Source organism: Engystomops pustulosus, chromosome 4 (genome assembly GCF_040894005.1).
Source record: "Engystomops pustulosus chromosome 4, aEngPut4.maternal, whole genome shotgun sequence".
NCBI lineage: Eukaryota > Metazoa > Chordata > Amphibia > Anura > Leptodactylidae > Engystomops > Engystomops pustulosus.
Window position 1 is genome coordinate 62,094,665 of NC_092414.1, and position 72,089 is coordinate 62,166,753.

The 72,089-nt window shown below is 44.3% G+C and overlaps 1 protein-coding gene across 1 annotated transcript; it reads right to left on the bottom strand.

The window, feature by feature from the left end:
* Positions 1–5,273: 5,273 nt before the first annotated feature.
* LOC140126520 (uncharacterized) lies at positions 5,274–56,972 on the bottom strand. Its single transcript, XM_072146060.1, has 9 exons — positions 56,800–56,972; positions 55,036–55,073; positions 49,846–49,911; positions 48,340–48,405; positions 46,732–46,785; positions 12,443–12,514; positions 9,993–10,058; positions 8,702–8,863; positions 5,274–5,382 (listed from the first exon to the last, which is right to left on the bottom strand). Exons 1-8 carry the CDS (start codon positions 56,909–56,911, stop codon positions 8,714–8,716), a joined length of 624 nt encoding a protein of 207 aa, XP_072002161.1. The 5' UTR covers positions 56,912–56,972; the 3' UTR covers positions 5,274–5,382; positions 8,702–8,713.
* Positions 56,973–72,089: the final 15,117 nt, after the last annotated feature.

The window sequence follows — 72,089 nt, forward strand, 5'->3', positions numbered from 1 at the left end:
GTCCTGTGTATGTATTCTGTGCGCCAGTGTGAACACTGGTCTATTCCTGTATTCCGGTTACCTGTTCAGTCCTTTGTTAGCATTCTGTGCGCCAGTGTGAACACTGGTCTATTCCTGTATTCCGGTACCTGTCCGCTCCACCATCTAGCAGCTGCCAGAAGTAAGTGTAGCCCAGTGAAAACAGGGGTATCATCATCTCTAGATCCCTGCCTCACAAACACAGCTAAACTGTGCACATACACCTGTGTATCACACTACTACACAGCAACTATAGAGTTAACTAAACAAAGCTGCTGTAGTGACATCACCCAATATTGTTACATTTTGCAGAGACCAGTGCAGACCCACCTAGTGTCTGAGTTGTTGTAGTGCAGAGCAGGTCCTGTGTCTGGGTGGCAGTGCAAGAATCTGCAGCAAGAAGCACCTCAGCAAAGCTGGGAAGAGATTGCACATTAGTTGCATATTAGAAAGAGCTGGAAGCACAAGATATTCCTGTACAGCACAGAGAGAATGAATATATGTAACTGCAGAAGCTACAGAGGATCCAGAGACATGTGCAGAGGGAGGACACTGGAGCACAGAGACACCTCAGCCTCCACACATCAGGTACTGAAGTCACTGCCCCGGCCCCTAGAACTTGTCTTGGATTATTATTACTGTGATTGCTGACTGAAGTGTTCATACTGCTGAGAATAAACAGTTCAAAGAGACTGTGGAACATGTGCTTATCAATCTATGCCTTATATCCCCTAAACTACACACCCTCAGAATCCTAAAAGAACTCGCCCCTGCTAGCCCATTTTGTAGGGTCGCTCAGGACCGTCAGTTAGGTTCCTGATAATGGGTTTGCCCTTATCATGGTGGTTTATCTGCTTTAGGCAGGGACGTCGCAGGGTGAGTTCGCCATCACTTACCTAGTCTGAAAACTAGTGCCAAGCCTGGTTGTGGTTGTGCGGTTTGCTGGACAGGTGCTGACTAGAGATGAGCGAGCACTAAAATGCTCGGGTGCTCGTTATTCGATACGAGCTTTTCCCGATGCTCGGGTGCTCGTATCGAATAACGAACCCCATTAAAGTCAATGGGAGACTCGAGCATTTTTTTAGTAAAAGAGAACATTAAAAGAACAGTGCATAATAAAATATCCCAGATGTTTACTGATGTTTTACTTGTAAGAAAAAATTGAAATAACACTATTCTTCACTTTCCAGGTGTTCGCGCGTGTCTCCCGCTAAGTTAGGAGATGTTCAGAACATCTGGAATGTGAAGAATAGTGTTCTTTCAATGTGTTCTGCACTTAAATGGTCCTGTATTCACAGTTTTTAATGTTTTAATTCTATTCTTCACTTTGCAGATGTTAGCGCGTGTCTTCCGATAATGTCGGAGATGTGCGCGCACATCAGCAATGTGAAGAATAGTGTATTTAAATGTGTTCTGCACTTAAATGTTCGTGTTTTCACTGTTTTTAATGTTTTAATTCTATTCTTCACATTGCAGGTGTGCGCGCGTGTCTCCCGATAGGTTCGGAGATACGCACGCACAGCTGCAAAGTGAAGAATAGAATTAAAACATTAAAAACAGTGAAAACACGAACATTTAAGTGCATTGAAAGAACATCTCCTAACTTAGCGGGAGACACGCGCGAACACCTGCAAAGTGAAGAATAGTGTCATTTCAATGTGTTCTTACAAGCAAAACATCAGTAAACATCTGGGCTATTTTATTATGTAATAAAAATACTGTTCTTCACTTAATTTAATGCTCGATCTCGAACCGGCGAGATACTCGTCCGAGTAACGAGCCGGTCCGAGTATGCTAATACTCGACCGAGCAGTATACTCGGACGAGTATACTCGCTCATCTCTAGTGCTGACAAACACGTTGTCCTCGGTTGGAGGTGTCTCCTTTGGATCTATGGGTGTCACCCTACTGTGAGGAAAACTCCTCCTCATCCTTCTTCTTCTGCTCCTTCACTGGTTCAGCAACCATCCTACAAGCCATTTGTGGACTAGCCTGACACCTGTTCCTTCTTTTCTTCCTCCTGAAACCCCCATTACATCCTCTGTCCTGACCAGAAGACTTTTAAGCAGCTGAAGGATTGGGGTAATAGCACTGATGATCAGCACTGACCATATTGGTGGCATATTGGAAGCAGTGCAGAACTGAACAAATGTTCCCAAGGCAGCCCAGTCTTTGGTGGTGAAGTGTTGCTGCTAAAAACTCACCTGGCATTACAAATTGCTTGCCACTGGGCACACACCATTTCCAGCATATGCAATGTGGAATTCCACCTAGTTAGTACATCACATGTGAGGCAGTGGGTGTGCAAGCCAGATTTCTCTTCAGTGCAAATATACAAGCAAGCAGCAACCACAAACATGGGTCAGTGTATTTGGGCATAAAACTTTTCTCCACCCGGATCAGCAAATACACAAGGCATAAGAGGTCCATCATAGTAGTAAAAAAACGGAAATCCAGCACTCCTCTAGATCATAATGTCCCACATACGGAGCCGGCATCGGACCCACCTTGTTTGGAAAGGTAACGTAGCAAATAAAAGTAATCCAATGGTCCAGCCAGGTTCCAAGGTGTATACAAATTTTATTCAAAGATATCAAAAAACATCCACAGTGTAGATTCCCTCCACCAACGCGTTTCCGACGGCTTAACCGTCCTTAGTCATGGTCTTAGTCAGACCATGACTAAGGACGGTTAAGCCGTCGGAAACGCGTTGGTGGAGGGAATCTACACTGTGGATGTTTTTTGATATCTTTGAATAAAATTTGTATACACCTTGGAACCTGGCTGGACCATTGGATTACTTTTATAGGAGGTCCATCAACCTGGTTCAGTCCAAAGCTGCTACAAGGTTCAAGCCATTGTCACACACTTCCTTCCTGGGCTTGCGGTTCAATGGCAATAACCAAAGATCTGTCTGTGTCTGCTGCTGGATCTCAGTCCACAGTTCCCAGCTTGTGTTCTTTCACCCAGACAAATGAGTTTTACCACCATGGTGCAGTATGGATTCGCTAAAACTGGTGGTGCAGCTTCTCTGACTGGATGAAGAAGCAGGAGAGGAGGAAGCCGCATAGGAGGAGGATGCAACTGGAAGCAAGGTGTGATGTCCAGCAATCCCTGGTGGATGTAGAATGTAAGTAAAAGTTCTTGTCACAGGACCAGATGATATTTACCCAGTTGGCAGTTAAGAAGATGTAGCATCCCTGCTCTTTCTTACACGGCCATGTGTTGTTTTACCTCTGGACTAATGACATTGAACAGCACATACCTGATTTTGTCCACAGCCAGTCGGTGCAGGGTGGGGATGGCCTGCCAGGAAAAGTAGTGTGAAAAACTGTAGATGGCCACAGCCTTCAGATCTTTAAATCAGTCCGTCTCCACCTGCCTAGTTAAAAGCATTTCAAAGCACAGCAATTGGGAAAAGTTCTTATTTGGGACCAGACCTTGTGAGTGCGTTTGCCCAAACTTCCTATTTCTATCCATTATTTGTAGGATTGAAAGCTGAAAAGATGGTGTGGACAGGCATAGCAATAGTGAAAATAGTCTTTGGCCAATCTTTATGGACAGGTGGCACAGGATGTAAATGACATATGTTATGCACTCTAGTAGAAAAAATACCACCCTGCATAAGCTTAACCAGCTATACTTGGAACCTGGTTGGAACCAAAGGTCTCAAATTTGGACTCATCAGACCAAAGCACAGATTTCAACTGGTTTATTGTCAATTTCTTGTGTTCTTTAGCCCAAACAAGTCTCTTGTGCTTGTTGCCTGTCCTTAACATTGGTTTCCTAGCAGCTATCTTACCATGAAGGCTGCTGCACACCTCTTCTCTTACCAGTTGTTGTAAAGATGTGTCTGCTGCTACAACTCTGTGTGGTATTGACCTGGTTTCTAATCTGAGCCACTGTTAACCTGCGATTTCTGAGGCTGGTGACTCGGACAAACTTATATGCAGCAGAGGTGACTCTTGGTCTTTCTTTCTTGGGGCAGTCCTCATGGGATGTATCAAGAGAGGAATAGATTCTCATGATAAAGACATAGTTCTGCCCTTATACAAATCCCTGGTCAGACCACACATGGAATATTGTGGACAGTTTTGGGCACCAGTATATAAAAAGGATATAGTAGAGCTGGAACGGGTGCAGAGGAGAGCAACCAGGATTATTAGGGGAATGGGGGGACTAGAATACAATGACAGATTACAAAATTTGGGACTATTCAGTTTAGAAAAAAGACGACTGAGGGGAGACCTCATTACAATGTACAAATGCCTGAACGGACAGTACAAGGATCTCTCCAAAGATCTTTTTATACCTCGGCCTGTGACCAGGACAAGGGGGCATCCTCTACGCCTAGAGGAGAGGCGATTCTACCATCACCATAGACAAAGGTTCTTTACTGTAAGAGCAGTGAGACTGTGGAACTCTCTGCCGCATGAGGTTGTTATGGCGGACTCTATGTACATGTTCAAGAGAGGCCTGGATGCCTTTCTGGAGAGAAAAAATATCACGGGTTATGGGGATAAAACATTTATTTAATTCTTGAAGGTTGGACTTGATGGACTTGCGTCTCCTTCCAGCCTTATATACTATGATACTATGATACTATGTAAGCCAGTTTCTTCATAGCGCTTGATGGTTTTTACAACTGCACTTGGGGACACTTTCAAAGTTTTCCCAATTTTTCTGACTGACTAACCTTTAGCTGCATTTCTTTACTTTTTTCAAGCCATACTACAAATTCTAACAGTAAATTTAGTAGGACTATCAGCTGTGTATCCACCTGTCTTCTGCACAACACAACTGATGGTCCCAACCCCATTTATAAGGTAAGAAATCCCACTTACTAAACCTGACAGGGCGCACCTGTGATGTGAAAACTTTTTCAGGTGACTACCTCTTGAAGCTCATCAAGAGAATGCCAAGAGTGTACAAAGCAGTAATCAAAGCAAAAGGTGTCTACTTTGAAGAAGCTAGAATTTAAGACATATTTTCAGTTCTTTCAAATTTTTTTTGTTAAGTATTTAATTCCACATGTGTTAACTCATAGTTTTGATGCCTTCAGTGTTGATCTACATTTTTTATAGTTATGAAAATACAGAAAACTCTCTGAAAGAGAAGGTGTGTCCAAAATTTTGGTCTATACTGTATATTTGTGTAGTGTAATTTATGTTGATGTATATTTTGACCCTAAGTTCATCTCATCCAATTGTGTCCAATAAATAAACAACATTTTGAATGTTCAGAAAGCAGTTTATTGCAAAAGAAGCAGTCACAATCACAATGAAAAATGCTAAGACTGAAAAGCTCTTGGGAAAAATTCTTATGCTTATGACATGCGTTATATGTCATATCACTGTTAAGTACCTGTAAAACAAATGAGAAGCCAAGGTAAGTGGGTCAATTATGCAAGATATTACATCTATCTATCTATGTGTGTACCGTATATTCCGGCGTATAAAACAACTTTTGAAGACAGAAAAATCTTCTGTCTTCTCTGGGGTCGTCTTTTACGCCGGTAATCCCGACCGCCCGCCGTGTATTCACGGCGGCGGTCGGGTCCCGGTGCATGAAGAGGGCTTACGGGCTGAGCCCTCTCCATAGCAGCATATTGCAGCAAAGGCTTACGGGTAACACCCGCGATCGGTGCTAGCACCGATCGCGGGTGTTTTCACAGCGATGGCTGCCGGCAGCCTCAAAAAGCTGCCGGCAGCCTCAAAAAGACATCGGGGCGCATACTCACCCTCCGTTGGCCCCGATGTCTGCGCGGCTCGTCTTCAGTCTTCTGCGCCGTCTTCTTTCTTCTGCTGGGCGCCGCCATGTTTTTCCCAGCAGCGGCGCGTCATACTAGGCGCCTGCCGGGGAAGATCAATGGCGGCACCCAGCAGAAGAAAGAAGACGAGCCGCGCAGACATCGGGGGAGCAGCGCAGCACATCGGGGCCACCGGAGGGGCTGGGGGGCAGTGCTGTATACTACTGGGGGCTGTGCTGTATACTACTGGGGCCTGTGCTGCATACTACTGGGGGCTGTGCTGTATACTACTGGGGGCTGTGCTGTATACTACTGGGGGCTGTGCTGTATACTACTGGGGGCTGTGCTGTAATGGTAATGTTGTTGTTGTATGCCTTATGTTTATGAGCGACAGTTTTCCTGCTATATACCTGCATGTCATAAGAATTTAAATTAAAAAAAGGACCATGTTAAATTCAAATCTGTTTTTTTTTTAAATTTTTACCGGTGTTTTGTATGCGTTGGAAAAGGGGTAGTCTTATACGGCGAATATATCTTAAACTCTATATTTTAAACAGGAAAGTAGGGGGGTCGTCTTATACACCAGGTCGTCTTATACGCCGGAATATACGGTATATTTATTCCTTCTAGGTAACTCCAATAACATGCTTTCAGTAAAGAGATCTAACAAAGAAGCAGTCAAGTGCTTTTAATCTTCATGATTGGGCTTTCAGAATGTGCCTCTCCTTAGCTGTCAAACTTTTTGTTGCTCAGACAGAGACAGCTTATTCTTGTTGTATCACGATAGACATTGGTGGCATATGGTTAGGAACATGAAAAGTGTCATCCCAATTTATTTCAAGTCAGCTCTGCCCAGCTTCCTGAGGGCCATATAGAGTTTAATGACTTATTCAGAGATACATGACGTATTGCAACTACTTTTATGGCATTTTTATTTTACAATCTGCACCTAATAATGGAGCCACTATCCGAGTCCTTCATGAACAAAATGCTAAAGGACCCTTATAAACTATATACAACTACAAAAGAAGGTTAAGATTTATTATTAGAGTTGAAGGATGAAAATAGTAAGTAGCAAGTACAATACAACACACCACACACAGAAGTGTGATCAAAGTACTTCAGTTTCTATACATCTTTCTGCACTATTACTCTTGACATCTCAATAAAATTTGATATTCAGTGAGTTTTTAAAAAATGCAAAATCTAAGAATGTTGGAACTATTTACTCCAAATAAAGTTTGTAAAATAGCACAAAGATCCCCTTAATAGGTTCTACAAGATGCATTTTCTGTGTAATAATGACATTCATTTCCTTCTGCATTTTGGTTTCATTTCAACGGCTCATCCGAAAAAATTCTTCAATAGTAGATATGTTCTCATTGTCAAGGAGAGAATTTGATAAAATGGATAATTGTATGATAAACAGCGCTTAATGGGGTATTCTAGTTTTAAATGCAAAGCTACTTTAGTGCAAATTTTAAAATAATTAAAATGAATGCACCCGACCCCTATGTCCTAGTGCTAGTGGCCCATATCAGCTCATGTAGCACTCATTTGAGTACTGTCAGAATATGTGTCTTTTCAGGTAGGTTACTGCCTCAGCCAATAACTGGCTTCAGTAGTAACAAAAGATGTGTGATGTGACAACAGTCTGGTGGAGGTAAGAGGCAGATAAGTTTACATTTGTTTTGAAATAAAACTGCTTTAATGTTAAGCAGGAGCATTTGGTTTTCTGCAGTAACATTGTTACAAAGTACAGAGTGGAGTTTGAAAACTAGCCACCACCATTTACATATCTACATAATTATGGAATTTCTAATTTTTTGGTTCTGGTCACGATTTTAACTGTTATATCCATTAAAAGAAATTCTTAGCCAAACTACCGTATTTGAATTTTTTGGGATCATTGTTTTCTTTTGGAAATAACTTGCCATACTACAATACTATAAGTAATTGACGTTTAGAAAAAAAAAATATGAAGAAAAGTATACCGTATACACTCAAGCGTAAGCCGACGAGTATTAGCAGAGACCCCTAATTTTAACACAAAAAACTGGAAAAACATATTGACTCAAGTATAAAGCGAGGGTGGGAAATGCATTGGTCACAGCCACCCCAGTATATAGCCTGCCAGCTCCTGTAGTATATAGCCTGCCAGCCCCTGCTCCCCCAGTATATAGCCTGCAGCCCCTGCTCCCACAGTACATAACCTGCAGCCCCTGCCCCCCACCCCACCCCAGTATAATGCCTGCAGACACTGCCCTCAATATAATACCTGATGGAAAAAAACAAAAAGTGTACTCACCTTCTGACGCCCTCCCAGCAGGTCCCCTTCTATCCAACTTTAATCCGGGATTGGGTCCATGTCCCCGCACTGTCCGTCGCAGGCACCATGACGTCAGCCTCTCGCTGACATCATAGTGTGTTCCAATGCCGGCGCACACACGAGAATGTCAGCATGTGGCTGACGTCCTGATGCCTGCGATGGTCTGCACAGGGACATGGACCTGTTGCTAGAGCATTGATCGATAGAAGAGGATCGTCGGAAGGTGGGTAAATTGTTTTTCTTCACTCGAGTATAAGTCGTGTTAGGGTTTTTCAGCACGTTTTTTGTGCTGAAAAACTTGGCTTATACTCGAGTATATAAGGTAATTGATCTGAGGAAGGAAGAACTTGATGACCCTGAGTCTTTAATATTCTGAAAAATTAAGAATGAATTGTATGGTTTTCTGGGGACAGTCATTTTCTAAAATGGGAACTAGATAATATAGCTTGTGAAGTTCCAACTAACTTGGAAGAGAACAATGGTTAATGCTGCAAATTATAATAGAAGATTGTGCATACTACAGTTAACATGTTAAATAATCATATAATCTGTAATATATATTCCTTTGCATAAACTGTAGTTATGATAATATTTAATTTTATTACCTTTGTTTAGCCTTAGTCTCCGAGAATACTACCTAAGAGGCCTGGAACAGCAGGGAAAAAGCCAAGCACAGTTCCAAGAAATGTACCAGTCAAGCCATTAATAACAGCTCCAAGAGTATCATGAAGGACGGACACAATGGAAAGCACTCCATTCGGTGAGCCCTGGGGAAAATATAGATTTATATAGTTTAGCAGAAAAGATTTGTGATGAAAGATGCAATAAGTCTTGTGCTGATGATTACTGATGAATATGCAAATGTAACAATTTTCTCTCTAGCAAAGTATATATTCCTTTTTCTGCCACTATAGGACTCTAAAATTCACTCATATTTGTTACTAAACTGCATCATGGGGACCGGCAGGTGGGTGAGTTACAGCAGCAAAGTCAACAACCAATTAATGAGGAAAATGTTTAAAATAATACGTTTGTTCAATTAAAGGTTTTTATACAATTGATCAAACTCATTTGAATTTCACTTAGGAAAATGTAGGAGAAACTTAAATGTTGAAATCATATAATCTAAACCCTTGAACTCTGCCTCACGTTGCCAGAATTTTATAATTTGGCTAATTTTATGCTGTCATAAAAACATAGAAAGAAACGCTACGTATAGTACAATTTTCACGTACATACCCTGTTTCCCCTAAAATAAGACATCCCCCGAAAATAAGACCTAGTACAATTTTGTTCAGGCTCAGAAATATAAGGCCTCCCCTGAAAATAAGATCTAGCGGCAGCCATTGCAGCAGCTCCCCGCACGCCATACACGGCATGTTTTAGATGCTGCAGAAGGATGTGACATGGGGGAAGAAATCATGGAAGTAAATCACTGGCTGTTGTGCTGCAGATGTGATACCAGCAGCTGCAAGGATAAGAAGGGGTCATTTATGGAAACTGATTTTACTAAACATGAGAGATTGGGGCCAATGATTCTAATGGAAATGGAGTCACAAGAAATAAAGCATGAAATTCAGAGTTTGGAAAGTCATAAGATTGTTAGAGAAGTAAATTTTTTGTTCAACGATAAATGTAAATTCTTGTTCATGGAAAAATAAGACATCCCCTGAAAATAAGACCTAGTGCCTCTTTAGGAGCAAAAAGTAATATAAGACACTGTCTTATTTTCGGGGAAACAGGGTAGTACAATTTTCAGGATTTCTACTTTCTGCTGGGTGGGATTGACCACCTCATATTCCATTAAATGTAGAATTGTGCACTGTATAGACTGTTTCCATCGACTTATACAAAGCAAACAGATGATATCCATTTTTATAAAACTACAGAACTTACCGAAAGTTCATTTAGTCTCAAAAATTCAGTTTTCAGTACAATTCCAGCTTTGGCCACAACTCCTTCCTGCATATAATGAAAAATGCAAATATTGAGTGTATGTATTAATTGAGTGTTATTACCATGTCATTATATTCCTTTATGCCAATGTTTCTAAAGGTACTTTACAGACAAAACTGATTTAGGTGCAGTTTTGGCAACACCACTCTTAAATAGTATTAAGTTATTGAGAAATCTGATGCAAGTAATAGTAGACAGTGTGTGTGTGTGTGTGTGTGTGGGGGGGGTGTTACCAGTGTTTCTACCCCCGTTTCTGGTGTAGAAGCACTGAAATAATCACAATTTATTGTGCACTGCAAAAAATGGTGATAATTTTTGTAACTATGCCACCTGACGAATACATAGAGAGGCTTATCTGCAGTGATGGGGGGCATGGCCCTTAACATACACCCGCACATGAGCAGCGGAGTATCATAAATTCCCCTCCAAAATACTATGGATAAATATTATCCAATGAGCCTTTGTTAACATACACTCACCGGCCACTTTATTAGGTACACCTGTCCAACTGCTCGTTAACACTTAATTTCTAATCAGCTAATCACATGGCGGCAACTCAGTGCATTTAGGCATGTAGACATGGTCAAGACAATCTCCTGCAGTTCAAACCGAGCATCAGTATGGGGAAGAAAGGTGATTTGAGTGCCTTTGAACGTGGCATGGTTGTTGGTGCCAGAAGGGCTGGTCTGAGTATTTCAGAAACTGCTGATCTACTGGGATTTTCACGCACAACCATCTCTAGGGTTTACAGAGAATGGTCCGAAAAAGAAAAAACATCCAGTGAGCGGCAGTTCTGTGGGCGGAAATGCCTTGTTGATGCCAGAGGTCAGAGGAGAATGGGCAGACTGGTTCGAGCTGATAGAAAGGCAACAGTGACTCAAATCGCAACCAGTTACAACCAAGGTAGGCAGAAGAGCATCTCTGAACGCACAGTACGTCGAACTTTGAGGAAGATGGGCTACAGCAGCAGAAGACCACACCGGGTGCCACTCCTTTCAGCTAAGAACAGGAAACTGAGGCTACAATTTGCACAAGCTCATCGAAATTGGACAGTAGAAGATTGGAAAAACGTTGCCTGGTCTGATGAGTCTCGATTTCTGCTGCGACATTCGGATGGTAGGGTCAGAATTTGGCATCAACAACATGAAAGCATGGATCCATCCTGCCTTGTATCAACAGTTTAGGCTGGTGGTGGTGGTGTCATGGTGTGGGGAATATTTTCTTGCCACTCTTTGGGCCCCTTGGTACCAATTGAGCATCGTTGCAACGCCACAGCCTACCTGAGTATTGTTGCTGACCATGTCCATCCCTTTATGACCACAATGTACCCAACATCTGATGGCTACTTTCAGCAGGATAATGCGCCATGTCATAAAGCTGGTTTCTTGAACATGACAAGGAGTTCACTGTACTCAAATGGCCTCCACAGTCACCAGATCTCAATCCAATAGAGCATCTTTGGGATGTGGTGGAACGGGAGATTCGCATCATGGATGTGCAGCCGACAAATCTGCGGCAACTGTGTGATGCCATCATGTCAATATGGACCAAAATCTCTGAGGAATGCTTCCAGTACCTTGTTGAATCTATGCCATGAAGAATTGAGGCAGTTCTGAAGGCAAAAGGGGGTCCAACCCGTTACTAGTATGGTGTGCCTAATAAAGTGGCCGTTGAGTGTATCATTTGTGTAGCACATTGGATAGTTATGAGGAGGGGCATAACTACAGCAGTAGTAGGGGCCCCATCATCCAACCTGACACAAAAAAATGGAGAATGTGCACCATTACATACATATACAGCATGTGATCTGTGTGTATCTGTGATGTGTATATGTAGTATGTGTATATGGTGTATGGTGTGTATAGACAGTATGTTTATATATATGCAATATGTCTATATATGGCACTGTGTGTGTATATGTGATGTTTATATGATCTATACGTGTAGGTATGTTTATGTATATATGTATATAAATGAGTATGTATAAGTATGTGTAATATGTATATTTTTAAGCAGGAAGGGGGCTCCATTCAGAAGTCTGCTATGGGGTGCTGTATCTCCTAGTTACGCCCCTCTTAATGGGTTAAATTGCTGACTATATGTTGATAGATATATATATCCTTATATAGGTATTGTATTACCTCACTGAAGTATAAAGCATGCATTTGTAAGTTTGGGTCTCGTAATTTTTGTCCATATACAGGTAGTCCCCAGGTTAGGTAAAGTACTGTAAAATACCAGCACCAATTACCACCAGAGGTCTGAGGGCAGAGTTGTACATCTGTAACTAGTAGTTATCTGTAAGGTGTCAGGGACTGCATTTTTCAATTCAATGTTCTCATTCTTAGATCCTTGTATGTCTTGGAATGAACTATACATAAGTAGCTTACCATCAAGCCCAGAACACTTTTCAGGAGGGCTTCAATATTTAAAGCATCAGGAATGTCGTCCAGATTGTTAAGCTGAAATGTAAAGGTTTATTTGTTATTTCCTAACTTTTGCAGTCAGTTTTAAAGGGAACCCGTCACCAGGTATAAAAATACGTTGACCTATTAAACAACTCTAGAGGCCTCCTAGGAGAGCACATAATATATAGTAATACATAACAGCAGCCAATCTGGAAAGACAGAGCTGCAGATGGAATACAGCATCAGTAAGGGTGTCTCAGCCTCCCTGTAGGCGGTGTACAGTAGATACCAGCTCTTCTCTCATGGAAGGAAGCTGAGCATCAGCCAAGTATGAGACTATGGCAGGGAAAAGGAAGTCATTGAATAAAATATTTGGTTATTATTTTCTTTGTCAATACAAGTAGTAGACCTGTAGGTCATGTGTGTCTACACAAATAATCGATAAATCTGTAAACCTGGTATCCACATTAACATAATTGTTTGCTCTACAATTACTTGAGACACTTTTCAAGCACTTAAGGCAAAATAAGAAAAACAACAAATTTGAAAAGGCCTAAAGAGCTATTAAACTATGTTTAATAGTAAAAATAATGTACTGCTATTTCAAAATATTTAAAAAATAAATACATTTTTCTATGCTGCACAACCACACTGTCATTGTGTTTAACTGATTTCCCCTTGTTTTCAATATAGACTGTGATAAAATACACTTTGTATCAGTGATCACTGATGCATCAACTCAATTTAACCTTTTATTTTCTTACAAAAGTATTGTAGCAATATTAAACCCTACAAAAAAAGATAGTAGATTAAATTTTACAATTCACCATATGCACCACAAATGGTACTGTGAAAACAAAAAAAAAACCTTTAAGATGATTACATTTAGGAAAAACATTAAGCTTAATGATTAGAGAAAAAGGATACAAAAGCGCTACCTGGTGTAATAAATTCAAAAATCAATTATATGAAGAGTGGTGTTTAAATTGCGCTCACCTTAGCGCGTTGTGCAATCAGGCACAACACTGTGGAAATCGCACATCGGATGCAGCCTAGTCCTTGCCGGTTGGGAAACCCCGGGTAGAATGTATATATGAACCGAAAGGTAGAAAGGATTCCGTCCTTAGGGTAGTAGGAATAAAGGACTATACTCCCGGCGCTTCTCCGATCCAAAAATGGTAGTTTTTATTATAACATATAAAATCAAAAGTTAAAAATGGAAATAAAATATCAGACAACTAGTTTCATATTATTGATTTTTGAATTTATTACACCAGGTAGCGCTTTTGTATCCCTTTTCTCTAGCAATTAGCTTTTAGACGACCTCGGGATTGAGGGCTTCGTCTACCTGTGGACCCGAATTCCTGGAATCACAGACTTTAGCTGCACCTGGTTATTACCTACACACAGAAACATGAACTATTTTCAGGATCGTCTTACAAATAGACTTAATCTGATACAACAGTTATCCACCAATAATAGGACTTTGGTTCCGGAACCAGCCACAGAATACGGAACCTTTAATGAAGAAGAGACTCAATCTATGCTAAAGTTGTTCCATAATTTTGAGGCTTGTCTTAACCCTTTCACGACCCGTGACGTAATAGCACGTCACGGGTCGGCCGCGGGTGCATGGAGAGGGCTCACGCGCTGAGCCCTCTCCATAGCCGGTAAGTCTTTGCTGCATATTGCAGCAAAGGCTTACCGGTAACACCCGCGATCGGTGCTAGCACCGATCGCGGGTGTTTTCACCTCGATCGCTGCCGGCAATGCTGCCGGCGGCTTCAAAAGGATGGCGGCGCGTGGGCGCCGCCATCTTTTCGAGGATCGCCGCTCCCCGTGACGTCATCGGGGAGCGGCGATCCGTCGCCATGGTAACCTCGGGTCTTCGGCTTCTTCGGGTTAACCCATGCATTACAATGTGCTATCAGCACATTGTAATGTATGAGTAGTAATATCCCCATATACTGCCATACTGTAGTATGGCAGTATATGATAGGATCGTGCAGACCCCCTAGGGTTAAAGTACCCTAGGGAGTCTGAAAAGTACTAAAAATAAAAATAAAAAAAAGTTAAAAAAAAAAAAATTATAATAAAAAACCCTAAAAACTCAAATCACCCCCCTTTCCCTAGAACTGATATAAATATAAATAAACAGTAAAAATCATAAACACATTAGGTATCGCCGCGTCCGAAAATGCCCGATCTATCAAAATATGATAACGGATTTACACTGCGTTTAATCCCGTAACGGAAAATCGTGCCCAAAGTCGAAAATGGCACTTTTTTTGTCATTTAAAAAAATTAAAAAATTCTATAAAAAGTGATCACAAGGTCGAACAGTCCTAAAATTGATAACATTGTAAACTTCATCAAAATCCGCAAAAAACGACACCACCCACAGCTCAGTACACCAAAGTATAAAAAAGTTATTAGCGCCAGAAGATGGCAAAATCCCCCAAAAAATTTTTGTACAGGAGGTTTTAATTTTTTTAAATGTATGAAAACATTATAAAACCTATACAAATTTGGTATCCCCGTAATCGTACCGACCCAAAGAATAAAGTAGACATGTCATTTGGGGCGCACAGTGAAATCCGTAAGATCCAAGCCCACAAGAAGGCGGCACAAATGCGTTTTTTTACCAATTTCACTGCATTTGGAATTTTTTTCCCGCTTCCTAGTACACGGCATGGAATATTCAATACCATCTCTATGAGGTGCAATTTGTTACGCAGAAAATAAGCCGTCACACAGCTCTGTACATGGAAAAATAAAAAAGTTATGGATTTTTGATCATGGGGAGTAAAAAATGAAAATGAAAAAACAAAAAAGGGCCAGGTCCTGAAAGGGTTAAAGAGGAATTACAACATTCTGTGGACATTATTTTCTTAGAGATATATGTACAGGAAGGTCTTGCCCCTTGTGGGCTAAGACCCAGTTTTTTATCCACTTTTCCAGAGGATCGGGATTTCTCACAATGTTGGGAAAACCTGTTAAATAAATTTTCAGAAAACATCATTCTCTTAATTAAAGACAAAAGAAGCGCTATCTGCCATGATGCAGTCAAAAGAATCCGCACATTATCAGACCAATTAGAGTGCTTTAAGGCACATAGAGATTTTTTTTTAAATTAATAGAAATATAAGCGATAGACTCCGGAAAATGGAAAATGAGCTGATATATAAGAAGGTTAATAAATAGAGATGAGCGAGCACTAAAATGCTCGGGTACTCGTTATTCGAGACGAACTTTTCCCGATGCTCGAGTGCTCGTTTCGAGTAACGAGCCCCATTGAAGTCAATGGGAGACTCGAGCATTTTTCAAAGGGACCAAGGCTCTGCACAGGGAAGCTTGGCCAAACACCTAGGAACCTCAGAAAAGGATGGAAACACCACGGAAATGGACAGGAAACAGCAGGGGCAGCATGCATGGATGCCTCTGAGGCTGCTTAATCGCACCATTATGCCAAAATTATGGGCAACAGCATGGCCATGACAGAGTGACAGAATGAAGCTAGATAGCATCTAAAACATCCAATAATTGACCCTGACACTATAGGGGACGGCATGCAGAGGCAGCGGCAGCAGCGGCAGGCTAGAGAGTGTCATGGCGACATATCCTAAATGGACTCAGGCTTCAAACCAATGGGTGGCAGAGAGGAACCAAAGGAGGTGAGCAAGAAGCGCTCAAATAATATCGGTATATGATAAAAGTTTGCCAGTATATTTTGTGGATTACACAGCAGGGTGGCGACAAAGTTAACATGGAAGCCATGAAAACAATCCAAAATTCTGCCTGACACAGCTCGTTTGATAAGGGGACGATGTATGGAGGCAGTGAAGTAGTAGTAGATTAAAGGTGCTGCAGTTAAAACTATGTTAGTTGGATCTTGGCATGGAGCTGGCGCTCCGCTGCCAGGCGAGCTTTCGCCAATCCAAGCCCCTGTCTCTAGGCTACTCCCCAAACAGCACTTCTAAGAACCTTTTGTATAAGATCAAGTGTAGTAGCGTTCTTATAAGTTTGGGATATGGCGGGTGAGGGGAATGTAAACATCTGCGCAAGAAGCGCTGAAATAATATCCGTAAATGAAAAAAGTTTTCCAGTATATTTTGTGGCTTACACAGCACGGTGGCGACAAAGTTAACAAGTTTGATGTGGAATGCCCTGTAATAGCTCTTGGGCGGTGTGCCTTTTATCACCTAGGCTCAGCAGTTTGAGCACCGCCTGCTGTCGCTTAGCGACGGCACTGCTGCTGTGCCTAGAGCTACCGACTGATGGCGCCATGCCCACGGATGGTAATTCGGAGGAGGAGGAGGAGGCATAGTAGGCCTGAAACACCTGGACCGAGGTAGGCCCCACAATCCTCTGCGTCGGCAGTATATGACCAGCCCCAGGGTCAGACTCGGTCCCAGCCTGCACCAAGTTAAGTGTAGTAGCGTTCTTATAAGTTTGGAATATGGCGGGTGAGGGGAATGTAAACAGATGCGCAAGAAGCGCTGAAATAATATCCGTAAATGGTAAAAGTTTGCCAGTATATTTTGAGGATTACACAGCAGGGTGGCGACAAAGTTAACAAGTTTGTTGTGGAAGCCATGAAAACAACCCAAAATTCTGCCTGACACAGCACGTTTGATAAGGCGGCCATGTATGGAGGCAGTGAACTAGTAGTAGATTAAAGGTGCTGCAGTTAAAACTATGTTAGTTGGTTCTTGGCATGGAGCTGGCGCTCCGCTGCCAGGCGAGCTTTCGCCAATCCAAGCCCCTGTCTCTAGGCTACTCCCCAAACAGCACTTCTAAGAACCTTTTGTATAAGATCAAGTGTAGTAGCGTTCTTATAAGTTTAGGATATGGCGGGTGAGGGGAATGTAAACAGATGCGCAAGAAGCGCTGAAATAATATCCGTAAATGGTAAAAGTTTGTCAGTGTATTTTGTGGATAACACAGCAGGGTGGCGACAAAGTTAACAACTTTGATGTGGAATCCATGAAAACAACCCAAATTTCGGCCTGACACACCTCGTTTGATAAAGGGACGATGTATGGAGGCAGCTATATGGACGACTTTTGGAGGTAGCAATGGAGACAACGTGTGGAGGCTGCTATGGAGACAATTCAATTTGGATAGTGCCTGTATGTGGCAGTCCAAAAAAGTTTTCAAACCAGAGGAGCAGGTAGGTGGCCCTCCAGAAAAATGGAATAGATTGAGTGCCTGTATGTGGCAGTCCAAAAAAGTTTTCAAACCAGAGGAGCAGGTAGGTGGCCCTCCAGAAAAATTGAATAGATTGAGTGCCTGTATGTGGCAGTCCAAAAAAGTTTTCAAACCAGAGGAGCAGGTAGGTGGCCCTCCAGAAAAATGGAATAGATTGAGTGCCTGTATGTGGCAGTCCAAAAAAGTTTTCAAACCAGAGGAGCAGGTAGGTGGCCCTCCAGAAAAATTGAATAGATTGAGTGCCTGTATGTGGCACTCCCAAAAATTGTTTAAAACAGAGGACCGGGTCGGTGGCCCTCCATAAAAATTAAATGCATAAAGTACTATAGCTAGAGCCAGTGGGCCCTGTCAAAAAATAGCCAGTTTCCTCTGCTTTACTGTACAAAGAGGAGGAGAAGGAGGAAAATGAGGAGGAGGAGGAGTGGATAAATTATTCAGGTTGAGCTTCCTTCACCTGGTGGAGATTGGAAATTAGGAGAAATCCAGGCTTTATTCATCTTGATAAGCGTCAGCCTGTCAGCGCTGTCAGTCGACAGGCGTGTACGCTTATCGGTGATGATGCCACCAGCTGCACTGAAAACCCGCTCGGACAAGACGCTAGCGGCAGGGCAGGCAAGAACCTCCAAGGCGTACAGCGCCAGTTCGTGCCACATGTCCAGCTTTGAAACCCAGTAGTTGTAGGGAGCTGTGTGATCATTTAGGACGATGGTATGGTCAGCTACGTACTCCCTCACCATCTTTCTGTAAAGATCAGCCCTACTCTGCCGAGACTGGGGACAGGTGACAGTGTCTTGCTGGGGTGACATAAAGCTGGCAAAAGCCTTGTAAAGCGTACCCTTGCCAGTGCTGGACAAGCTGCCTGCTCGCCTACTCTCCCTCGCTACTTGTCCCGCAGAACTACGCACTCTGCCGCTAGCGCTGTCAGAAGGGAAATACTGTTTCAGCTTGTGCACCAGGGCCTGCTGGTATTCATGCATTCTCACACTCCTTTCCTCTCCAGGGATGAGAGTGGAAAGATTTTGCTTGTACCGTGGGTCCAGGAGAGTGAACACCCAGTAATCGGTGCTGGAATAAATTCTTTGAACGCGAGGGTCACGGGATAGGCAGCCTAGCATGAAATCTGCCATATGCGCCAGAGTACCAACGCGTAAGAATTCACTCCCCTCACTGGCCTGACTGTCCATTTCCTCCTTCTCCAACTCCTCCAACTCCTCTTCTTCTGCCCATACACGCTCAACAGTGAAGTACTCAACAATGGTCCCCTCTTGTGTCTCGCCAACATTCTCCTCCTCTTCCTCCTCATCCACCTCCACCTCCTCCGATATGCGCTGAGAAACAGACCTAAGGGTGCTTTGGCTATCAACAAGGGAATCTTCTTCCCCCGTCTCTTGTGAGGAGCGCAAAGCTTCCGACTTCATGCTGACCAGAGAGTTTTTCTACAGGCCAAGCAGCGGGATGGTGAGGCTGATGATGGCGGCATCGCCACTGACCATCTGTGTTGACTCCTCAAAGTTACTCAGCACCTGACAGATATCAGACATCCACGTCCACTCCTCATTGTAGACTTGAGGAAGCTGACTGACCTGACTACCAGCTCTGGTGGAAGTTGACATCTGGCAGTCTACAATCGCTCGGCGCTGCTGGTAAACTCTGGATAACATGGTCAGTGTTGAATTCCACCTCGTGGGCACGTCGCATAACAGTCGGTGAGCGGGCAGTTGGAGGCGGCGCTGCGCTGCCCTGAGAGTGGCAGCATCTGTGCTGGACTTCCTGAAATGCGCACAGATGCGGCGCACCTTCGTGAGCAAATCAGACAGATTGGGGTATGTCTTGAGGAAACGCTGAACTATCAGATTTAACACATGGGCCAGGCATGGCACATGTGTCAGTCTGCCGAGTTGCAGAGCCGCCACCAGGTTACGGCCGTTGTCACACACAACCATGCTTGGCTTCAGGTTCAGCGGTGCCAGCCACAGATCAGTCTGCGCCGTGATGCCCTGTAATAGTTCTTGGGCGGTATGCCTTTTATCGCCTAGGCTCAGCAGTTTGAGCACCGCCTGCTGTCGCTTAGCGACGGCACTGCTGCTGTGCCTAGAGCTACCGACTGATGGCGCCATGCCCACGGATGGTCATTCGGAGGAGGAGGTGGAGGAGGGGTGGGAGGAGGAGGAGGCATAGTAGGCCTGAAACACCTGGACCGAGGTAGGCCCCGCAATCCTCGGCGTCGGCAGTATATGACCAGCCGCAGGGTCAGACTCGGTCCCAGCCTCCACCAAGTTAACCCAATGTGCCGTCAGCGATATATAGTGGCCCTGCCCGGCAGCATTCGTCCACGTGTCCGTGGTCAGGTGGACCTTGTCAGAAACGGCGTTGGTCAGGGCACGGATTATGTTGTCTGACACGTGCTGGTGCAGGGCTGGGACGGCACATCGGGAAAAGTAGTGGCGGCTGGGGACCGAATACCGAGGGGCGGCCGCCGCCATGAGGCTGCGAAAGGCCTCGGTCTCTACTAGCCTATAGGGCAGCATCTCCAGGCTTAGCAATCTGGAGATGTGCACATTAAGGGCTTGGGCGTGCGGGTGGGTTGCACTATATTTGCGTTTCCGCTCAAGCGTCTGGGGTATGGAGAGCTGAACGCTGGTGGATGCTGTGGAGGATCGTGGAGGCGACGATGGGGTTTTTGTGGCAGGGTCCTGGGCAGGGGGCTGACTATCAGCTGACACAGGGGAAGGAGCAGTGGTGTGCACGGCCGGAGGTGAACGCGCTTGTTGCCACTGAGTGGGGTGTTTAGCATTCATATGCCTGCGCATACTGGTGGTAGTTAAGCTATTAGTGGTGGAACCCCTGCTGATCCTGGTTTGGCAAATGTGGAACACCACAGTCCGTCGGTCATCCGGTGTTTCCTTAAAGAACCTCCAGACTTCTGAAAATCTAGACCTCGCCGCAGGAGCCCTCGCCACGGGAGCTTCACTAGTTGACACATTTGGCGCTGATGCACCAGCTCTGGCCCTGCCTCTCCGTCTGGCCCCACCACTGCCTCTTCCAACCTGTTCTGGTCGAGGACTCTCCTCCGTCTCAGAAGCACTGTGTTCACCCGGCCTCTCAACCCAGCTTGGGTCTGTCACCTCATCATCCTCCGATCCCTCAGTCTGCTCCCCCCTCGGACTTCCTGCCCTGACAACAACTTCCCCACTGTCTGACAACCGTGTCTCCTCATCGTCGGACACCTCTTTACACACTTCTTCCAGTACGTCAACAAGGTCATCATCACCCACAGACTGCGACTGGTGGAAAACCTGGGCATCGGAAAATTGCTCATCAGCAACCGGACAAGTGGTTTGTGACTGTGGGAAGGGTCCAGAAAACAGTTCCTCAGAGTATGCCGGTTCAAATGGCAAATTTTGCTGGGAGGGGGCAGACTGGGGGGGAGGAGGCTGAGGTGCAGGAGCTGGAGGAGTGCCGATTTCGGTGACATGGGTGGACTGCGTGGAAGACTGACTGGTGGACAAATTGGTGGACACCTTTTTTTTGTGTTTTTTTTTTTTGTGTGTTTTTTAGTTTTTAAAACCAAACGATGCTATCCTATTGCTATGGCTATTTTCTAGCCAAGTATGAAAGCACACTGCTATGCCAGATGAGATGACGCTGAGTTATTAAAAAAATAAACGTAAAATAAAAAAGGAAATGGCAGACTGTGCCTAATTGAAATCCAACCCCGGGCCCTAATAAATTTTCCCACTTCGGTCTTTGCGATGGATATGTGCGTCACTAAGCGCAAAACACAGTGGTCGCAAGTCTCACTCCAAATTGCTCACAATTTGCTAGTAGATACACTGCAGCAACTACAGCCACCAGCAGGTCAACCAGAAATCAAATATATATAACGCTACTGTAGGCGTAAGTAAGCCGTTTGGATTCTCCTATGGCTATTTTCTAGCCAAGTATTAAAGCACACTACTATGCCAGATGAGATGACACTGAGTTATGAAAAAAATAAACGTAAAATAAAAAAGGAAATGGCAGACTGTGCCTAATTGAAATACAACCCCGGGCCCTAATAAATTTTCCCACTTCGGTCTTTGCGATGGATATGTGCGTCACTAAGCGCAAAACACAGTGGTCGCAAGTCTCACTCCAAATTGCTCACAATTTGCTAGTAGATGCACTGCAGCAACTACAGCCACCAGCAGATCAACCAGAAATCAAATATATATAACGCTACTGTAGGCGTAAGTAAGCCGTTTGGATTCTCCTATGGCTATTTTCTAGCCAAGTATTAAAGAACACTACTATGCCAGATGAGATGACGCTGAGTTATGAAAAAAATAAACGTAAAATTAAAAAGGAAATGGCAGACTGTGCCTAATTGAAATACAACCCCGGGCCCTAATAAATTTTCCCACTTCGGTCTTTGCGATGGATATGTGCGTCACTAAGCGCAAAACACAGTGGTCGCAAGTCTCACTCCAAATTGCTCACAATTTGCTAGTAGATGCACTGCAGCAACTACAGCCACCAGCAGATCAACCAGAAATCAAATATATATAACGCTACTGTAGGCGTAAGTAAGCCGTTTGGATTCTCCTATGGCTATTTTCTAGCCAAGTATTAAAGCACACTACTATGCAAGATGAGATGACACTGAGTTATTAAAAAAATAAACGTAAAATAAAAAGAAACTGGCAGACTGTGCCTAATTGAAATCAAACCCCTAATAAATTTTCCCACTTTGGTGTTTGAGGTGGATATGTGTGTCACTAAGAGCTAAACACAACGGTAGCAAGTCCCCCTGCTAATTCCTCACAATATGGTACTAGCTGCACTACTAGTGCCAGCAAGCCCAGCCACAAGCAAATAAAAAAAAAAAAGTATAACGTTATTGTAGCCCTAAGAAGGGCTGTTGGGTTGTTGTAGAATCACTCCTGCCTAACAGTAAGCTAATAGAACACCCTAACGCTTTCCCTGACCAGCAGCAGCTCTCTCCCTAGCGGCATCCAGACAGAGAATGATCTGAGCAGCGCGGGCAGCGGCTAGTCTATCCCAGGGTCACCTGATCTGGCCAGCCAACCACTGCTATCGACGTGTAAGGGTACCACGTCATGCTGGGTGGAGTGCAGAGTCTCCTGGCTTGTGATTGGCTCTGTTTCTGGCCGCCAAAAAGCAAAACGGCGGGAGCTGCCATTTTCTCGAGCGGGCGAAATACTCGTCCGAGCAACGAGCAGTTACGAGTACGCTAATGCTCGATCGAGCATCAAGCTCGGACGAGTATGTTCATTCATCTCTATTAATAAACTTAATCGAGATAGAGGTGACAAACAGACCCCTGAATATAGGATATGGCATAGAAATAACAAAAATAGGAATAATCGTACGGACACTTTTCCTAATACACACACAGCTAATTTAGACAACAACACTAGATCATATACTAAGGAGCATACCCCAAATATAAAGAATAGAGAGACATTACCATCCAACAAACCTTTGAGACCTCAGCCATCATTCCAATCACAAAAATCCACCTGCAATAAGATATAATAGGACCCACCAGAAGAATATAAGGACTCCCTCATTTCCAGCTGCCACCATACAGACTCTAGAGAATATCCCTATACACAAAAATAGATATGAGGCCCTGGAAGAGGTCATCACAGTAGAACGTGAAAATTTGAATATAGACGATGCATCCAATGAGACATCTACTACACCCGTAAGAGGTCCGGCCCCAATCCATTTGACATCTTCTAAACAAAAATCCCCCACGAGAAAAGAGAGAGATCAATTGTTTACCGACACAGTGCGTCAACTTAAACGAGATATCCATAGCCTATCTGACCCTAAGTCTCCTGCCAATACCTCACATAAAATAAGGGAAAGCCTCAACACCTTGGGTTCCCTAGTGAAAAAACCACCACCTTCAAATCCCCCACTCCATATGGATTTACAAAACGATATCTCTAATATTAGTGTATATTCATGTACACATAGTCCTACAAACAAGAACATCAGTCCCCCAGTTATGCCATGTCTGATCCCCCTGCATACTAGTACGCAACCAGAAACAACTACATCTATAAGAACTAGAAATATTGAATCGTTTTTTCAGCCTCTCCACCAACAAAAGAAAAGAAAAAAACTAAACGGGGGACACGAGGAGGACGAAACAAGATAAAAAGGAAACAAAAATCCGAACATACTAGTTCGGTAAAAAATTTTAATCTAACTGATTATACTCTAACCCCTGATGAGATATCATTGTTATCAAAAGGATTGTCCTTTTGCCCCAATCAACCCCCCAATGACTTTGAACTTTTTTTAGATATAAACATGTTCATTAGAAAATTAACTCTTAAACGTCACTTTGCCTTGATAGACAAACAAAAGAGTCGTAATTCCACTATGGGGAATACTAATTCGATAACTAATAGTTGTAAGTCCCCTAGTGAAAATCCTTCGAAGGTTAGAAATAAATCTAAATTTTATCCTGTACATAATCAAGGTCACCATATAAAATTTTTTTTCGATACGATACAAGAGGATTTCAAATCGCTTACTGTGGGCATACACAGAAGCTATACCTCATCAAACCCCAACGCTAATATGAAAAACAAAAATCTCACTAAAGGAGAAACCTTGGCCCTTAAAAAATTGGCAGCAAATAGGGATATTGTGTTCCGTTCGGCTGATAAAGGCGGAGGGCTTGTAATTCTAACCCACGCCTACTACGAACAGGAATCTTGCCACATTCTGTCAGATCTTAACTATTATAAGAAAATCAGCACAAACCCCCTTCCGACACTAAAAAAGAAAATAAAAGCAATATTGGATGCTGCATTACTTTCACATACCATTACAAAAGAGGAATATAAATTTTTATTTGTTCCTTTTCCGTCTATGTCCCATTTTTATTTTTTGCCTAAAATGCATAAAAACACTGAGACACCGCCAGGACGTCCCATTATAGCTAGTATGGGCTCCGCTACGTGCAATATTTCCCATTTCGTGGATATATATCTTCAACCATATGTTATCAAACTAGGGAGTTACCTGAAAGACTCTGACCAGTTGATTGGGGAACTCCGTAATTTAGACCTTCCGGCATCCTTTTCATTTCTTACATTAGATGTCACATCTCTATATTCTAATATAAAACATGAAATAGGCGTAAAATGCATTGAATCATACCTAAATGACGATGCATCTCTCTTTGATAGTTTTAAATCCCTACTACTAGAGCTCTTATCACTGGTACTAGAGAACATTTTTTTTTTCCTATAATTCCATCCTGTTTCATCAGACCTGTGGAACGGCGATGGGCACGAAACTAGCACCAGCCTATGCAAATTTGTTTATGGGGGTATTCGAGAACAGATATATATTGTGTGATCACCCATACAGACAATATATACATTTTTACCGTCGATATATAGAAGACCTCATCCTCATTTGGACTGGGTCCCCTGAAGAAGCCATAGCCTTTTCGGAATATCTCTGTACAAATGACTGGGGGATATCTTTCTCCGCTGAACATCAAAATGATACCATCACATTTTTAGATCTCAATCTCTATATCAAAGATCAATCTATTTATACATCCACTTTTTTAAAAAAAAGTGGATACAAATAGCTATCTTAATTATGATAGCCTACATTTTAGTAAGTGGAAAAAGAATATACCGTTTAGCCAGTACAAGAGAGTTAGAAAAAATTGTACGGACCCACAGGTTTTAAAACAACAGTCTAAAATTTTAAAGGAATGGTTTCTAGAAAAAGGGTACCCTAAATATATTTTAAATCAAGCGTATAAAAAGACCAGTATTCTAACACAAGAGGACTGTCTTACAAAAAACAGATCAGAATCTGAACAGAAGGTAACACAAATTAACGATCATTCTCTTAATTTTGTGACTCGCTATAATGATAAATTTAGGGAAATCACAGAAATTTTAAATAAGCACTGGCCCATTTTACAAAAAGACAAAATTCTCAAGGCTATTCTTCCACCTAGGCCCAAAATTACTTATCGACGGGCCTCGACTCTCAAAAATATTCTGGCTCCCAGCCAAATAAAACAACATAAGACATTGGGAAGCATGAATATTAAAGTGTCAGGGAAGGACTTCCCAATGATTAAGAAGTGCAGCCACAAGCTGTGTCTATGATGTTCTGTTATAAAGAATGAAGCCATTACCTTTAAATCGAATGTCACACAGCAGTCATACCCGATAAAAACGACTATGACCTGCAAGTCGAGCTATGTGATTTATTTGGCAGAATGCCCATGTGGCGTCCAGTATATAGGGAGGACCACGCAAGAATTACATGATCGGGTCACCGGACATAGAAATAACATCAAAAAAGGCTTCCTTAAGCATGGTCTTTCTAAACATTTTTTGTTTAAACATCAAAAAAACGAAAATGTACTTAGTATTATGCCTATAGACCATGTTCCAGAAAGTGTTAATAATAGATACCAGACCCTATGTCGTAGGGAGGTATATTGGATTTTTAAGTTGCAGACTCTTAATTCTGACGGCATGAATGAAGTCTCAGAAACCATTATTTAATCCTTTTATCTCAATTCATGTTTAATTTTTATGCTTACCTTTAGTCTGGATTTCCTGCGAGCTTGTTTCCGTGACGCTCGGCTCCGTTGTGTGTCGGTTATACACTGATAATATCGCGCATCCAAATATTAGTTAAAGAAAGTAGACGTCGATCATGGGACTAGTCATGTGATCGAGAGACGTCACGTGATGTGATCATGTGATTGAGAGACAACATGTGATCATGATCACGTGATCGAGATCGTGTCATGTGATCTAGAGATGTCACTTCCACCCTGATGTATTCCACCAACATTCCAAACACCTCTCTCGGGACTTACGTCCTACGAATTAACTAGTTTTTGGAACAAAGAAATATAGACATGTTCTAGTTTTATCAGCAATTAGGGGGTAGTACTATGGAGGGTTAAATTATTAAAATATAGCTTTTATTAGTCAATCATAAAAAACCACCTATTAGGTGGATACAAATAAATATGTCAACAGGGGTAACAATGGGCACTCATCACCCGATACCCATGCGGAAGTGTATGTATGTGATAACACAGAGAGCTTAAACACAAATCAATGTAGAATACTTTAACTCAATAGATGATAATCTCCTACCATGATTCCAGTGTCTCCCAGCTCGACGGGTAGGTAGTGGGGGCAACTTTGAGCTGTCCTGTCCCTAAGGCCACCCCTTTAACTCCTGCCCTGACAAGGACAGTCCACATCTGTCCTTATCACTAAAGGTGTATGCCCGCTGTCAGCGTCACTTATCCCTGACGCGTTTCGTCATTAGACTCCTCAGAGGGATAGGAACCAATATCGCCTTCCACCCTTTGCGGTTAGGCGTGCGTGGAGCATATCAAGTTCGATGAAAGCATGTTATCCAACAGTGCTTAGGGAGATTACTGCACCTCTCCTGTCCTGGTGGTGGACCCGGAGAGTATGTGTGCAGGTTGGCGGTGATGAGCGCCACAATACAGGCACTTCCGCCTCATAAAGACCAGAAGCCCCGCCTCCGCAACCTGTGATTGGGCACACCTCCATCCCTCCTTAACTGCTATAGGTCAAACCTTTGTCCGTCATCTGCGCGCGGCGGACCGCGTTGAGAGCATCTTCTCAGACGGACCTGAGTGAGAACTATTGCTTCATAACAGAACGGAAAGGCGGAGGAGAGTGCGCATGCGCAGAATCTGATGGGGGAGGTCTATGGGTCGCGTCTCCTAGAGACGCTGATGCGTCCAGCCCCCGTGCTGGACGTGAATGTACTCAGAGTGGTATGCCAGAATCTTACGGAGGAAACCAGATCAACTACGATGTGGATATCGGACTAAACTTAGTGCATAACACCTAAACTCAATTATGTACAGTACACAATCACAAATATTAGTGAACGTTTGATGACACCATAATGAGTAGGTAAGTAATACTGTGAACTCAATGCCCCAACGGATCCGCATTTTAGATGGAGCAAATTTAAAGTAATACACAGCATATTTATGCTAATGATAGGGACAATATAGGTGGAATACACAATTTATGCTAGAGATAGGGACTATCTGGATGAAAAACAAGATTAAGCAACTGCTATTACTGGCGATGCCATTGCCGTGCAGGGACAGGGACATTCAACATTTGTCATTAGGAGTAGTTATTGTGTCATACTGTGGAAATGATATCAGGTCCTGAGGTCCTCACAGGAATGATACAAAGGACAGATGATCGTTGAGCCCTTTAGGCTGGATAGTATCCAGCCTATAGATCCACTTCGCCTCCTTTTGGAGGATCATTTTGTCCCAGTTGCCACCCCGTTCAGGATAAGGGACTTTCTCGATCCCCATAAAGCGTAGAGCTAGCTCACTAAGATTTATGAATATTTTACTAGAGGAAGAGAAAATAAATCTTGATAAACTTGATAAAAAGCTGCAGGAACAAATTGATGTGGTCAAAAAGTTCGAGACTGAACCAGATTTTAGCAACAAAGAGACTATTCTAAAAAATACAGTGGACAAATATCAATATTTTCTGAAGGAGAGGAAACATCGCCAATTTAATAGAGACTTGCAGGACTTTAAGGAAAACAATGTGTATTCTGTTTTGAGTCAGCGTTCCCACACCCATTTTACTGATACTGAAGCCTCATCGACAGAAGCTGAGATATCAGACGGGGAGGGCCCATTTAGAGAGAAAAAGGGACGTAACTCAAGGAGGGGAGGACATAGAGGTGGTAGAGGATCTGGAAGAGGCTCAGGAACACGTTTTTTAGAGAATCCTTACCCCCTCAGAAATCGGAACACACCGGGGATTCCACCCGTTCCCCCCAAGTAATCAATCTGTCACATAGGACACTTAATGACAACGAGATGGCGATTTTATCTAAAGGCCTCTCGTTTGTTCCGACCTCCGATTTTGATGCATTCACTTGGACAAAGGATATTAATCTCTTTGCCCGAAAACTCAACTGGCAAAGACTTTTTAAGAGACAACAGGATAAAACTGCTAGGGAACTGGGAGTCCCCTCGGACATGGTAGAGGATATTAGACTGCTGGAAAGTCTAGCGCAGTCTGATCCCATACAGACGGGACTGGGCCCATTCACCACACTCAAGAATAGAAGCACAAAGATGCCACCACAGGGGGATGTATCATGTGTTGACGTTTTTGTTGAATTAGTGTGTGAGGAACTTAAACAACTCCAACCGGTTAAAGTAGCACTGTACAAAGGAAGAAATGCTAGCATTGCGGGAGCTAGAAAGAGAACGCAGTGTGACAATAAAGCCTTCGGATAAAGGCGGTAATATTGTTGTGATGGACACATCTCAGTACGCGACAATATGCAAGGACCTGCTAGGAGACAGGACGGGTTATGAAATCCTAAGTTCCAACCCAACAGCTAAGTATTTAGCTGATCTTAAAATAATCCTCACCACGGCGAGGTCCCAAGGGGTAATTAGTGATGATGAATTTTCTTTCCTTACTCCAGTCACCCCAACGATGGCAACGTTTTACTGTCTCCCGAAGATACACAAAGGGGTTACACCCCTAAAAGGGAGACCCATCGTGTCGGGGGTGAATTCACTTAATCAGAACTTAGGCATCTACATCGACAAGATTTTACGCCCCTTTGTTCTATCACTACCGTCATACCTGAGGGATACGTCCGACCTTCTGAGCCATCTGGAGGGTCTCACGGTGGAAGAGGGAACGATACTGGGGAGTATCGATGTGGAGGCCCTGTACTCCTCCATTCCCCATGACAAAGGCCTGGAGGCAGTAGAATATTTTTTATCAACACGGGGCACACAATATCGATTGCATAATAATTTTGTTCGGGACCTCTTGCATTTTACGCTCACAAGAAACGTTTTTCTTTTTGATGGCCGGGTCTACCACCAGCTCAGGGGCACGGCAATGGGGAGCCCTTGTGCTCCCTCCTACGCCAATTTGCTCCTGGGCTGGTGGGAGGCCACCACGGTCTTTGGTGAAAACCCACCACAGGGTATCGAAAATGTAGAATTATTCTTGCGATACATCGATGATGTCTTTGTACTGTGGAAGGGGGAGCCTGAAGGCTTCCAAAAATTTGTGGAGTCACTAAATGACAACCATATAGGACTTCGGTTCACGTCCGAGATGCACAACCGAGAGCTCCCTTTTCTTGATGTGCTTATCAGGAAATCGGAGTATGGTTCCCTGGAGACATCCATATACCGCAAACCGACGGCGACTAACTCACTGCTTAAGTGGGACAGTCATCACCCCTTGGCACTTCGGAGAGGCATCCCCAAGGGCCAGTACTTGCGGGTACGTCGCAACTGTAGCACGAAGAGGGAGTTCCGAGTACAAGCCGCTGAACTGAGACACAGATTTCGGGAACGTGGCTATCCGGACAGGACTCTTAGAGAGGCATATCAACACAGCCTCAGCAGGAATCGGAGTGACCTACTGAGGAGCTCATCCGAGGTAAAAACACAAGACAAAAGTCTTAGGGTAATAGCCACGTTTGACAATGGGGCCGACCAGGCCCGGAAAATCATAGAAAAACACTGGCCTATTTTACTCATGGATGAGCATGTAAAATGCCTAGTGGGCCCAATGCCATCAATAACCTTTCGAAAAACTCGATCAATTCGAGATCGGTTAGTCAACAGCCATTATACACCACCAAAACCACTGGGCACATGGCTGGATCAGGGGCGGACTGGGAATTTAAAGTGGCCTTGGAAAAAGATTAAAAGCGGCCCCATGATATAGGCAGGGCCAATTTACTTTAGGCGTGGCCATCACAAGTAGGCGGAGTCAACTAACCATAAGTGACAATAAGGGTGATGCCACACGCACTGGGGTGGATCGCATATGTGTTTGTACGTAAATGCATGCATCACAATGAGCATCCGGTGTCCCGCATTTACACAATATGCGCTGATTGCCAATCACATACGTTTGCATAGAAACGCATATGCGATTGGCCTCGTTGCATGTTGGCCTGGGTTTTCATTGTGTTTGAAACGCATTACAACAGCTGAGAGGTGATTTGCCTAATTACATTACTGCGTTTCAAACACAATAAAAACCCAGGCCAACATGCAACATGTGACCCCTCCCCCCACACACACACAGCAGGCACCAGCACCATCTCCCCACACACACACACACACAGCAGGCACCAGCACCATCTCCCCACACACACACACACATACAGCAGGCACCAGCCCCATCTTCCCCCCCCCCCCCCCCCCCCCCCACAGGCACCAGCACCATCTCCCCACACACACACACATACAGCAGGCACCAGCACCATCTCCCCACACACACACACACACACACAGCAGGCACCAGCACCATCTCCCCACACACATACACAGCATGCACCAGCACCATCTCCCCACACACACACACACACACACACACACACACACACAGCAGGCACCAGCACCATCTCCCCACACACATACACAGCATGCACCAGCGCCATCTCCCCACACACACACACACAGCAGGCACCAGCACCATCTCCCCACACACACACACATACAGCAGGCACCAGCCCCATCTCCCCCCCCCCCCCCACACACACAGCAGGCACCAGCACCATCTCCCCACACACACACACATACAGCAGGCACCAGCCCCATCTCCCATACACATACACAGCATGCACCAGCGCCATCTCCCATACACATACACAGCATGCACCAGCGCCATCTCCCATACACATACACAGCATGCACCAGCGCCATCTCCCATACACATACACAGCATGCACCAGCACCATCTCCCATACACATACACAGCATGCACCAGCGCCATCTCCCATACACATACACAGCAGGCACCAGCCCCATCTCCCATACACATACACAGCATGCACCAGCCCCATCTCCCATACACAGCATGCACCAGCGCCATCTCCCATACACATACACAGCATGCACCAGCACCATCTCCCATACACATACACAGCATGCACCAGCGCCATCTCCCATACACATACACAGCATGCACCAGCGCCAACTCCCATACACATACACAGCATGCACCAGCGCCATCTCCCATACACATACACAGCAGGCACCAGCGCCATCTCCCATACACATACACAGCAGGCACCAGCCCCATCTCCCATACACAGCAGGCACCAGCCCCATCTCCCATAGACATACACAGCACGCACCAGCCCCATCTCCCATACACATACACAGCATGCACCAGTCCCATCTCCCATACACACACACAGCAGACACCAGCCCCATCTCCCATACACACAGCAGCAAGCACCAGCATCATCTCTCATACACATATACAGCATGCACCAGCCCCATCTCCCATACACACACACAGCATGCGCCAGCCCCATCTCCCATACACATACACAGCATGCACCAGTCCCATCTCCCATACACACACACAGCAGGCACCAGCCCCATCTCCCATACACACAGCAGCAAGCACCAGCATCATCTCTCATACACATATACAGCATGCACCAGCCCCATCTCCCATACACACACACAGCATGCGCCAGCCCCATCTCCCATACACATACACAGCATGCACCAGTCCCATCTCCCATACACACACACAGCAGGCACCAGCCCCATCTCCCATACACACAGCAGCAAGCACCAGCATCATCTCTCATACACATATACAGCATGCACCAGCCCCATCTCCCATACACACACACAGCAGGCACCAGCCCCATCTCCCATACACAGCAGGCACCAGCCCCATCTCCCATACACAGCAGGCACCAGCCCCATCTCCCATACACAGCAGGCACCAGCCCCATCTCCCATACACAGCAGGCACCAGCCCCATCTCCCATACACAGCAGGCACCAGCCCCATCTCCCATACACAGCAGGCACCAGCCCCATCTCCCATACACAGCAGGCACCAGCCCCATCTCCCATACACAGCAGGCACCAGCCCCATCTCCCATACACAGCAGGCACCAGCCCCATCTCCCATACACAGCAGGCACCAGCCCCATCTCCCATGCACAGCAGGCACCAGCCCCATCTCCCATACACAGCATGCACCAGCCCCATCTCCCATACACACAGCAGCAAGCACCAGCATCATCTCTCATACACATACACAGCAGGCACCAGCCCCATCTCCCATACACAGCAGGCACCAGCCCCATCTCCCATAGACATACACAGCACGCACCAGCCCCATCTCCCATACACATACACAGCATGCACCAGTCCCATCTCCCATACACACACACAGCAGACACCAGCCCCATCTCCCATACACAGCAGGCACCAGCCCCATCTCCCATAGACATACACAGCACGCACCAGCCCCATCTCCCATACACATACACAGCATGCACCAGTCCCATCTCCCATACACACACACAGCAGACACCAGCCCCATCTCCCATACACACAGCAGCAAGCACCAGCATCATCTCTCATACACATATACAGCATGCACCAGCCCCATCTCCCATACACACACACAGCATGCGCCAGCCCCATCTCCCATACACATACACAGCATGCACCAGTCCCATCTCCCATACACACACACAGCAGGCACCAGCCCCATCTCCCATACACACAGCAGCAAGCACCAGCATCATCTCTCATACACATATACAGCATGCACCAGCCCCATCTCCCATACACACACACAGCATGCGCCAGCCCCATCTCCCATACACATACACAGCATGCACCAGTCCCATCTCCCATACACACACACAGCAGGCACCAGCCCCATCTCCCATACACACAGCAGCAAGCACCAGCATCATCTCTCATACACATATACAGCATGCACCAGCCCCATCTCCCATACACACACACAGCAGGCACCAGCCCCATCTCCCATACACAGCAGGCACCAGCCCCATCTCCCATACACAGCAGGCACCAGCCCCATCTCCCATACACAGCAGGCACCAGCCCCATCTCCCATACACAGCAGGCACCAGCCCCATCTCCCATACACAGCAGGCACCAGCCCCATCTCCCATACACAGCAGGCACCAGCCCCATCTCCCATACACAGCAGGCACCAGCCCCATCTCCCATACACAGCAGGCACCAGCCCCATCTCCCATACACAGCAGGCACCAGCCCCATCTCCCATACACAGCAGGCACCAGCCCCATCTCCCATGCACAGCAGGCACCAGCCCCATCTCCCATACACAGCATGCACCAGCCCCATCTCCCATACACACAGCAGCAAGCACCAGCATCATCTCTCATACACATACACAGCAGGCACCAGCCCCATCTCCCATACACAGCAGGCACCAGCCCCATCTCCCATAGACATACACAGCACGCACCAGCCCCATCTCCCATACACATACACAGCATGCACCAGTCCCATCTCCCATACACACACACAGCAGACACCAGCCCCATCTCCCATACACACAGCAGCAAGCACCAGCATCATCTCTCATACACATATACAGCATGCACCAGCCCCATCTCCCATACACACACACAGCATGCGCCAGCCCCATCTCCCATACACACACACAGCATGCGCCAGCCCCATCTCCCATACACATACACAGCATGCACCAGTCCCATCTCCCATACACACACACAGCAGGCACCAGCCCCATCTCCCATACACACAGCAGCAAGCACCAGCATCATCTCTCATACACATATACAGCATGCACCAGCCCCATCTCCCATACACACACACAGCATGCGCCAGCCCCATCTCCCATACACATACACAGCATGCACCAGTCCCATCTCCCATACACACACACAGCAGGCACCAGCCCCATCTCCCATACACACAGCAGCAAGCACCAGCATCATCTCTCATACACATATACAGCATGCACCAGCCCCATCTCCCATACACACACACAGCAGGCACCAGCCCCATCTCCCATACACAGCAGGCACCAGCCCCATCTCCCATACACAGCAGGCACCAGCCCCATCTCCCATACACAGCAGGCACCAGCCCCATCTCCCATACACAGCAGGCACCAGCCCCATCTCCCATACACAGCAGGCACCAGCCCCATCTCCCATACACAGCAGGCACCAGCCCCATCTCCCATACACAGCAGGCACCAGCCCCATCTCCCATACACAGCAGGCACCAGCCCCATCTCCCATGCACAGCAGGCACCAGCCCCATCTCCCATACACAGCATGCACCAGCCCCATCTCCCATACACACAGCAGCAAGCACCAGCATCATCTCTCATACACATATACAGCATGCACCAGCCCCATCTCCCATACACACACACAGCAGGCACCAGCCCCATCTCCCATACACAGCAGGCACCAGCCCCATCTCCCATACACAGCAGGCACCAGCCCCATCTCCCATACACAGCAGGCACCAGCCCCATCTCCCATACACAGCAGGCACCAGCCCCATCTCCCATACACATACACAGCATGCACCAGCCCCATCTCCCATAGACATACACAGCACGCACCAGCCCCATCTCCCATACACATACACAGCACGCACCAGCCCCATCTCCCATACACACACACAGCAGGCACCAGCCCCATCTCCCATACACAGCAGGCACCAGCCCCATCTCCCATACACAGCAGGCACCAGCCCCATCTCCCATACACATACACAGCATGAACCAGCCCCATCTCCCATACACACACACAGCATGCACCAGCCCCATCTCCCATACACATACACAGCACGCACCAGCCCCATCTCCCATACACATACACAGCATGCACCAGCCCCATCTCCCATACACATACACAGCACACACCAGCCCCATCTCCCATACACAGCAGGCACCAGCCCCATCTCCCATACACATACACAGCATGCACCAGCCCCATCTCCCATACACATACACAGCATGTGCCAGCCCCATCTCCCATACACATACACAGCATGCACCAGCCCCATCTCCCATACACATACACAGCATGCACCAGCACCATCTCCCATACACAGCACACACCAGCCCCATCTCCCATACACATACACAGCATGCACCAGCCCCATCTCCCACACACACACACACAGCAGGCACCATCCCCCCTTCCACCCCTCCAGCACTCACCTCTTCCTCCATGCTGCCAGGCCCGGCTGTGCTGTGGGGGCGTGGTCTCCTGTGTAATGTGCAGGGCTGGGCCTGTGAGGAGCCCAGCGCTAGGGCTGACATCTGCAGGGGAGAACAGGCTCCTGCACTGCCACCCCTGCTGTGCATCCATATCATAAGGTTAATTTATCATATGGATGCATCAGGGAGGGAGGGCAGTGCAGGAGCCTGTACATAGGAAGTGATGTGCCCGACAGCTCGACACATGTAGTGAGGGAGAGGAGGAGCGGCCAAGCGGAGGAAGGGACCGGCCCTATCAGCTGCTCAGGGCACCGGCCCACCGGGAAGTCTTCCGGTAAAGTCTATGGCCAGTCCGCCCCTGGGCTGGATAGACAAATAACGGGCAGTTTTCGTTGCGGGGGGTGTATCGCATGCCCTGTTCTGACTCAATGACCTGGCTGTAAGCAGGTGTTTATAGATAGTCTTATATCTTTGTTTTAACCAGTACTTACACCGAAATCACTTTTTGTCAGATAGTGTCAACTCCATCGAAGAAGCATGTGGGAAGATTCCAGCTTTATTTAGTGCAGAAATCTTGAAGAAATGCTGGTTACAACGGTGTGAAAAGGATATAATTTGCCAGGGTAGCAGAGACATTCAGATATACACTTTTCCTGACAAAGATGGCTGCATACATGAGGGAGAGGGGAGGAGTTACAATACTGCAGCTAGGGAACAGGAAGACAGGAGGGTCAAAAGGCAAAGCAGTATAACACACATACATGTCAATGAATAGAAACAAGTCCTGGGACATGACACTCCCCGTCTCAAATCTTAAGATTTCATAATATACCAAAATTGAAAGAATGTCGTATGAGTCCAAAGGTTGTTCTTAAAACCTGTAAACAAGAGAAAAAACAACATGCAAACAATAGCAATAAGTCCAAATCTTGGGGTTGAAGATTTGAAATCCTGATGCGAAACTGTGAAGAAGTTCAAGTAAACCCATCTTCGGATTGGGGAAGACGCAATCAGCAAAACTTCTACCAACCCACACTGTAATCCACAGGTGATATCATAGTCTATGGCGGTATGCTCCCCGCCATAAGCTAAGTGGGTATCCAAGTCACTCATGTAGCTTCTTCTTTTGGTAGCAGAAGCACTAGCTCATGGATAGGACGGAAGAAGACCTTTGCGGAACCTCCCTTTGTTACCTTGACTTCCACTTTGCGAATCTTTCCATCGTCGCTAGGTATGACTTTAGTGATGAGACCCATGGGCCATTCATTACGATGAGCTTCTTTATCCTTTAATAGAACAAGATCGCCTTCCTGGAGGTTAGGTTTTGGAGTCTGCCACTTTTGACGGCTTTGAAGCATATGTAGATACTCTCTCTTCCACCTATGCCAAAACACATTAGACAGATGTTGGACCTGTTTCCACTGGCGTCTGTAGATGTCACTGTGGTCAAAGGTGCCTGGAGGAATATCAGCAGTTCCGATCTTCTGAGTAAGAAGTGTTGTAGGAGTGAGAATGATTGGAGAATCAGGGTCTGAGGAAACTGGAACTAAAGGCCTTGCGTTGATTATGGCAGATACTTCAGCAAGGAAAGTGACCAATGTCTCATGAGTAAGCAAGGAAGACTTGTTGTCCATTAGCATTGATTCAAGTATCCTGCGTGCAATTCCAATCATGCGTTCCCAGGATCCTCCCATATGGGATGAATGTGGAGGGTTAAACACCCAAGTACATCTATTGTTGGTCAAGAAGTTTTCCAATTGTAGTTCCTTGCAAGCTCCCACAAAGTTGGAACCGCAGTCGGACCTCAACTGTTTGACAGGTCCACGAATGGAGAAGAATCTTCTAAGGGCATTGATGAAGCAAGAGGCATCCATGCATTCAATTACTTCAATGTGTACTGCTTGAATGCTGAGACAAGTAAACAGTACTGCCCATCGCTTGCTATTTGCAGCTCCACCACGGGTTCTACGAGTAACTACTGGCCATGGACCAAAGACATCGACCCCAACATAAGTAAATGGTGGATCAGTACTTAGACGGTCTGCTGGTAGGCTTGCCATTTGCTGCTGTTGCTGTCTTCCTCTTAACTTGTGACACTTAACACATTTGTGGAGTACAGAGGAAATACATCTCTTCATGCCCACAATCCAGAAACCAGCTGATCTGATGACACCTTCAGTAAACTGTCTGCCTTGGTGCTGTACTAGCTCATGATGGTGTCTGATCAGCAATGTAGCAATGTAATGTCCACCTGGTATTATGATAGGATTTTGTTCCTTTTTACACAGGTCAGATCTCTCTATCCGGCCGCCCACTCTCAGTAACTGGTGGTGATCGAGCACTGGATTGAGTTTGTAGAGTGCACTACTCTTGGACAAACTGATGTTTTTTGAGATAAAATTTATCTCCTGATGATACACTTCCTGTTGAACACAACAGATGATGACTTGTTCAGCATGTTCAAGGTCTGAAGCAGTAGGGTGTTCCTTACACGTATGCCACCCATGACACTGTGATGGTGTGTCCTTAGCAAAGCAGCGAGAGATGTGAACCAATCTGGCAATAGCTCGCACAATGGATGACCAAGTTGAGAAACGCTCGAAGCGATGTGACTTCAGCTTGACCTTTGAAGTTACAGAGGTGTACAACGTGGAGGCTGTGGGCCTGATTTCCTTATCAGACTCAGGATCAATTAGCTCAAAGACATCATTGGATGGAGTCAGACAAGTTTCCTCACACAGAAACTCTGGAGGAGATAACCACATGTGATCTAAAAGACGTGCAATTGGTGCAGGTCTTGTTCCTCGATCAGCAGGGTTAAGTTCCGTGGAGATATACTGCCACTGTTCAGGCATAGAAAAACTCCTGATGCGTTCTACTCGGTTGCTGACATACATGTAAAACTGTTTAGTCTGGTTATGTATATAACCGAGCACGACTTTGCTATCAGTGTAAAAGGTAAACGAATCAATTGAAATGTCTATTTCGTCTCGTATTACTTCAGCAATTTCAACTGCTAGCACGGCTGCACAAAGCTCAAGTCTCGGTATAGAGTGTGCAGGTTTTGGAGTAAGTTTTGCCTTACCTAAGACAAATCCGCAATGTGTCTCATTGCTGGCTCCTGTGGTTTTCAGATAGGCTACTGCAGCTATGGCTTCCACTGATGCATCAGAGAAGATGTGGACTTCCCTTCTGATGGCTGTTGAAAGGGAGCTGGTTGAATAACAACGTGGAACTTGGAGTTGCTCTAACACTTCCAGAGACCTTTTCCATTTTTCCCACCTTAGTTGTTTCTCAATAGGTAGCGGAGAGTCCCAATCCGTATTTTCAGTGGTAAGCTGTCTTAGCAGTATCTTGCCTTGGATGGTGATGGGCGCAATGAACCCAAGAGGATCGTAAATACTGTTCACAACAGATAAAACTCCTCGCTTGGTGAAAGGTTTATCACAAGCAGACACTTGGAAAGTAAAAGTATCTTGTTCAATGTTCCAGAGCAACCCTAGGCTGCGCACAGGATTAGCATCAGATCCGAGATCAAGACTCTTCAAGTTGATGGCATGATCTTCTGAGGGAAAGGCTTTCATTACCTCATGGTTAGTGGAGATGATCTTGTGAAGTCTGAGATTCGCTGCAGACAGCATCTCTTGTGTTCTGGTAAGAAGATCGACTGCCTCTTCACTTGTGGGTAAAGACTTAAGTCCATCATCAACATAGAAATTTCTCTCAACAAACTGACGAGCATCAGAACCATACTCCTTCTCACCTTGTTGGGCTGTCCTTCTGAGTCCATAGATTGCTACAGCAGGAGATGGGCTGTTGCCGAAGACATGCACCTTCATTCGATAATCTATGACTTCCTTGTTGACGTCGTTGTCCTTGTGCCAAAGAAACCGAAGATAGTTTCTGTTGTCTTCTTTAACAATGAAGCAATGGAACATCTGTTGAATGTCGGCCATTATTGCAACAGGTTCTTGTCTGAAGCGCATTAGGACCCCTAGAAGACTGTTGTTGAGGTTAGGACCAGTGAGGAGCATATTGTTGAGAGACACTCCCTCAAACTGTGCGCTAGAATCAAACACCACTCTGATTTGGTCTGGTTTCCGAGGGTGATACACACCAAATGATGGCAGGTACCAACATTCTTCTCCTTCCTTTAGTGGCGGTGCAGGTTCTGCATGGTCTCTATCAAACACCTTCTGCATAAAGTCTACAAAGTGTTTTTCCATCTCTGGCTTTCTCTTTAAGGTACGCTTTAAAGATGAAAATCTTGAGGCTGCTTGCTGCAGATTGTTTGGTAGTTTTGTTCTTGGAGCACGGAAAGGTAAAGGTGCTACCCAGCTGTTGGAATCATTTTGAGTAAATTCCTTATCCATTACTTTGAGAAATTCTTTATCTTCTCTAGCAGGTGCCAACTTGTTGTCATCACTTGTGGTGTTGAACACTGTAGATCCAAGGCTATCATCCCATGGAAGGCAAATGTTCATGTCATCTTGCTGATCATGCTGCCCCTTACAGTTACTCATCTTTTCTTTCACCTGGTAATGACATGGGCATGGCTGAAAATAAGTGCTCCGACCATTTGGCAATATATGAGTCTTAAATGAGGATATCTTGGTAGGCCTTTTCATTCGGTCAATGCAGACGTTGCCTATAATAACCCAGCCTAAGTCAAGGCGCTGGGCAAATGGTGCATCATGTGGACCATTGATTTGCTGACGTATTTTGTGCACTCTGAGAATGTCTCTTCCCAGTAAAAGCAGGATCTCTGCATTTTTGTCCAGAGCTGGTATTTCACTGGCTATGGTCCTTAGATGAGGATGATGGAGAGCAGCTTCTGGTGTAGGGATCTCCTGTCTGTTTGATGGTATCTGGTTGCATTCAACAAGTGTGGGCAAAGGTACCTCTAGATTTCCCATTAGAGAAGCTACTACAAGTCCACTGGCTCTTCTCCCTGAAACCTCTGTAATGCCACTACAAGTGCCCAAGGTATATGGGTAAGCATCCCCCTTTAGGTTAAACAGATCGAAAAGTTCTGACCTTGCAAGTGATCGGTTGCTCTGGTCGTCCAGGATGGCATACACCTTTAAAGTCTTTTCTGGCTGACCATTTGGGTACACCTTGACCAGGCATATCCTTGCGCAGGACTTGTCACAAAGATCTTCTCCGCAGACTTCTGTACATGAAGAGGATACTGTAATAGGCCTTGCTGCTTGATCTGTGTTCTCCCCGCCATGCTTTGCTGGAGGAGGGAGATCTGTAGATGGTGTAGGGCTGGACTGAGAGGGGTGAAGAGCTTGTACGTGGTTCTCACTGTCACATTCTATGCACTTTATAGTGGATTTACAGTCCTTAGCAACATGTTCAGTGGAAGCACAACATCGGTAACATATTCCAAACTTCTTTAGCAGCTCCTTGCGCTCTTGAAGTGGCTTCTTTCTGAAGCCAATACACTTCTTGAGAGGATGTGGCTTCTTATGAATAGGGCATAGGCGATTGGGGTTCTCAATCTTTTCACCTTGGTTGATCTTACAGCTGAGCTCCTCAGAAGCTGATGAGGTAGTGGGAAGAACATCAGTCTTTTTTACTGACACTGGACCTCTGTGTTTTCTGTACTCGGAGTGTGGGCTGTCATATTTAGAAGGCGGTGAACTGAGGCCGCTGGATTCACCGTAGGAAAAGCTTGGGTCATTCTTGGACTCTGCAATGTTGCTGACAAACTGACAGAAGTAGTCAAATGGAGGAAAACAGGCTTCATTCTCTCTTTTGTATCTTGACCCAACTGTAGCCCATTTTTCTTGAATGTTAAGTGGCAGTTTGGCAACTATTTGGTTTACCCCACGAGAAGTATCCAGGTAGCTGAGACCAGGTAGGTGAGGGTCTGTCTTGGCTAGTTGGAGCTCTGAAAGTAGGTCACTAAGCTCTTGAAATTTTTGGTTGTCCTTGCCAGATAGCCTTGGGAAACTTTGCAACCGTTTGAAGAGAGCACTCTCAATTGCTTCAGGACTGCCATAGGTTCGCTCTAGTCTCTGCCAGGCAGCTGTAAGACCTGCTGCAGGATTGCCAATGTGGACAGACCTGAGTCTCTTAATACGTTCTGTGGACTGTGGGCCCAGCCATCGGATCAACAGATCTAGCTCTTCAGCAGCAGTGATGCCGAGGTCACTAATTGCGGTTCTGAAGGCACATTTCCAGCCTCTGTAGTTCTCAGGCTGGTCATCAAACCTTGTGAGTCCGGTCTTAGTAAGTTCACGGCGTAACATGTATCTTGCAAACTCTGACATGTCTGTTCGCTCTGAGCTTGGACAAGGAAATGCTGGCTGAGTAATGTTGGTCACATTGTTCTCGGCGTTCTGGCTAAGAAACAGAGGTGTAAATGAGGCTGCATAGGTGTTTAGCCCAGGAGGTGGCTTACTGTCCATAGACTTAGCTGTGGCTTGGTATGATGCTAGGCCATTGTTAGGGTTTGGCGTTTTAGCTTGTTGAGCGTGCTGGGGTGTAGGGCCGTGGTGATTTATGTAGAGTGAAGAATCAGGATGATGAACAGGCAGAGTGTTGTACTGACCTTGACTTTGGGATATTGCAGGAGGAATTATGTGTTGTCGCTGTGAAGACATATCTGGTTTGTCAGGAACGGTAATAGCAATCTGGGGTTCATTGCTTTGGCTTAACACATAGTCTCTAGTACGCTTGAGAGGATCCTCTGCATCCATTCCGCTCAAGGCAACACTGTCTCTTTCACTCCCACTGGCTGCTTCTTCCAGGACCTTCACCTTTGCGATGGCTACAGCATGCTCACATTGTTTCTGAAGAGCTTCTATTTCTGCCTTTCTTCTAGCTGCATCTGCTTCTCTGGCTGCTGCCTCTGCTTCCATTTCAGCTTTCTTTTGCGCTGCCTCTGCTTCCATTTCAGCCTTCCTCTGCGCAAAGGCGGCTTGAACCTTAGTCGCCTCGGCTTCTGCACGCGCCTTTATAAGCTGCTCACTGAGTGTTGAATATTTTGAAGATCGCGACCTAGACGTGCGTTTAGAACGTCTTGTGGACTCAGAAGTACAAGATGTTGTCTCTTGAAGTTGCACAATTCTTGCCCTTGTTTTTGACAAAGTTTCATATATTAAGCCGTCTCGTTCAGCATTAAGATGCTGGAAGTTTTGCAGTTCTTCTAGACTATCTTGTGTATTGATTCTTTTCAGAATGTTTTCATATTCTTGGCATTTCAGCATGTAATGCTCATGCATAGTGGACAGTGTCTCTAGGGCTCCCTCTAGAGGCAATACATTATGTTCAGGCAAGGAAATGGTGAAGACATGTGCCTGTAAATTTTTCCACAGTTTCATAATGTCTGATGACAGTTCATGCTGCAGGCTTTCAAGGTTCTCTCTAACCTTCCATGTAGGTTTAACAGAGCGTTTGTCCTTATCACTGGACAGCAGACTGGGATCCATGCCTCCCTGTACTGAGTGTCCCTCAGCCATGATAATGGAATACACACAGGATGGATTACTCTGAGGAGGGATGGCTGCTATGACTGTAGCTGTAGCTGAGTCTCTGTCCCCACGGCTGGGACTGGCAGTCTATGATCCTTTTCACTGTTCTGACTCAATGACCTGGCTGTAAGCAGGTGTTTATAGATAGTCTTATATCTTTGTTTTAACCAGTACTTACACCGAAATCACTTTTTGTCAGATAGTGTCAACTCCATCGAAGAAGCATGTGGGAAGATTCCAGCTTTATTTAGTGCAGAAATCTTGAAGAAATGCTGGTTACAACGGTGTGAAAAGGATATAATTTGCCAGGGTAGCAGAGACATTCAGATACAGATACACTTTTCCTGACAAAGATGGCTGCATACATGAGGGAGAGGGGAGGAGTTACAATACTGCAGCTAGGGAACAGGAAGACAGGAGGGTCAAAAGGCAAAGCAGTATAACACACATACATGTCAATGAATAGAAACAAGTCCTGGGACATGACATGCCCATACATACAGACTGGCAAAATGTTCAGGAGTAATACGACCGGGGCCCAATTTAATATCAGAGATTACATAAACTGTAAAAGTATGGGTGTAATCTATAAGATCACCTGCAAGTGTGGCCTTGAGTACGTAGGCAAGACCTTTAGAGAACTGCGCAGAAGAGTGGGAGAACATCTAGGGGATATAACCCATAAAAGGGATAAACCCATATCTAACCATATATGGTTACACCATAAAGGTGACGCGACAGCTCTACGCTTTATGGGGATCGAGAAAGTCCCTTATCCTGAACGGGGTGGCAACTGGGACAAAATGATCCTCCAAAAGGAGGCGAAGTGGATCTATAGGCTGGATACTATCCAGCCTAAAGGGCTCAACGATCATCTGTCCTTTGTATCATTCCTGTGAGGACCTCAGGACCTGATATCATTTCCACAGTATGACACAATAACTACTCCTAATGACAAATGTTGAATGTCCCTGTCCCTGCACGGCAATGGCATCGCCAGTAATAGCAGTTGCTTAATCTTGTTTTTCATCCAGATAGTCCCTATCTCTAGCATAAATTGTGTATTCCACCTATATTGTCCCTATCATTAGCATAAATATGCTGTGTATTACTTTAAATTTGCTCCATCTAAAATGCGGATCCGTTGGGGCATTGAGTTCACAGTATTACTTACCTACTCATTATGGTGTCATCAAACGTTCACTAATATTTGTGATTGTGTACTGTACATAATTGAGTTTAGGTGTTATGCACTAAGTTTAGTCCGATATCCACATCGTAGTTGATCTGGTTTCCTCCGTAAGATTCTGGCATACCACTCTGAGTACATTCACGTCCAGCACGGGGGCTGGACGCATCAGCGTCTCTAGGAGACGCGACCCATAGACCTCCCCCATCAGATTCTGCGCATGCGCACTCTCCTCCGCCTTTCCGTTCTGTTATGAAGCAATAGTTCTCACTCAGGTCCGTCTGAGAAGATGCTCTCAACGCGGTCCGCCGCGCGCAGATGACGGACAAAGGTTTGACCTATAGCAGTTAAGGAGGGATGGAGGTGTGCCCAATCACAGGTTGCGGAGGCGGGGCTTCTGGTCTTTATGAGGCGGAAGTGCCTGTATTGTGGCGCTCATCACCGCCAACCTGCACACATACTCTCCGGGTCCACCACCAGGACAGGAGAGGTGCAGTAATCTCCCTAAGCACTGTTGGATAACATGCTTTCATCGAACTTGATATGCTCCACGCACGCCTAACCGCAAAGGGTGGAAGGCGATATTGGTTCCTATCCCTCTGAGGAGTCTAATGACGAAACGCGTCAGGGATAAGTGACGCTGACAGCGGGCATACACCTTTAGTGATAAGGACAGATGTGGACTGTCCTTGCCAGGGCAGGAGTTAAAGGGGTGGCCTTAGGGACAGGACAGCTCAAAGTTGCCCCCACTACCTACCCGTCGAGCTGGGAGACACTGGAATCATGGTAGGAGATTATCATCTATTGAGTTAAAGTATTCTACATTGATTTGTGTTTAAGCTCTCTGTGTTATCACATACATACACTTCCGCATGGGTATCGGGTGATGAGTGCCCATTGTTACCCCTGTTGACATATTTATTTGTATCCACCTAATAGGTGGTTTTTTATGATTGACTAATAAAAGCTATATTTTAATAATTTAACCCTCCATAGTACTACCCCCTAATTGCTGATTTGACTTTTATACTGGAGGTTTGTGTATAATCTATATAGTATTTATTCGGCTGAACATGTTCTAGTTTTAGTCTTGTACTATATGAGATAATATAGAATTATTTTGTGATAAAATATTAAATGCAAATTGTTTATACGCGAGTTCATTAGTTGACATCACTTCCTGTTGACATCACTTCCTGTAAGATGGGTATTTATAATGTTGGGCTAACAAGTGTAATTTAGACCTGAGGAAGCGTCCGTGCAATAGGATGCGAAACGCGTTGTCTGATATTTTATTTCCATTTTTAACTTTTGATTTTATATGTTATAATAAAAACTACCATTTTTGGATCGGAGAAACGCCGGGAGTATAGTCCTTTATTCCTACTACCGTAAGGACGGAATCCTTTCTACCTTTCGGATCATATTAAGCTTAATGATAAAGTGATATGAGATGACACACAGGTTCACTCCTGTCCCCACCCTCCTGCCACTGACAGGTTTCATTGTCAGCCCAATAATAGGGAAAGACCTGATAAAAGATGCTTATACATATATAGATTGCTACTTACCAAGAGACTATCAATAAGGTCAAGAGGCAAATCCGAAAAAATACATGTAAATCACATAATAATTATCTTATTTATACAGTGCTTTCTTATATATTTAGTTTATATTTTGCTTCAGATGTTGCATTTTGTCTAACTACTAACGTGCAGTTTTCTTTTTTCAATTTAAAAAGAAGTAAAATATATTTTTCATGTTGATTTCTAAAATGTTTTTCATTATAAGTATTATCAGTTCAAGATGCTGAAGGTAAGTGGCTCTAGTGATCAGACTATGGTTCAGTTCACACCTGACCGAAGTCAATGGAGAACACAAGGTAAACAAAAACTTTTTGGAAAACCCCAAACGAAGCTGTGATCTGAGCCTAAGATAAATTATTTAAAGACCTTTAAATAGGACCTGTGACCTAAAGAATAATGCCAAATGATATATTTTATTATTGCTGCCCACCTTGAGTTTATATGTAAATTAGGAATAGCAACAGTTTATTTTATGTGTGTGATTTTTTTTAACCCAAAATAAGTTCTATCATTATTCACAGAAAATCAGAAACCTAAAAAAGTAGAAAGTAGTTTTCATCCTATAGAGATTTTCATGATTTTACTGCATAGTTTGATGACTGATGAAGTGAACTTTACATTTATAGAACTTACATTACATGAAATACTGTAAGCTAGAGCACAAACTATTGAGTTGACAGAAAGGGCCTTACTATAAGCGTTAAGAGATCCGTCAGTGTACATCCGAGATCGATGGCTAGTAATTTCTGAAAAGAAGAAAATTTTCATTTAAAGAGTGAACCTTTGCAATAGTCCAAAAAACCATGAATAATGCCCTGGATAGTGAAATTCATAGTCTGGGGTAGATTTCTTATTTGGCAGAATCTTGTTAAGCTCTTTGGATGTCTTTTGAACATCAGATTTATTACAGTGGCTTAGATTAATAAGATGAAAGATTAATAAGGCACATTTACATAAGGTGTAAATGTCTGCAGTGGATATTTGACTATTTACTGGAAATGTCACACAGAAATTGTAAATTTGGGGCAACTTGGCAGATGAGAGACATTTTGGAAGACAGAGAACTGAAATAACTGCAATGTTACAACCTCTATGATTTAAATTTAACTACAATACCACTGTATATTACTTCTGTTAGGATTGGGTAACACAAAAGACAGGGGATAGTGTGCCCTGAGCTTGCCCCAACCTCTGTCCCTTCCTATAGCCCCCCAACGCTAAACCGTGGGGTGACTACTTGAAGACTCGAAATACACTGGATAAGTGTGGGAAGGGAAACACAAACAGACTGACAAACATAAAACACAATAGAATAGTAAACTAGCCGGATTCACGAGAGGGTACGTCAATAGCAAAATCAGAAGGCAAAGAGTCAATGTCAAAAAACGAGCCGGGGTCACAAGGATACAGATACAGATACAGAGCAAGTCAAACCTAATGCTGAGAGCGAGTGGAGAAGGGATTTCAAACACTGGCACAGGTGACTAGTGAAGCTGCAATTTATGCAGCCAGAACTCCACCTCCAGAACCTGATAGGAGCTGGACAGCTTCTGGTAATTAACCCCTCATGGTGCAGAACAACCAGGCACCAAGCAGAGGTAGCACAAGTCCCAGCAGTTCCGAAAACAACTCCTAGACAGCGCGAGATCTTAGCAGCCGCTGCCCGGGATGAGAGGTGGAGTTTGCGCGGATACACGCCGGGGGTCGGAGAACGCTGCTGGCACCAGCAGAAGAACCAGAAGTCCCAGCATTCTCCCTAGCGACCCTGACTTCTTTATTTCCTAGAAACATATGATGTTTATCATGAATAGGTTGGACTTGATAGATTTGCGTCTTTTCCAACATTATCTTATATGATCTATATCTTTTGACCATTTCTCTACTATTCCAGGCAGTTGCCTGATTTTCCTATACATTTGGGAGACTATTCCCTTTAAAAAAAATACTGGTTTGGCTACCATCCAAAATAATAGCACCAGGCTTCTTATAATCCATCCATTCATATATAGAGAGGCATAGATTTCCTTATTCCACCATGGAAAACCTATTTTCAGGTGACCTGTAAAGGCTAAATCTCCATAAGGAGTTTATTTTATTGTTTGACCCCCATGGCTTGCCTCTTACCTAACCAAACCAATTCACTATGAGGATGTTATTTTTGCCCACAACATGTTATGGATTGATGTATAGGGAAATGCCTTCAAGGTAACACTGGAGCAGTTTTTTATCCCCCTAAAAAGCATATTTCTTTACCACTAACATTTAAAAATAAATATTTACATATTGTGATATTTAATTACCATTCCAGAGAGCACGTCCTCAACTACAATTTTCGTCCTTGCCTTCTTTTCACTTTCAGGACATTTCTGTGAAAATTAGAAAAATACAAGTAAAACTATTTCCATTACACTGCGGCTCATACTGATTGTTCAACACAGAATTAGATCCTACAATTTCATAACATTCAAGGTCATAACTCCTTTGTGCAATAAGCATGGGGACAAAAAAAAACCTGGACTACCCCTTTACTGAAAGCCCTAGATTAACTTCCAGTGCAGTGGAGAAAACTATCTATGCCAAAACTTTGTTCCAGTGAGAGAAAAACCTTTTAGTTGTTATTCTGCTATTCAGTTTTATTCAATTGAAAAATAGTTATAATATAAACTGTAAATAAGGTGTAAAAAAGTAGCAGACTTAAAGATTGTAACATGATATCACAGAAAAAAGCTATAGAAAATGAAAGTCCAAATCGCAGCATGCTCTACTTTTGCGTTTCACGCACGTTTTTCCCGCCCCATTCAAGTCTATGGAGACGCATCAAAAATGCATTGGACTCGCAAGCATTGCAAGTGCAATGCGAGTGCAATGCGTTTTAAATGGATGGGTTGCTAAGTGACATGAATAATTCCCCTGCTCGAGATCGAGCATTTAATTAAAAAAACACAGTGAAGAACAGTATAGAATAGAATAAAAACAGTGAACACAGGATCATTTAAGTGAAAAACACAGTAAAGAACACAGTGAAGAATAGATTACAGATGTGCGAACATCTGCAATGTGTTCTTCACACACATATATATTGTTCTTCACATACTATTTTGTTTGCACCGTTCCGCGCGTATCTCCCGACAAGTAAGCAGATGTGCCGAACATCTGTAATCTATTCTTCACTGTGTTCTTTACTGTGTTTTTCACTTAAATGATCCTGTGTTCACAGTTTTTATTCTATTCTTCACTGTTCTTCACATCTGCTAACTTGTCGGGAGATAATATACGCGCGGAAAAGTGAAGAAAAGATTGTAGATGTTTGCATACATCTGCTAATTTATCAGAAGACATTCTTTTTCAATAAAATAAAACATTTTATTCCCGAACCATGGTCCCTTTGAAAAAGTCCCATTGACTTAAAAAACGCGCGTGAAAAACGCACCAAAAACGCAAAAAAGCGCGCGTGAAAAACGCAAACACGCTAATAACTCCAAGGAAAAATGGAACAAAAACGCAGCCAAAAATGTAAGTTTTTCACGCATTGCACCCTGACGTGAAATGCAACGCTAGTGTGGAAGGGGCCTTATACTGCAGTCAGTCAGTGTGAAAGTTCTCGCCTACCCTCTCATTTCATTAAATGTCAAGATAAACTTAGTTATATCTATAAAAGCCAACATGTTCAGTCTTTACAAAGTGAATCCACTTTATAAATGGAATGAAGACTAAGGACTTGTGCGTAGTAAGAAATATTCCTATTGTCAGCAGAACTTTACTTGATAATTAATAAATATTATGAAAACATTACTGTTAAATGTTACCCTCAAAATCTCCACTTTCGAAACGATTTCGTAAGCGAAACGGACAACACAGTCAACTTTATCTTTCTGAAATAAAATTAGCAGTTAGGAAACTGGTTATTTTTATGTTACATTTAAATGCAAAAAGGTTTAGTAAGATCATTCATATGAATGAACACTTTGCAATTCATCATCTTTTCTTTCATGATCACTGGGGAAGGAGATTTGTGCGAAAAGAACAAGAAGCTGGATCTTTGTGCATTTCTATCTAGGAGGTAAATGTGAGAACTAATGCACATTTGTTTTGTGGTTAGTAAATGAGGTTTTCAGTGGATTTTTTTTAGTTGGTTAACAATGTCCATTATCATGATCCTTATTAGGTCATTGTGAGTTATAGTGCGGTCTCTATTCATATCACCATTAGAGATGAACATACTCGTCCGAGCTTGATGCTCGTTCGAGCATTAGCGTACTCGAAACTGCTCGTTGCTCGGACGAATACTTCGCCCGCTCGAGAAAATGGCATCTCCCGCCGTTGTGATTTTTGGCGGCCAGAAACAGAGCCAATCACAAGCCAGGAGACTCTGCACTCCACCCAGAATGACGTGGTACCCTTACACGTCGATAGCAGTGGTTGGCTGGCCAGATCAGGTGACCCTGGAATAGACTAGCCCCTGTCCGCGCTGCTCGTATCATTCTCTGTCTGGATGCCGCTAGGGAGAGAGCAGCTGCTGGTCAGGGAAAGCGTTAGGGTGTTCTATTAGAATAGTGTTAGGCAGGAGTGATTCTACAAGAACCCAACAGCCCTTCTTAGGGCTACAATAACGTTTTATTTTACTTTTTTTTTGGTTTACCTGTGGCTGGTCTTGCTGCCATTAGTAGTGCAGCTAGTACCATATTGTGAGTAATTTGCAGGGAGACTTGCTACCGTTGTGTTTAGCTCTTAGTGACACACATATCCACCTTAAACACCGAAGTGGGACAATTTATTAGGGGTTTGATTTGAATTAGGCAGAGTCTGCTGATTTATTTTTTTTTACCTTTATTTCTTTTTATAGCTCAAAGTAATCTTGCAAAGCAGTGTGCTTTCAGTGTAGGCTAGAAAATAGCCATAGGAGAACCCCAACGGCTTACTTAGGCCTACAATAACGTTATATATTTTCCTTTTTTTTGTTTGCTTGTGGCTGGGCTTGCTGGCATTAGTAGTGCAGCTAGTACCATATTGTGAGGAATTTGCTGGGAGACTTGCGACCCTTGTGTTTAGCTCTTAGTGACACGCATATCCACCTCAAACACCGAAGTGGGACAATTTATTATGGGTTTGATTTGAATTAGGCAGAGTCTGCTGATTTATTTTTTTTTACGTTTATTTCTTTTTATAACTCAAAGTCATCAGGCACAGCACAAAATCCAGTTGTGTGCTGTCAGTGTAGGTTAGAAACTAGCCATAGCAATAGGATAGCATCGTTTTGTTTAAAAAAATAAATAAACAAAAAAAATAAACACAAAAAAAAAAAATTTAAAGTTTACACTTTAATTTGGAAAATGTTTAACCCGAGGGCTTAGGCTAGGCTGCCTATCCCGTGACCCTCGCGTTCAAAGAATTTATTCCAGCACCGATTACTGGGTATTCACTCTCCTGGACCCACGGTACAAGCAAAATCTTTCCACTCTCATCCCTGGAGAGGAAAGGAGTGTGAGAATGCATGAATACCAGCAGGCCCTGGTGCACAAGCTGAAACAGTATTTCCCTTCTGACAGCGCTAGCGGCAGTGGGTGTACTTCTGCGGGACAAGTAGCGAGGGAGAGTAGGCGAGCAGGCAGCTTGTCCAGCACTGGCAGGGGTACGCTTTACAAGGCCTTTGCCAGTTTTATGTTACCCCAGCAAGACACTGTCACCTGTCCCCAGTCTCGGCAGAGTAGGGCTGATCTTTACAGAAAGATGGTGAGGGAGTACGTAGCTGACCATACCATCGTCCTAAATGATCACACAGCTCCCTACAACTACTGGGTTTCAAAGGTGGACATGTGGCCCGAACTGGCGCTGTACGCCTTGGAGGTTCTTGCCTGCCCTGCCGCTAGCGTGTTGTCCGAGCGGGTTTTCAGTGCAGCTGGTGGCATCATCACCGATAAGCGTACACGCCTGTCGACTGACAGCGCTGACAGGCTGACGCTTATCAAGATGAATAAAGCCTGGATTTCTCCGGATTTTCATTCTCCACCAGGTGAAAGAAGCTCAACCTGAATAATGTATGCACTCCTCCTCCTCATTGTCCTCCTTCTCCTCTTCTTTGTACACTAAAGCAGAGGAAACTGGCTATTTTTTGCCAGGGCCAACTGGCTCTAGCTATAGTACTTTATGTATTTAATTTTTCTGGAGGGCCACCTACCCGGTCCTCTGTTTTAAGCAATATTTGGGAGTGCCACATACAGGCACTCAATCTATTTAATTTTTCTGGAGGACCACCTACCTGCTCCTCTGGTTTGAAAACTTTTTTGGACTGCCACATACAGGCACTATCCAAATTAAATTGTCTCCATAGCAGCCTCCACATGTCGTCGCCATAGCTGCCTCCAAAAGTCGTCCATATAGCTGCCTCCATACATGGTCTCCTTATCAAACGAGCTGTGTCAGGCAGAATTTTGGGTTGTTTTCATGGATTCCACATCAAACTTGTTAACTTTGTCGCCACCCTGCTGTGCAATCCACAAAATATACTGGCAAACTTTTATCATTTACCGATATTATTTCAGCGCTTCTTGCGCATCTGTTTACATTCCCCTCACCCGCCATAACCCAAACTTATAAGAACGCTACTACACTTGATCTTATACAAAAGGTTCTTAGAAGTGCTGTTTGGGGAGTAGCCGAGAGACAGGGGCTTGGATTGGCGAAAGCTCGCCTGACAGCGGAGCGCCAGCTCCATCTCAAGATCCAACTAACATAGTTTTAACTGCAGTACCTTTAATCTACTACTAGTTCACTGCCTCCATACATGGTCCCCTTATCAAACGAGCTGTGTCAGGCAGAATTTTGGGCTGTTTTCATGGCTTCCACATCAAACTTGTTAACTTTTTTGCCACCCTGCTGTGTAATCCACAAAATATACTGGCAAACTTTTATCATTTACCGATATTATTTCAGCGCTTCTTGCGCATCTGTTTACATTCCCCTCACCCGCCATATCCCAAACTTATAAGAACGCTACTACACTTGATCTTATACAAAAGGTTCTTAGAAGTGCTGTTTGGGGAGTAGCCGAGAGACAGGGGCTTCGATAGGCGAAAGCTCGCCTGGCAGCGGAGCGCCAGCTCCATCCCAAGATCCGACTAACATAGTTTTAACTGCAGCACCTTTAATCTACTACTAGTTCACTGCCTCCATACATCGTCCCCTTATCAAACGAGCTGTGTCAGGCAGAATTTTCAGGTGTTTCACCAGATACATAGTGGAACTCGGCCCATCTGTCGCCGCCATGCTGGAGACCTGAAGTTGCAATCATAGCAGCGCAATATGGATGCCCCATACTGTCGCTCTTAATCATGGAACCATTTCCGTAAAAACAATTAAAAATAGAACCACTATGCTATTCCATTATTCCTAGGTGAAATATTCAAACGACCCGGCCTGCTTTGAAAATTATAATTTTTTCAAAGTAAACGCTTCTGGCCCCCAGGCCCATTTTGGGTGGGGAGGAGCCGAGAGACAGGGGCGTGGACAGGCGAAAGCTCGCCTGGGAGTGGACCGCCAGCTCCATCCCAAGATTAGGCAGCCTCAGAGGCATCCATGCATGCTGCCCCTGCTGTTTTCTGTCCATTTTGCCTCCACGATCCTCCACAGCGTCGACCAATGTCTCATTTCAACTCTCTATACCCCAGATGCTGGAGCAAGAGAGGATATGCAGCACATCATCCCCTTATTAAACGAGCTTTGTCAGGTAGAATTTTCAGGTGTTTCACCAGATACATAGTGGAACTCGGTCTATCTGTCGCCGCCATGCTGGAGACCTGAAGTTGCAATCATAGCAGCGCAATATGAATGCCCCATACTGTCGCTCTTAATCATGAAAGTCGTCTCCATGGCTGCCTCCACATGTCGTCCCCTTATCAAAAGAGCTGTGTCAGGCTCATTTTTCGGGTGTTTCACCAGATACGTTATGGAACTTGGTCACTATGTCGCCACCATGCTGTGTTATCGACTAAATATACCGTCAACCTTTTGTTCACATAGGAAATCATTTCAGCGCTTCTTGCTCACCTCCTTTGGTGAAGCCTGAGTCCATTTGGGGTATGTCGCCATGCCACTCTCTAGCCTGCCGCTGCTGCCGCTGCCTCTGCATGCCGCCCCCTATAGTGTCAGGGTCAATTATTGCATGTTTTAGATGCTATCAAGCCTCATTCGGTCACTTTGTCATGGCCATGCTGTTGCCCATAATTTTGGCATAATGGTACGATTAAGCAGCCTCAGAGGCATCCATGCATGCTGCCCCTGCTGTTTCCTGTCCATTTCCGTGGTGTTTCCATCCTTTTCTGAGGTTCCCAGGTGTTTGGCCAAGCTTCCCTGTGCAGAGCCTTGGTCCCCTTGAAAAATGCTAGAGTCTCCCATTGACTTCAATGGGGCTCGTTATTCGAGACGAGCACTCGAGCATCGGGAAAAGTTTGTCTCGAATAACGAGTACCCGAGCATTTTAGTGCTCGCTCATCTCTAATCACCATCCATCTGGATAACATGTGTAGGGATGACTGACCTACTCACTACATAAATGCTGTTCTGCAGCTCCTCGCCAAGCCCCTTAAATTCCCTCTTTGTTGGACATTAAATAGTTAGACAAAAATAGGATATACAATATCAGATCTGTAATTGAAAGCCATCTATGTATGGTGAAACACAATAATTCAAGGCTTTTGTTTGCATCACAAGAGTAGATAATATATTTCACAAGATGAAAACTGTGCTGTGGTAAGTGTAGACACACCTGTATACATGTAATACATACTACCCGATTCTTACTTTCTTTAATCAGTATCTCAACTATTATAACATTCAGGTAAATAAATTGGATCCTGTAGCCTTCCTTGTTTTCATTCTATCACAATGAAAAAGATAAGATAATCTCTCTAAATATTTATTTAATATAATATTTATTTGTGATACAACAATTATTCTCTACATTATATAAAATGTTCTAGAAAATAAACACATGCTCTTACCGGCAAATCTTGCAAATGTATATTTTGTGTGCTGGGGTCTGTAAAAATTGAAAAACATGCTAACATTCTCATGTTCATACGTGCTTTGTGCTCTGTATATATTTTGGGATATTGATATCCTGTACCGGATAGAAATATATTTTAAATATTGTTATTAATATCAGATTAATAGGGATATGACATGTGGAGGGCGCTGCATACTATTCAATGCTTGCATGCATGCAGAATGCAGAGAAGCAATGGGATGGATCCACTCTCATTACATAAACAATGTTTCCTCTGTCCTGGATGTTATAGTGCTAGCTAAGTTGTAATGAGCCAGGTGAGAACCTATGTAGGACTCCAATTATTGCATTATTTCAGACATTATATAAATGTATTAATAAGAGAAGTCCAAACATCTCCTAAACAAAACCTAGAATACTTAGTACTAGAATACCTCTTCACCACTTTTGTCAACTCTTGGACCTGCAGGGAGTAGAATGCAGGCCACAAAACAAGGCTTTGCGGGTCCCATGTGGGCCGTTGTCCCCCTGTTCTGGAAGGGCTCACTACTGCTTAAGATGCTCTAGGTGCTCTGATTTAAAGATACTAATTAAATATTCATGTGCTAGTCAAATAAGTGACTTACTACAGTAGTCATTAGCTGCAGTGAACAGAAAAGTATGTGTGCCATCTCTGAGTCAGGTGGCACGAGACTTGTCAGTACCATCAATAGAACAGTAAGGATTTAACTAGGCGAGGTAGAATTTTTTTTATTTAATACATTGGCTACATATACATTGGCTACATATAAAGGAAATGTACCAAGAAATCCATCATGATAAACCAGGGACACTTACTCATAAATCCAGGCTCTGTAACTGTGCTAATCTTCTGAGATTGTTACCCATGGCATCCTTCCTTCTAAAATCAACTTTCAAAATGTCTCTGTTCTGTATGATCACAAGCTGTTACATTGTGCAGGAGCACGCCTCACTCTCCTACTGTGTGCTGAAGCTAAACAGGGGGATTGGGGAATCGCTGAGAAACAGGGGAAAGAGGGAGATTGTAACAGCCTATGAAGACAGAATATGAACGGCTCTGGTAATGGATCTTTAAGGCTCTTTAGCATCATTTTAAAAGTTTATTTTAGCAGGAAAGAAGCCATGAATAACAAAAAAAAAGATGATCAACACAGTAACAGTGCTTGGATATATGAGTAGTGTCCCTGGTTTACCATGCTTTACTTTGATAATAGATTTCCTTTAAATAAAACAATTGTTTAATGTATAAGTATACAAAAAAGTTTTTTAGTATTTGTTAAAGTTAGTCCTGCTGTAATTTATACAGTATTTACAAACAAATGGGGAATAAAAACTAAAGTTTGTCCTGCAAAAAATAAGGCATTGCACAGCCATATGAAAGGAAAAGTTAAAAGTTCTGGTTGCTAAAATGGCAAAATTAAAAAATGTAATGGCACCATTATGGTCTCAACAACCTAAATGCTGAGGGGGTTAAAAGGAATAAAGTTTTTATGGATTAGAATATTATGTTTAATGGCAATTAAAATGTATTAATTATTTTATAGAGATAAAATTTCATTAATCAGTCACATAATATTTTACAACCTACATAAAAAGGAAGAGTATCATAGATATTTTTTTAACAGAGAAGGTGAAATAAAATAATTATTAACCATATCTTAAAGTGCAGATTTTCATATAAACAGAGAACTGGGGACATCACAAGTCATCCAATTTTGTGTTCATTATAAAAACTTACCAATGAAACTGGCAATGACCAGACAAAGGAAGGTGATGGCGATCTTCATGATGCTCTTAGGATGGTTAAGCTGGTTTGTAATGTAAGGATTTTTTGCTCTTCTTATATACATCCTGGAGAATGCTGGAGGGTGTTGTCATTTTTCCTTGTTTGTTCATTGGCACAATAAAACATATTTGTCATCCTGCCATTTTGTATGTAGATCCTGTAAATATTTTTCAAAGAGATACTTCATTAGAACCTTCTTATGTTTACTTATGGGCCCATTGTACTTCTTGAATTGATATGTGAAGACTTTTCTAAATAAAATAAGTTTTATTGTTCACACTGACTGAGAAAAATGATTATGTATTAAAAATTATATAAATCATATTAAAATAACTAATAAAACATAATTATTAATAATAAGAATTTGTTATCAAAGTATATGACAGAACAACCCCCAACCATTGATATTATTTATCTCCACTTATGGAACTTATTGGTCAAATTATATATATATATATATACATATAATAGAATAGAATAGAATAATTAGTAGTTTAATTGTTTTAAACTTTACCCAGTTAAGAATTAGTGTGCATACAAGTAATTCCTAGTCCTGGTGTTAAATTAGAGGCAATATATTTACCATTTTACTCAATTCAATGTCCATTTAGCTGAAATATGTAGAGATACAAGCAAATCTTCAAAGTGGTGCATTAATTGGTACTTATTGAAATCAATGGGGGACATGCGTCTTAGTTTTTTTTTCTTTGAGATGGCAGGTGTTTTTTGCAAATGTTTTAAATCTACATGTACAAAGCCATGTGAGGGGGAGTCATGTACATGAGTGGACACTGCTGTAAATTTTGGATTTGAGGCCTGGCCTGCATTTTTAAGCACTCTATTCACACCCCAGGGAGATTACGACAAATGAGGCAATGGTCACAAGTGGTGTTAACACATGTATTTTCAAACAGCTGAGAAGAGGAGATTTGCCTAATTACATTGGTGTCACCAAATGCTTATGTTAGCGTAGCTTTAACAAACATGTGCGTTAACATCATGTGTTATTATTGTGTAAACGCCATGTTGAAAGCAATGTAATTAGGCAAATCTCCTCTTCTCAGCTGTTTGAATACGTATGTGACCATACCCTTAGAAGTAACCAATAACTTTCAATAAAATATAAATGCAAAATTTTATAAATAAAAAAAACAGCCCAAACTTTTAATACCCAACAGGTTTAATTGCAAAATTTTAAACATTTAAAGCATAATTGCAATTTACATGGTAAAACAGTGTGCAAGAAAAAAAATCCCTACTCAGCACCTGCCCTGGAACAGGTGCAGATTTGCACCTAAAAAGTAGGTACAAAAGTGATACATAAGTGAAAAGTAGCACAGAACATCTCCAAAATAAAGATACATACGGCACACTGCACAAGGTGCTGACCAAGGCGACCAAACAACAGTAAGTCACAGTAAAAAGTCGCAAAAATGACAAAAGTCACAAAAATAAAAAGAAGAAAAAATTGCTGAAAAAAAGATACAAGTCCCCCATCCAGTTATCATCTAGAATGAAGAACTCCCTTGCAGAGTTAAGGTAAAAATAATTAACAAATCTAGGAATTTTGTGAACTGGTGTGAGGTTGGAAGAATATGTTTTTGCTAATTTTCTCCTATTAAAAAGCTGAAAGGTGTTAGTTAATGCTTTGTAGTAACAGCTATAACTGTATTGTTAGGTGTAAGTCAGGGTATGTCTCTACTTATTTTATGTCTCTACTAATTTTGCACTTCTAGATGCTGGAAGTTCTGACCATTTTTCTTTGCAAAATAGCTCTAGCTCAGTTAGATTGGTGAATTGTAGTGTTCATGTCAAGATGCAAATTCTCAATGTTATTTATGCCTGGAATTTGACTGGGCTATTTTTACATATGAATATGCTCCAATTTAAACAATTCCATTATAGCTTTTGACATGTAATAAGGCTCAACAACCTGCTGGAAATGTAACCTACATCCCAATCTCAGGCTTTTCTCTGCCTCTATTAGGTTGTCCTCCAGAATTGCCCGATGTTTACCTCTTTCCACCTTCCAATCAACTTTGACCAGCTGCTCAGTCCCTGAAATTTGGCATTCCCATAGCATGATGCTGCCACCTCTATGCTTCAAGGTGGGGATGATGTGTTCAGGATTATGGGTAGCGTTGACTTTTTTTTCTAGCTACATAGTGTGTCAATGCATTGTATGTCACATCACAAACGCAACTTCAATAGTCTCACCCTGATTCCAATAGAACAAATTCCGAAGGACCATCAAGATAGACACAGCCAGTTAATTAAGAGGGAAAACTGCTGGATTTTTAAGTTAAATACAATGTGCCCATATGGACTCAATGAGACACTAGAAAGAGTCTGATCTTCTCATTGCCTTCCAATCCATTTTTTCAACTTTCAATTAAAAGGCATGCTTTCTATGAGTAAAGCATATCACTAACCCATAGATAGTTCCTCCACTGTACATTGGAATGCATTTCCAGAGAAAAATGCCTCATCAACACATTGATCTGTATCTGCTATCTATTTGCAGCTGTCTCCTATTAGTTACTTCTGCTATATATTGGTGGCCAGTTCTTATTGTTTATCCACACATTCTTTCATCCCCCTGGTTAATATTAGCCCCAGTGGATGATATTGTCCACCCCTTACTCACATCTCTACATCTTCCCTTTACCACTTACATCCCGGAGCATCATATTCCTGCTATCTATCATCTCCCCATAGCGCATCAGCGTACCCATCTGTTTCCCCTGTTCGTGTCTCCATCAAGTAGCACAGACCTAGTTCCAATCCTCATCCGCGCATGCGCCTGTCTCCATCAGACAGCCCAGACTCATTTTCAATCCCCATCCACGCATACGCGCACTTATAAGAGCCGGCAGTGGGAGACGCTACACACAGCTCTCCCGACTGTCCAGATTCGTGCAGAGTAAGTCTCCACTTCATCTCTCCGGACCACACGTAAACAGGCTCAGATCTGATACCCTCGTCTCTCTCACATACAGGTACAACACAGGTACAGATAACATCTATCCTGCATATTTGCTATACTTGTGATCTCCACTACCTTTGGGGTAAGATCGGCTTATCAATTCACCTTGCATCTTTCTAAACAAATAAAATCTGTTATTAAAGGGAACCTGTCACCAGGAGACCCATTTTTAGGACCCAGTCCCCACAGAGCATAGACCATACACTGCCAAAGTGTTTTTGTATTAAAAATTGGTTTTACAGAAAAAAAGATATGTTATATTGTACCTTTCAATACCATGTGCTGTGTGACTAGGCAGTTTCCAATTGGGAGGGGCTGGAAAGGAGCAGTTGCCACCCACCCTTGGGAAACTGCTTCTCCATGTGACCTTTTCAAACCTTAGCAACGCCCCCTGCTCCTCTACAGCCAATCCCGAGTGTGGGGAGTTATTCATATATTTGAAAAGGTGCCATTGAGTGGGGTGTTTAGCATTCATATGCCTGCGCATACTGATGGTAGTTAAGCTAGTAGTGGTGGAACCCCTGCTGATCCTGGTTTGGCACAGGTTGCACACCACAGTCCGTCAGTCATCCGGTGTTTCTTTAAAGAACCTCCAGACTTCTGAAAATCTAGCCATCGCCACGGGAGCTTGACTACGTGAAACATTTGGCGCTGATGCACCAGCTCTGGCCCTGCCTCTCCGTCTGGCCCCACCACTGCCTCTTCCAACCTGTTCTGGTATAGGACTCGCCTCCGTCTCAGAAGCACTGTGTTCACCCGGCCTATCAACCCAGCTTGGGTCGGTCACCTCATCATCCTCCGATACCTCAGTCTGCTCCCCCCTCGGACTTCCTGCCCTGACAACAACTTCACCACTGTCTGACAACCGTGTCTCCTCATCGTCCGACACCTCTTTACACACTTCTTCCACTACGTCAATAATGTCATCATCACCCACAGACTGCGACCGGTGGAAAACCTGGGCATCGGAAAATAGCTCAGGAGCAACCGAACAAGTGGTTTGTGACTGAGGGAAGGGTCCAGAAAACAGTTCCTCAGAGTATGCCGGTTCAAATGCCAAATTTTGCTGGGAGGGGTCAGACTGGGGGGAAGGAGGCTGAGGTGGAGGAGCTGGAGGAGTGCTGATTTCGGTGACATGGGTGGACTGCGTGAAAGACTGACTGGTGGACAAATGGCTAGAAGCATTGTCCGCAATCCACGACATCACCTCTTCGCACTGTTCTGGCCTCAACAGTGCTCTACCACGAGTCCCAGTAACTTGAGACATGATGAACCTAGGGAGTGTAGCTCTACGGCGTTCCCCTGCTCCCTCATCAGCAGGTGGTGTCTCACCCCGCCCAGGACCACGGCCTCTGACCACTGCAGTAGTTGGACGCCCATGCCCTCGTCCTCTACCCCTAGCCTCGGGTTAAACATTTTCAAAATTAAAGTGTAAACTTCAAATTTTTTTTTTTGTTTGTTTTTTGTGTGTTTTTTTTAAACAAAACGATTCTATCCTATTGCTATGGCTAGTTTCTAACCTACACTGACAGCACACAACTGGATTTTGTGCTGTGCCTGATGACTTTGAGTTATAAAAAGAAATAAACGTAAAAAAAAATAAATCAGCAGACTGCCTAATTCAAATCAAACCCCTAATAAATTGTCCCACTTCGGTTTTTGAGGTGGATATGTGTGTCACTAAGAGCTAAACACAACGGTCGCAAGTCTCCCAGCAAATTCCTCACAATATGGTACTAGCTGCACTACTAATGCCAGCAAGCCCAGCCACAAGCAAACAAAAAAAAGGAAAATATAACGCTATTGTAGGCCTAAGTAAGCCGTTGGGGTTCTCCTATGGCTATTTTCTAGCCTACACTGAAAGCACACTGCTTTGCCAGATGACTTTGAGTTATAAAAAGAAATAAACGTAAAAAAAAATAAATCAGCAGACTCTGCCTAATTCAAATCAAACCCCTAATAAATTGTCCCACTTCGGTGTTTGAGGTGGATATGTGTGTCACTAAGAGCTAAACACAACGGTAGCAAGTCTCCCTGCAAATTCCTCACAATATGGTACTAGCTGCACTACTAATGGCAGCAAGCCCAGCCACAGGCAAACCAAAAAAAAGGAAAATAAAACGTTATTGTAGCCCTAAGAAGGGCTGTTGGGTTCTTGTAGAATCACTCCTGCCTAACAGTATTCTAATAGAACACCCTAATGCTTTCCCTGACCAGCAGCAGCTCTCTCCCTAGCGGCATCCAGACAGAGAATGATGCGAGCAGCGCGGGCAGGGGCTAGTCTATTCCAGGGTCACCTGATCTGGCCAACCAACCACTGCTATCGACGTGTAAGGGTACCACGTCATGCTGGGTGGAGTGCAGAGTCTCCTGGCTTGTGATTGGCTCTGTTTCTGGCCGCCAAAAATCACAACGGCGGGAGATGCCATTTTCTCGAGCGGGCGTAGTATTCGTCCGAGCAACGAGCAGTTTCGAGTACGCTAATGCTCGAACGAGCATCAAGCTCGGACAAGTATGTTCGCTCATCTCTAATCCTGAGGAGAGGGAGGCTTCAAACTATAAACTACAAGGAGATAAGTGATCCGGGGGAAGGGGGAGGCAGGCACAAATCTGTGAGATGTAGCAGGGCTCAAAGTATAACAGTTACAAAGTCTGTCAGCCTGTGTCTGTCATGCCTTTGTGTAATCTCATGCATCTATGATCTGTCAAATCTCCTTCTATGTGTCAGTGTGTTAGTACAATGTCAGAACCAGATGAAAGAGTATATACACCTGTACCCTGATAATCTAACCACATTGTCATGCCACAGATCTAGATGGATTATAAAGTGTCTGCTTAGATAGTCCACGCTTACACCCTGGGATTTTGCACTGATCAGCCTAGGGAGCTAAAACTGAGCAATAAAACTGAGTAAAATTGTAAAGTAGGGAGTTAAAATTATCTTTTTTGTGTAAACATCACTTTGGGATTGAAAAGTGAGAATTTTCTTTTGTGTGAAAACCCTTTTAATGCCAATTTAGTGGAGGCAAATTTTAAGGTCACGATGGTACATGGCACAAATTTTCCCCACAACACGGTCAAAGTGCTTCAGGGGCTGTGGGTTGGAGGGCACCCATGCACACATATGGTGGCTTGAAACGCTTTTAGAGACATATTTAATGTATAATGTACATTAACCTAAAATTATCTCCGGTACAGGCACTCTTAAATGGGACGATACCAGTCCTTACATCCGCACGCCATAGATTCACTTCTTACCTATTTTTAGCAGCTAAGATTGCAATAGCAAAAAAGCCACTATCCTGATACATCTAGTGAATTCCAAGCTAAATTGGATTATGATAGATTACAATAAATTATATAGCATGCTACATGAAAAGGAAACATTTTTTACAAAGGTATGGCAGTTTTGGGTTACATATTCTTCCACAGAATAGCAAGGGGTACTGCTATATCCTCCACTCAAAGGACAGGGCCCCAGACCCAATCCCTACTTTTCCTCCGTAACCTATAACTGGAATTAAAAATGATGGCAGAAATTATTGTGATGTGATGATTCCATTTGATGTTGTGTTCCTTACTTTTACTTTCTTAAAGGTTTGCGTTAAACTAGCAAGAATAAAGAACGTGAGCACATGTATAATGTATTACTGTACAACATGTATTCTTTAACGCTAAATTTTTGATAAACATTGTTAACTGTTTCGCATATTGAAAATTCTATAAAAATCATTGAAAACAAAAGGTCAAAGCTACTAGGGCAGTGATAAGTCATTGTCAGGTGAAATAATGTTTCACACCCCCTTGAGGAAGCAACGGCGAAACGTACGTGGGGGTGCTGTGGTGGTGGTCCGGGAGTTCTTGTATTGTTGGTAAGATAATGTTTGGTCTCTTAGTATACTTTTCTCCCTGGATCTGTTTCTGTGTCCATTGTGGCGGATATTAGTACTATTAACTGACCACAACCACTTTTGTGTGTTTGTTTTTGTGGATTTTATGTGATGATTTTAATATTTATATTTTTGATTGCCATGTCTAAATAAAGATTGAAGGTTTTTTTTATCGCATTGGATATTATGGTTTTGACTAAACTATGGTTTTGTGGTTGTGTATTACATTTGTAGTGGATATCCTCATTGGTATTTATTGAAATAATGTTTTGTACCTGATTTAGATTGTCATAGATTTGGATTAGCTCCACATATGCCTTTATGTATGTGAGCTGTGTATTCATGGCTGGTATATATTTATATGAGTGGTATATACTTATGTGTGCTGTAAATTTATTGCTTGCAAATACTGTGTTTATATTTGTGGCATAGTCACTACATATTCATTGCAGGCATATATTTATATTTGTGGCTGTAATAGAGACTCTGAACTCAGAGACACACAAATCCAGCTCCTTAAGAGCCATGCCTGCTTGCCTCTTATGCATATGTTAGGGGAAAAGAGACAACCATGAAGACAGTCCCTTCCCATGCCAAAGTGTGGACACTAAGCAAGACTCACAAGCAAATAACACATAAGCAAGGTCAGAGGCCTGGGTCCAAATAGAGATTGCTAATATGGCACAAAATCCAAAGGGATCATAAAAAATAAAAGCCAAAATCGGAGCTGCAAAAATGCCATATATTGCAATACAGTAGTAATGCAGTATATGGTAGGAGCAATCTGACCATCTAGGGTTAATGTACCCTAGATGGTCTAAGAAATAGTGAAAAAAAAAGTTTAAAAAATAAAAAAAAATTATAAAACATTAAAAATTCAAATGACCCACCTTTCTCTAGAACTGATATAAAACATAATAAACCGTAAAAATCACAGACACATTAGGTATCGCCGCGTCCCAAAATGCCCGATCCATCAAAATATAAAAACGGTGACCTCGAGACGGGAAATGGCGCCGAAATGCGACTTTTACACCTTTTAATATCACATAAAAAATGGAATAAAAAATTATCAAAATGTCGCACAGACCTCAAAATGGTAGCAATGAAAACGTCGGCTCATTTAGCAAAAAATGACACCTCACGCAGCTCCGTGCACCAAAGTATGAAAAAATTATTAGCATCAGAAGATGGCAAATTTTTTTTTTCTTTTTTGTACACATTCGTTTAATTTTTGAATATGTATTAAAACACAATAAAACCTGTATAAATTTGGTATCACCGCGATCGTACCGAACCAAAGAATAAAGCTGAGGTGTTATTTGGAACGCACAGTCAAATTCGCAAAACTGAGCCCACAAGAACGTAACGCGTTTTTTTTTCAATTTTTCCACATTTGGAATTTTTTTTCAGCTTCGCAGTACATGGCATGTTAAAATAAATAACATTACGGGAAAGTAAAATTTGTTATGCACAAAATAAGCCCTCACACAGGTTTGTACACATAAAAATGAAAAAGTTATGGATTTTTGAAGGTGGAGAGCGAGAAATGAGCGAAAAAACCCTGCGTACTTAAGGGGTTAACAGTGTTTACCATACAGTATAAAGAAAATGCTAACTTTATTCTCTAGGTCAGTACATTTCTGGAAAGACAAAATTTATACCATTTTTTAGGATTTGCAGCACATAGGGACTAAAACTAATGCATCAACACTAGAGATGAGCGAACATACTCGTCCGAGCTTGATGCTCGGTCGAGCATTAGCGTACTCAAAACTGCTCGTTGCTCGGACGAGTATTTCGCCAGCTCAAGAAAATGGCATCTCCCGCCGTTTTGCTTTTTGGCGGCCAGAAACAGAGCCAATCACAAGCCAGGAGACTCTGTACTCTACCCAGCATGACGTGGTACCCTTACACGTCGATAGCAGTTGTTGGCTGGCCAGATCAGGTGACCCTGGAATAGACTAGCCCCTGCCTGCGCTGCTCAGATCACTCTCTGTCAGGATGCCGCTAGGGAGAGAGCTGCTGCTGGTCAGGGAAAGCGTTAGGGTGTTCTATTAGAATAGTGTTAGGCAGGAGTGATTCTACAAGAACCCAACAGCCCTTCTTAGGGCTACAATAACGTTTTATTTTCCTTTTTTTTGGTTTGCTTGTGGCTGGGCTTGCTGCTATTAGTAGTGCAGCTAGTACCATATTGTGAGTAATTTGCCGGCAGACTTGTGTTTAGCTCTTAGTGACACACATATCCACCTCAAACACCGAAGTGGGACAATTTAGTAGGGATTTGATTTGAATTACGCCGAGTCTGCTGATTTATTTTTTTTTACGTTTATTTCTTTTTAGAACTCACAGTAATCTGCCAAAGCAGTGTGCTTTGAGTGTGGGCTAGAAAATAAACATAGGAGAACCCCAACGGCTTACTTAGGACTACAATAGCGTTATATTTTCCTTTTTTTTGTTGCTTGTGGCTGGGCTTGCTGGCATTACTAGTGCAGCTAGTACCATATTGTGAGGAATTTGCTGGGAGACTTGCGACCGTTGTGTTTAGCTCGTACTGACACACATATCCACCTCAAACACCGAAGTGGGACAATTTATTAGGGGTTTGATTTGAATTAGGCACAGTCTGCTGATTTATCTATTTTTTACGTTTATTTATCTTATAACTCAAAGTCATCTGGCACAGCACAAAATCCAGTTGTGTGCTGTCAGTGTAGGTTAGAAACTAGCCATAGCAATAGGATAGCATCGTTTTGTTTAAAAAAAATCACAAAAAAAAATTTTGAAGTTTACACTTTAATTTTGAAAATGTTTAACCCGAGGCTAGGGGTAGAGGACGAGGGCGTGGACGTGGGCGTCCAACTACTGCAGGGGTCAGAGGCCGTGGTCCTGGGCGGGGTGAGACACCACCTGCTGATGAGGGAGCAGGGGAACGCCGCAGAGCTACACTCCCTAGGTTCATCATGTCTCAAGTTACTGGGACTCGTGGTAGAGCACTGTTGAGGCCAGAACAGTGCGAACAGGTGATGTCGTGGATTGCGGACAATGCTTCTAGCCATTTGTCCACCAGTCAGTCTTCCACGCAGTACACCCATGTCACCGAAATCAGCACTCCTCCACCTCAGCCTCCTTCCCCCCAGTTTGCCCCCTCCCAGCAAAATTTGGCATTTGAACCGGCATACTCTGAGGAACTGTTTTCTGGACCCTTCCCACAGTCACAAACCACTTGTCCGGTTGCTGCTGAGCAATTTTCCGATGCCCAGGTTTTCCACCGGTCGCAGTCTGTGGGTGATGATGACATTATTGACGTAGTGGAAGAAGTGTGTAAAGAGGTGTCGGACGATGAGGAGACACGGTTGTCAGACAGTGGTGAAGTTGTTGTCAGGGCAGGAAGTCCGAGGGGGGAGCAGACTGAGGGATCGGAGGATGATGAGGTGACAGACCCAAGCTGGGTTGATAGGCCGGGTGAACACAGTGCTTCTGAGACGGAGGCGAGTCCTATACCAGAACAGGTTGGAAGAGGCAGTGGTGGGGCCAGACGGAGAGGCAGGGCCAGAGCTGGTGCATCAGCGCCAAATGTTGCCCGTAGGCAGGCTCCCGTGGCGAGGGCTAGATATTCAGAAGTCTGGATGTTCTTTAAAGAAACACCGGATGACCGACGGACTGTGGTGTGCAACCTTTGCCAAACCAGGATCAGCAGGGGTTCCACCACTACTAGCTTAACTACCACCAGTATGCGCAGGCATATGACTGCTAAACGCCCCACTCAATGGCACCAAGCCCGTTCACCTCCGGCCGGGCACACCACTGCTCCTTCCCCTGTGTCATCTGCTAGTCAGCCCCCTGCCCAGGACCACGGCCCAAACACCTCCCGTGCGAAAACCCCATCTTCCCCTCCACAGCATCCACCAGCGTTCAGCTCTCCATACCCCAGACGCTGGAGCGCAAAATGAAGTACGCCCAAGCTCACCCACACGCCCAAGCTCTCAACGTCCACATCTCCAAGTTGCTTAGCCTGGAGATGCTGCCCTATAGGCTGGTAGAGACTGAGGCCTTTCGAAACCTCATGGCGGCGGCCGCCCCTCGGTATTCGGTCCCCAGCCGCCACTACTTTTCCCGATGTGCCGTCCCAGCCCTGCATAAGCACGTGTCAGAGAACATCATCCGTGCCCTGACCAACACCGTTTCTGACAAGGTCCACCTGACCACGGACACGTGGACGAGTGCTGCCGGGCAGGGCCACTATATATTGCTAACGGCACATTGAGTTAACTTGGTGGAGGCTGGGACCGAGTCTGACCCTGGGGCTGGTCATATACTGCCGACGCCGAGGATTGTGGGGCCTACCTCGGTCCAGGTCTCAAAGGCCTTCTATGCCTCCTCCTCCTCCCACCCCTCCTCCACCTCCTCCTCCGAATTACCATCCGCGGGCATGGCGCCATCAGTCGGTAGCTCTAGGCACAGCAGCAGTGCCATCGCTAAGCGACAGCAGGCGGTGTTCAAACTGCTGAGCCTAGGCGATAAAAGGCACACCGCCCAAGAGCTATTACAGGGCATCACGGCGCAGACTGATCTGTGGCTGGCACCGCTGAACCTGAAGCCAGGCATGGTTGTGTGTGACAACGGCCGTAACCTGGTGGCGGCTCTGCAACTCGGCAGACTGACACATGTGCCATGCCTGGCCCATGTGTTAAATCTCATAGTTCAGCGTTTCCTCAAGACATACCCCAATCTGTCTGATTTGCTCACGAAGGTGCGCTGCATCTGTGCGCATTTCAGGAAGTCCAGCACAGATGCTGCCACTCTCAGGGCAGCGCAGCGCCGCCTCCAACTGCCCGCTCACCGACTGTTGTGCGACGTGCCCACGAGGTGGAATTCAACATTAACCATGTTATCCAGAGTTTACCAGCAGCGCAGAGCGATTGTAGACTGCCAGATGTCAACTTCCACCAGAACTGGTAGTCAGGTCAGTCAGCTTCCTCAAGTCTACACTGAGGAGTGGACGTGGATGTCTGATATCTGTCAGGTGCTGAGTAACTTTGAGGAGTCAACACAGATGGTCAGTGGCGATGCCGCCATCATCAGCCTCACTATCCCGCTGCTTGGCCTGTTGAAAAACTCTCTGGTCAGCATGAAGTCGGAAGCTTTGCGCTCGTCACAAGAGACGGGGGAAGAAGATTCCCTTGTTGATAGCCAAAGCACCCTTAGGTCTGTTTCTCAGCACATATCGGAGGAGGTGGAGGAGGAAGAGGAGGAGAATGTTGGCGAGACAGAAGAGGGGACCATTGTTGAGTCCTTCACTGTTCAGCGTGTATGGGCAGAAGAAGAGGATTTGGAGGAGAAGGAAATGGGCAGTCAGGCCAGTGAGGGGAGTGAATTCTTGCGCGTTGGGACTCTGGCGCATATGGCAGATTTCATGCTAGGCTGCCTATCCTGTGACCCTCGCGTTCAAAGAATTTATTCCAGCACCGATTACTGGGTATTCACTCTCCTGGACCCACGGTACAAGCAAAATCTTTCCACTCTCATCCCTGGAGAGGAAAGGAGTGTGAGAATGCATGAATACCAGCAGGCCCTGGTGCACAAGCTGAAACAGTATTTCCCTTCTGACAGCGCTAGCGGCAGAGGGCGTACTTCTGCGGGACAAGTAGCGAGGGAGAGTAGGCGAGCAGGCAGCTTTTCCAGCACTGGCAGGGGTACTCTTTACAAGGCCTTTGCCAGTTTTATGTCACCCCAGCAAGACACTGTCACCTGTCCCCAGTCTCGGCAGAGTAGGGCTGATCTTTACAGAAAGATGGTGAGGGAGTACGTAGCTGACCATACCATCGTCCTAAATGATCACACAGCTCCCTACAACTACTGGGTTTCAAAGCTGGACATGTGGCCCGAACTGGCGCTGTACGCCTTGGAGGTTCTTGCCTGCCCTGCCGCTAGCGTGTTGTCCGAGCGGGTTTTCAGTGCAGCTGGTGGCATCATCACCGATAAGCGTACACGCCTGTCGATTGACAGGCTGACGCTTATCAAGATGAATAAAGCCTGGATTTCTCCGGATTTTCATTCTCCACCAGGTGAAAGAAGCTCAACCTGAATAATGTATGCACTCCTCCTCCTCATTGTCCTCCTTCTCCTCCTCTTTGTACACTAAAGCAGAGGAAACTGGCTATTTTTTGCCAGGGCCAACTGGCTCTAGCTATAGTACTCTATGTATTTAATTTTTCTGGAGGGCCACCTACCCGGTCCTCTGTTTTAAGCAATTTTTGGGAGTGCCACATACAGGCACTCAATCTATTTAATTTTTCTGGAGGACCACCTACCTGCTCCTCTGGTTTTAAAACTTTTTTGGACTGCCACATACAGGCACTCAATTTATTTAATTTTTCTGGAGGACCACCTACCTGCTCCTCAGGTTTGAAAACTTTTTTGGACTGCCACATAAAGGCACTATCCAAATTAAATTGTCTCCATAGCAGCCTCCACATGTCGTCTTTTTAGCTGGCTCCACACGTTGTCTCCATTGCTACCTCCACACGTCATCGCCATAGCTGCCTCCAAAAGTCGTCCATATAGCTGCCTCCATACATGGTCCCCTTATCAAACGAGCTGTGTCAGGCAGAATTTTGGGTTGTTTTCATGGCTTCCACATCAAACTTGTTAACTTTGTCGCCACCCTGCTGTGTAATCCACAAAATATACTGGCAAACTTTTATAATTTACCGATATTATTTCAGCGCTTCTTGCGCATCTGTTTACATTCCCCTCACCTGCCATATCCCAAACTTATAAGAACTCTACTACACTTGATCTTATACAAAAGGTTCTTAGAAGTGCTGTTTGGGGAGTAGCCTAGAGACAGGGGCTTGGATTGGCGAAAGCTCGCTTGGCAGCGGAGCGCCAGCTCCATCTCAAGATCCAACTAACATAGTTTTAACTGCAGCACCTTTAATCTACTACTAGTTCACTGCCTCCATACATCGTCCCCTTATCAAACAAGCTGTGTCAGGCAGAATTTTGGGTTGTTTTCATGGCTTCCACATCAAACTTGTTAACTTTGTCGCCACCCTGCTGTGTAATCCACAAAATATACTGGCAAACTTTTATCATTTACCGATATTATTTCAGCGCTACTTGCGCATCTGTTTACATTCCCCTCACCCGCCATATCCTAAACTTATAAGAACGCTACTACACTTGATCTTATACAAAAGGTTCTTAGAAGTGCTGTTTGGGGAGTAGCCTAGAGACAGGGGCTTCGATAGGCGAAAGCTCGCCTGGCAGCGGAGCGCCAGCTCCATCTCAAGATCCAACTAACATAGTTTTAACTGCAGCACCTTTAATCTACTACTAGTTCACTGCCTCCATACATCGTCCCCTTATCAAACGAGCTGTGTCAGGCAGAATTTTCAGGTGTTTCACTAGATACATAGTGGAACTCGGCCCATCTGTCGCCGCCATGCTGGAGACCTGAAGTTGCAATCATAGCAAAGCAATATGGATGTCCCATACTGTCGCTCTTAATCATGGAACCATTTCCGTAAAAACAATTAAAAATAGAACCACTATGCTATTCCATTATTCCTAGGTGAAATATTCAAACGACCCGGCCTGTTTGAAAATTATAATTTTTTCAAAGTAAACGCTTCTGGCCCCCAGGCCCATTTTGGGTGGGGAGGAGCCGAGAGACAGGGGCTTGGACAGGCGAAATCTCGCCTGGCAGTGGACCGCCAGCTCCATCCCAAGATTAGGCAGCCTCAGAGGCATCCATGCATGCTGCCCCTGCTGTTTCCTGTCCATTTTGCCTCCACGATCCTCCACAGCGTCCACCAATGTCTCATTTCAACTCTCTATACCCCAGACGCTGGAGGACAAGAGGATATGCAGCACATCATCCCCTTATCAAACGAGCTGTGTCAGGCAGAATTTTCAGGTGTTTCACCAGATACATAGTGGAACTCGGCCCATCTGTCGCCGCCATGCTGGAGACCTGAAGTTGCAATCATAGCAGCGCAATATGAATGCCCCATACTGTCGCTCTTAATCATGGAAGTCGTCTCCATGGCTGCCTCCACATGTCGTCCCCTTATCAAAAGAGCTGTGTCAGGCTCATTTTTCGGGTGTTTCACCAGATACGTTATGGAACTTGGTCACTATGTCGCCACCATGCTGTGTTATCGACTAAATATACCGTCAACCTTTTGTTCACATAGGAAATTATTTCACCTCCTTTGGTGAAACCTGAGTCCATTTAGGGTATGTCGCCATGCCACTCTCTAGCCTGCTGCTGCTGCCTCTGCATGCCATCTTCTATAGTGTCAGGGTCAATTATTGGATGTTTTAGATGCTATCTAGCCTCATTCGGACACTCTGTC

Coding starts and splice junctions, on each gene's coding strand:
- LOC140126520 (XM_072146060.1), bottom strand. CDS start 56,911: ATGTATATAAGAAGAGCAAAAAATCCTTACATTACAAACCAGCTTAAC. Junction 55,074..56,799: donor GGTCATTGCCAGTTTCATTG/GTAAGTTTTTAT, acceptor CAATTTTTACAG/ACCCCAGCACACAAAATATA. Junction 8,864..9,992: donor TGAGACTAAATGAACTTTCG/GTAAGTTCTGTA, acceptor TATTTTCCCCAG/GGCTCACCGAATGGAGTGCT.